The sequence below is a fragment of the Dendrobates tinctorius genome, unplaced genomic scaffold (assembly GCF_039654945.1).
Source record: "Dendrobates tinctorius isolate UK_male_01 unplaced genomic scaffold, ASM3965494v1 ptg000038l, whole genome shotgun sequence".
Taxonomy (NCBI): domain Eukaryota; kingdom Metazoa; phylum Chordata; class Amphibia; order Anura; family Dendrobatidae; genus Dendrobates; species Dendrobates tinctorius.
In genome coordinates, this window is record NW_027361706.1 from 3,919,103 (window position 1) to 3,991,191 (window position 72,089).

Genomic DNA, 72,089 nt, shown 5'->3' on the forward strand with positions numbered 1-72,089 from the left:
CTATGCGCTGCTTGTCCACGCCAAAAATCTCTGCTGTCATGCCCGCTTTCTCTTAAGCTGGCCCCCTGCCTCTAGGTCACTGGGTCTGTCCGCCTGCTACAGTTTGACGCGGCGTTGGCACTTTGGGTGCGTAGTGCACTGCCCCCCTTGCTGCTCACACGCTCACAGCTGGGGACTCACTCCTACTTTGCATTTTTTTCCTCATCTTCCGGACAGGTTCCCTGTCTAAACATGCCCCCTCTTCCTGGGTAATGGGGTCTGTCCGTTCCCCTATTCCTTCCCCTGGGAAATAGGGGACGCAGCCTTGACAATTCCGGACCCGATGCAGCACATGTACCCGCAGCCCGGTCATCCTGACCCCGTACATATCTGGCCAATCAGTTCTTTAATGCAAGCATCATTACATCCAGAACAGTTTCATTTTGAAGGACTTTGTGGCTCATATCAATCCACAAGATGACACTAGTCATCTTGTCTCCTAGTCTCCAGCATCCATACTACCCAGTTGCACACAGTATGTTACCTGCCTCACTAGAGACAACAAAACAATGGACTTGTTCTTTGCCAATGTGAGAGGGGCATATGCCTCGTCAGCCCTACCGCCCCTTGGAAGATCGGATCACAACCTAGAGCACCTCCAACCCGTGTACAAGCCACTTGTACAGAGAACCTGCTGTCACTCGCACAGTGAGGATATGGACTGAGGAGAGTGATGATGCTCTGAGAGACTGCTTTGAAACAACCACTTGGGAAGTGCTGCAAGATTCATATGGTGATGACATGGATGGTCTCACACACTGTATAACAGACTACATTAATTTCTGTGTAGACAACATGGTACCCACAAAATTAGTGAGGTGCTTCTCTAACAATAAACCAGGGATCAGCCCCGGAATAAAGGCTCTTCTCAAAGAGAAGTTGGCCTTCAGATCAGGTGACAAGGGCAGGCTGAGAGAGGTGCAGAAAGATCTGAAGAATCTAATCAGGCAGGGAAAGGCTAATTATAAGACAAAGATTGAACTGAAATTGTCACAGAAAAGGATTCATGAAGTCTGGGAGGGTCTAAAGTCTATATCTGGGCATAGACAGACTGTGGCCAGGATGGTTGTAAATAAAGAGGGGCTTAATGAACTTAATCTATTCTTTAACAGATTTAATCACACACTGGCTGCTCCTGCCCCTGCATATCATTCACACCTCTCTGCTACAATAACCTCACCCCCTGCTGCAACTTGTCAACTGAGCCAGGGTCTGTTCTTCACAAGTACCCAGGTTGCAAAAGAACTGGATAAGATCAAAGTTTTGAAAGCTGCAGGTCCTGACGGTGTTGAGGTAGGGCTAAATTAACCCTTCACGGTTGAGCCAGTGATTTCCAAATTAATTCACAGGGCGTTGCTAGCAACTGGGAATGACCACACGGAGACGGGGGTCTCTGTACGGGAGGATCGAGGCAGATCACTGAGCCCCTTTACTGAATCTCACATTACATAGCATTCTGCTTAATTATGCAAAGTATACAGCTACCAATAGAATCGTAATACATGTAAGCCAATAGTATTGTAAGAGATTCAGAATATGTCCCTAGCTGCGTGACGTAGAATATAGAACAATAGCACATTCTTTTAGGGTCTCATCTCATATCTTATATCTTGTACAAGCTGGAACAGTCTGGTTTCATAACAGCCGTGAACTTTCATCTAGTTAAGTTACAAAATTTAACTCATAAACAGCAAAATGGCGTCGCAAGCACAAAAATGGATCCCGGAGAACCAGATGTCCTGTACATCTGAATACTGTACTTCACAACGGCATCAGTGCAAGGCTAATCAAAACCTGCGGGCACCAGCTGAGTGAGATCATTACATATCTGTTCAATATGAGCCTGAGAATAGGTATAGTACCACAATTGTGGAAATTATCGTGTGTGGTACCAGTTCCGAAGAAACCTTATCCGAAAGACCTTAATGACTATAGACCTCTAGCATTGACATCACACCTGATGAAGGTACTAGAGAGATTGGTTCTCACACGTCTCCGTCCTCTAGTGAGCTCGGATATGGACCCTCTCCAGTTTGCCTACAGGCCGGGCATTGGTGTGGATGATGCCATTATCCACCTTCTAGATAGGACTCTCTCTCACCTGGAGAAACCTGGGAACACTGTGAGAATGTTCTTCGATTTCTCTAGCGCTTTTAATACCATACAGCCAGCTCTACTGAGAGACAAACTGGGCCTTGTTGGCGTGGACCTCCAACTCTCCACCTGGATCCTTAACTACTTCACGAACCGACCTCAGTTTGTAAAGGTTCAGGACAGTGTGTCAGACACAGTGATCTGCAATACAGGGGCACCTCAAGGTACAGTTCTTGCCCCTTTTCTCTTCACACTGTACACTGCGGATTTTAAGTGCAACTCATCTAGCTGCTACTTGCAGAAGTATTCTGATGACTCTGCAATAGTAGGCCTCATCTCAGGAGGAGATGAAAGAGAGTACTGAGATACTAACCAAGCTTTTGTGGAGTGGTGTCAGAGGAACCACCTTAGGATTAATTCCGTGAAGACCAAGGAATTGGTGGTGGACTTTCGCAAGGGAAAAAATCCACCAGTAGTGGTGAACATTCAGGGAAATGACATTGAGATAGTCGACACCTATAAGTACCTTGGTGTGATCCTCAATAATAAGCTTGACTGGGCCCATCACTTGGATGCAGTGTACAGGAAGGGCCAAAGTAGGCTTTATCTGCTCTGAAGGCTGAGGGCCTTCGGAGTTAGAGGGGCACTCCTTGCATCCTTCTCCAACTCTGTTGTGGCATCAGTCATCTTCTTTGGTGTGGCGTGCTGGGGTAGTGGCATATCAACCAGGGACAGAAATAGGCTAGACAAACTGATTAGAAGGGTCAGCTCTGTCCTGGGATGCCCCCTTGATCCAGTTCAGGAAGTAGGCGACAGGAGGATACTGGCCAAGGTGAGCTACATGGTGCAGAATGATTCCCATCCCATGCATGAGACCGTGACAAAGATGTGCAGTACTGTCAGTGACCGGCTACTTCATCCTAAATGTGAGAGGGAGCGCTATCGAAAGTCCTTCCTTCCTGCTGCAGTTAGGCTGTATAACCAGCACTGTCCAAAATGGAGAACGACCCAAACAGTGAACTGATAGATCCAAAGTTGTGATAGTCCGGTTACATCTTTTTTTTTTTTTTTTTCGTATATGTACCTACCTACTGTCAGTGTAATGCCTTTATGCATCTGTATCTGTACTTGTTCCTGCCTTGCTGCTGTAATGCTCTGAATTTCCCCTTGGTGGGACGATTAAAGGATTATCTTATCTTATCTTAGTCTCATACTTCAAAATTTTGGTGGTAAATCAATTCCCCATTGTTAGGTTGTGTATGTTTTGACTTATGACTTTGGACGGCTCAGTCCACATACGCTTTCCAGACGCCAGCCATTTAACATTTCCACTGGCCATCCAGACTCTCTACTTTGTCCTTCTTTTGGCTACCATTGCAAGGATTTATTTATTTCAGTAAACAAGATTTTTCTGATGAAGGTCCTATGCTGGACCGAAAACGTTTAAACCTTTCTGTCTGGATGCACAAAATAAAAGTGTCTGAATATTTCACATATTGACTGCAAAGATTTTTGTCATTTTTTGATTGATGGGTTGGATACCCGACTTGAGCACCAACAACCAAGCTATTCCTGAGTGCCGTGCTCTCTTTATAGGATTGATTTGACTTATGTAACATCAATTGGGTGATAATTATTCACACCTATTTGCTTCACAATATATTCATCTTTTTCTTCAAGGCTTCGGAATATAATGTTGTAAAAGTGAAAGCAAATTGGTGAAGAGAGTTTTAACTCAAATGTGAAACTAATTGTCATCTTTACTATTTCTCCATTCCGTGTGCGGCTAACCACCTCATTGATCTTATTGAGTTTCTTTGGCAGGAAAACAACAGCTCCATCAATACCATGTGTTTTTCCTATTAATTCATCATGCTGGTAAAGCAGAGGTGAGATTAGGGATCTAAATTACATCTGTGGACTGTAGTAAAAATGACACTGTGCAAGACCCACTAGGGTCTAGCTACCAATTTGACATACCATATATACTCGAGTATAAGCCGACCTGAGCATCACCCGAGGCCCCTAATTTCGTCACAAAAAACTAGGAAAACTTATTGACTTGAGTATAAGCCGAGGGTGGAAAATGCAGCAGCTACTGGTAAATTTCAAAAATAAAAATAGATACTAATAAAAGTAAAATGGTGGCCCCATAAGATGCTCCATTTTAATATATGCCCCATATAATGCTGCACAAAGGTTAATGGTGGCCCTATAAGATGCTCCATATTAACCCCTTTCTGTCATATGATGTACTATCCCGTCCATGTGACCTGGGACTTAATTCCCATGGACGGGATAGTACGTCATAGCGATCAGCAGCGCTCACGGGGGGAGCGCCGCTGATAGTGGCCGGGTCTCAGCTGATTATCACAGCTGACACCCGGCACTATGTGCCAGAGGCGGTCACGGACTGCCCCCGGCACATTAACCCCTGGCACACTGCGATCAAACATGGGCATAGGGAAGAATCACGCAGGGAACAGTGCAGGCCCCCGGATCCAAGATGGCCGCGGGGGCCTTCGGGGTCCTGCAGGGAGGTGGATTTCACAGTGCCTGCTGAGATTCGGCGTTGAGAAAGCCTCCTGCAGTACATGTCAGATCGCTGATCTTACACAGTGCACTGCAAAGTGTCAGATCAGTGATCTGACACTTTACAGCAGAGGTCTCAAACTCGGCAGAGTAAATGTGCCGCACATAAAAAAAATTTGAGCTGGCGGGCGCCATTCCTTTCAAACTTAATACACCTCGTACACACACGGCTCCGCTCCATCCACCTCATACATACGTGGCTCTGCTCCGTACACCTCGTACACATGCGACTCCGCTCCGTACGCCTCGTTGCTGTAGCCATTATCAAAGTGATCAGACCCATAGAAAACCTTGAAATAATCTTAAGCCAACCTGTTAATAATCATATCAAATTATAGATGCCGATACAGTTGAAAGCAGTAATGAAGGAGAGAGCATCATGTGATGCTCCCTCTCCCATCACTCGCCTCTGACTCAGCATGTACCAACAGGGGAGCTGATTTGAAGCTGAGAAGCTCTGCAGTATGCAGAAGCGAGAGCAGCAGGTAAGTACTGTGTGTGTGTGTCTGCTGTACTATTCTGTGTATGGGGGGACTGCACTATACTGTGTTGTGTATGTCTGCTGAACTATAGTGTGTATGGGGGGACTGCACTATACTGTGTTGTGTATGTCTGCTGAACTATAGTGTGTATGGGGGGACTGCACTATACTTTGGTGTGTGTGTGTGTCTGCTGTACTATACTGTGTGTGGGGGGACTGCACTATAGTGTGTTGTCTGCACTATACTGTGTGTGGGGGGGCCTCCACTATACTGTGTTGTGTATGTCTGCTGCACTATAGTGTGTATGGAGGGACTGCACTATACTTTGGAGTGTGTATATCTGCTGTACAATACTGTGTGTGGGGTTGACTGCACTATACTGTGTTGTCTGCACTATACTGTGTGTAGGGGGCTGCACTATACTGTGTTGTGTATGTCTGCTGCACTATAATGTGTATGGGGGGACTGCACTATACTTTGGTGTGTGTTTGTCTGCTGTACTATACTGTGTGTGGGGGACTGCACTATACTGTGTTGTCTGCATTATACTGTGTGTGGGGAGAATGCACTATACTGTTTTTTTGTGTGTCTGCACTATTCTGTGTGTGTGGGGGGACTGCACTATACTGTGTGTTTGGGGGACTGCACTATACTTTGTATGTGTGGGGGCTGCATTAAACTGTGTGTGGGGGCTGCATTATACTGTGTGGGGGGCTGCATTATACTGTGTGTGGGGGCTGCACTATACTTTGTGTGTGTTTGTGGGGGGATGAATTATACTGTGTGTGTGGGGCTGCATTATACTCTGAGGGGGCTGCTTTATACTCTGGGGGTCTACATTATACTGTGTGTGTGGGGGGGCTGTATTATAATCTGAAAGGGCTGCATTATACTCTGAGGGAGCTGCATTATTCTCTGAAGGGGCTGCATAATACTGTGGGTGTGGGTTCTGCATTATACTGTGTGTGAGGGCTGCACTATGTGTGTGTGTTTGTGGGGGGCCGCATTATACTCTGAGGGGCTGCTTTATACTCTGAGGGGGGTTGCAGTATACTCTATCAAGGACCATGGGAGCGCATTTTACTATATGTACTATATGGGACCTGCATTATACAGTATCAAGGACTATCTGCACCAATCATTCTCCCTCAGCCAGAGTAAGGGTAGGTGCATACGGTCAGTAAATGATGTGGGTTGGATGCTGCGTACCTGTGCAGCATCCAGATGTTACAGCATAGCGGATGGGATTTCAAGAAATCCCATGCCTACTGTGCGTGTACCGATGCCCACGGATCACCCAGAGATGGACATGTGGCGTGTCTCTCCAGTTCGCAGCATGTCTATTTATCTTGCAGAGACACAAGCCTCCGTAAGATAAATCTCACCCGTACAATGTATTTGAAGGTTTAATTCCGCACAGTTCAATGGACACATTCAGAATCACCTGCATTCAATAGCTGGCAACACTATGGACGTAGCGGACATGCGCTGCATACAAATCGCTGCCAATTACTGAACGTGTGCAGATACCCTAAAAATTCCAGGAAACAAGCGTTGAATGACTTCAATATTGTCGATCGGGCTCGTTTAGCGGCCTGAACTCAGCGCAAGTAAATACAACAGAAATGTTTCTGAGTGATGGAGCGATATGTGAGCATTTGCAGACCCACTTTAAGCTTTTGCCAAGGGCCCCACTTTGTCTAAAACCGACCCTGCATGGCGGACGCATCCCTCAAAGATCAACCCAACCCACCTCGTCAAGGAATCTCTGAAAAGGGACATCTCATTTGGTGTAAAGTTCATTAATAAAACCTAGTTGAAAAAATGATTTTTAGCCCCAAATACATGAATTTTAAGGAAAAAATACCCATATCCCAACAGTAGAAAAGTGAAGGGTATATGTCAAAGACTGAAATAAAAAAAAAAGTTGAGAGTTAAAAAAAATTGGGGGCAATAAATATTATAATATGATTACACAGACAACATTTGTCACAGTACGTACAGGTATAAATGTGAAACTATCATATTTTCTGCTTTTATTTTTAAGAAAGTTTTTTGCATTCAGGAAACTTTCTGATGTTCTATTCTCTTTAGATTTATTTGTGAGAATACTGACGATCTGCTGACAAAACCGTTCACTGGTGGTAATGATGATGATGGTAGTGATGAGCTCACTGGTGGTAATGATGATGATGGTAGTGATGATCTCACTGGTGGTAATGATGATATTGTTGATGTTGTCCATCTTGAACTGTCCTCCCACCTCTCCTCCTGCTCCCTCTTTGACCGCTTACAATCAGGCTTCCGACTGCACCACTCAACTGAAACTGCCATAACTAAAGTCACCAACGACCTACTAACCGCCAAGAGCAAGCGACAATACTCAGTCCTTCTTCTCCTGGACCTGTCTTCTGCCTTCGACACTGTGGACCATTCCCTCCTGCTCCAGATTCTCTCATCTCTGGGCATCACAGGCTTGGCCCTATCCTGGATCTCATCATATCTAACAGACTGATCATTCTGTGTCTCCCTCTCCCACACCACCTCCTCACCTTTCCCATTCTCTGTCAGTGTTCCTCAAGGCTCAGTTCTAGGACCCCTACTCTTCTCCATCTACAACTTTGGCCTGGGACAGCTCATAGAAGTCCACAGTTTGCAGTATCATCTCTATGCCGATGACACGCAGATCTACCTATCTGGACCTGACCTCACCTCCTTACTGACCAAAATCCCACAATGTCTGTCCGCTATTTCAGCTTTCTTCTCTGCTCGCTTTCTAAAACTGAACATGGACAAAACAGAATTCATAATCTTTCCCCCATCTCACTCTACCCCTCCACCAGACTTATCCATCAATGTCAATGGTTGCTCACTTTCCCCAGTCCCGCATGCTCGGTGCCTTGGGGTGATCCTCGACTCTGCCCTCGCTTTCAAGCCACTTATCCAAACCCTAACCTCCTGCTGTCGCAATCTCAAAAATATTTCCCGGATCCGTGCATTCCTTGACCATGACACCGCAAAAACACTAGTGCATGCCCTTATCATCTCCGGCCTTGACTACTGCAACCTCCTACTCTCTGGCCTCCCCTCTAGCACTCTGGCACCACTCCAATCCATCCTACATTCTGCTGCACGACTAATCCACCTGTCTCCCCGTTATTCCCCAGCCTCTCCCCTATGCCAAGCCCTTCATTGGCTTCCTATTGTGCAGAGGTTCCAGTTCAAAACCCTAACTATGATATACAAAGCCACCCACAGCCTGTCTCCTCCTTACATCTGTGACATGGTCTCCCGGTACCTACCAGCATGCAACCTTCGATCCTCTCAAGATCTCCTTCTCTACTCTCCTCTTATCTCTTCTTCCCACAACCGCATACAAGACTTCTCCTGTGCTTCCCCGATTCTCTGGAATTCCCTCCCCCTACACATCAGACTCTCGCCTACCATGGAAACCTTCAAAAAGAACCTGAAGACCCAGCTCTTCCGACAAACCTATAACCTGCAGTGACCCACAGTCTACTGATCCGCCGCACAACCAGCTCTACCCTCTCCTAGTGTATCCTCACCCAACCCTGTAGACTGTGAGCCCTTGCGGGCAGGGTCCTCTCTCCTTTTGTACTTATGTGTGTCTTGTACTGCTCATGTTTATTGTACTTGTCTATATTTGCCCCTTTTCACATGTAAAGCGCCATGGATAAATGGCACTATAAATTGTATAATAATAATAATAATAATGTTGTCTATAAATCTTGATTGTATTCTTTCTTCGTCTCTTTCAGCCTTCCACTGACCTTACCCAGTCCACTATTTCCTCTTTTCTGATATTGAAGGGACGCTCTGTTTGTGAAAAACAGGAGAAGATAATGTAATTATTTCTTTGGGTGTAATGGAGGAGGCCAACGCAAAATTAGTAAAGGTACTGTCACACTAAGCGATATCGCTAGCAATATCGCTATAACTTGTGACGTTATAGCGATATTGCTAGCGATATCGCTGTGTGTGATACTTACCTACAACCCGCTCCCCCCCGGTTATCGCTGATCGCGCGAGAACGTTCAGGACCGCTTCTCGTCGTCAGCTTCCTGTTGTGATGACGAGCAACGCGTGGAGCCGGGCGGGAGGATGCAGGATCGCCTGGTGTGACAGGTAAGTAGCGACCCCCGTCCCCAGCGATGTCGCTGGTGAGATCTGCCAGTGTGGCAGCTCACTAGCGACCACTTAGCGATGCACCAGCGATCCTGACCGCGTCATATCGCTGGTCGGGATCGCTGGTACATCGCTAAGTGTGACAGTACCTTTAGGCCTCATTCAGATGTTTTGGGGTTGTTTTTGCATGCAAAGAGAAAATTTTCATCCATTTTTGGTCAATGTGTCCGCTTTTTCCATCACGGTACAATCGTTTTTTCCTCTATCCAAAAAATAAGTTCTCCTACCCTTTAAGCAGTAAAAAAAAATATGCAGTTCATTTGCTTTTTTTTTATAGACCCACATTATTGTACTTACCTGGGTCATCACTTATTATTTCTATCAGCTCATCTTCTTCCTGAACCTTTGTTTTGTTACTGAAAATAGGAAATAGAGAAAATCTTTAATCTCCTTATCATGGGCAGGAATTCTAGAAGGAAGCAATGTGCAGAATAATGCATTGTCCAACTCCAGGAAATGCACCCTATTAAGAGCGGTTATAGGAAGCTTCGCCCCCAGCAATTTGCCTCCAGCAGTTCGCCCCAGGTACATTTTGCCCCCAGCATTTGGCCTCCAGGATGTTTCGCCACCGCACATTTCGCCCCCAGCGTTTCGCCCCTGGATGTTTCGCCCCCGGATGTTTCACCTACAGCATTTTGTCCCTGGATGGGTCGCCATCTGATGTTTCGCCCCTAGCATGTTGACCCCTGATGTTTCACCCTCAGCTTTTGGGGTCAACATGCAGGGAACAAAACATCTAGGGCTGAACATACCTGAGGGTAAAATATACAGGACCCCAATTGCTGGGGATTCCTGTGGCTGCCTTTTCAGCAGCTCACCCAGTGTCTCATCTGGCTGGCCTTAAAGGAGTATTATCACCCTAGAACACAAAAAAACTGACATACTTACCTGTCACAGCTGCAGCTCCTTGGGTATGGGGCGAAATGTGCGGGGGTGAAATGTGCGGGGTCGAAACACCCTGGGGGCAAAATGCTGGGGGCGAAATGTGCGGGGGCGAACTGCTGGGGGCGAACTGCGGGGGGCGAAACATCCAAATCCCATATAACACAGTCCACATAGTATATAACACAGCCACATAGTATATAACACAGTCCACATAGTATATAACACAGCCCACATAGTATATAACACAGCCCACATAGTATATAACACAGCCACATAGTATATAACACAGTCCACATAGTATATAACACAGCCACATAGTATATAACCCAGCAACATAGTATACTTTATAACACAGTCACATAGTATATAACACAGGCCACATAACATATAACATAGCCTATAAAGTATGTAACACAACCACATAGTATATAACACAGTCCACATAGTATATAACACAGCCACATAGTATATAACACAGTCCGCATAGTATATAACACAGTCCGCATAGTATATAACACAGCCACATAGTATATAACCCAGCAACATAGTATACTTTATAACACAGTCACATAGTATATAACACAGGCCACATAACATATAACATAGCCTATAAAGTATGTAACACAACCACATAGTATATAACACAGTCCACATAGTATATAACACAGTCCACATAGTATATAACACAGCCCACTTAGTATATAACACAGCCACATAGAATATAACACAGCCCACATAGAATATAATACAGCCCACATAATATATAACACAGCCCACATAGTATATAACACAGCCACATAGTATATAACACAGCCCACATAGTATATAACACAGCCACATAGTATATAGCACAATCCACATAGTATATAACACAGCCACATAGTATATAACACAGCCCACATAGAATATAATACAGCCTACATAGAATATAATACAGCCCACATAGTATATAAACACAGCCACATAGTATATAACACAGCCACATAGTATATAATACAGCCACATAGTATATAACACAGGCCACATAGAATATAACACAGCCCACATAGTATACAACACAGCCACATAGTATAAAACACAGCCCACATAGTATATAAACACAGCCACATAGTATATAACACAGCCACATAGTATATAACACAGGCCACATAGTATATAACACAGGCCACATAGTATATAACACAGGCCACATAGTATATAACACAGCCAACATAGTATATAACACAGTCCACATAGTATATAACACAGCCCACATAGTATATAACACAGGCCACATAGTATATAACACAGCCCACATAGTATATAACACAGGCCACATAGTATATAACACAGCCCACATAGTATATAACACAGTCCACATAGTATATAACACAGTCCACATAGTATGTAACACAGCCCACATAGTATATAACACAGCCCACATAGTATATAACACAGTCCACATAATATGTAACACTTCCCACATAGTATATAACACAGCCACATAGTATATAACACAGCCACATAGTATATATCACAGCCCACATAGTATATAACACAGCCCACATAGTATATAACACAGCCACATAGTATATAACACAGCCACAAAGTATATAACACAGCCACATAGAATATAACACAGCCACATGGTATATAACACAGCCACATAGTATATAACACAGCCCACATACTATATAACACAGGCCACATAATATATAACACAGTCCACATAGTAAATAACACAGTCCACATAGTATATAACACAGCCAAATAGTATATAACACAGCCACATAGTATATAACACAGCCACATAGAATATAACACAGCCCACATAGAATATAACATAGCCACATAGTATATAACACAGCCACATAGTATATAACACAGGCCACATAATATATAACACAGCCCACATAGTAAATAACACAGTCCACATAGTATATAACACAGCCACATAATATATAACACAGCCACATAGAATATAACACAGCCCACATAATATATAACACAGTCCACATCCCCCCCCCCCCCCGAGAATGGCCCCACAGTCCAGAACTCACTGATATATTAAAAAACTCCACAATTTTCACCTCTCCTCGTGCCATGCGCTGCTCCCGTCTGGCTCCTACATAAACATAAAAAGTACCAGCACAAAGTCAAGAAAATTTTCATGTATATAAACTCAGATACATATCAGAAAATACAGAGAAAAAAATGAGTTTACCATATACAATGAAAAATAAGTATTTATTAATACAGAAGTTAATCAATTACATAAATAGTAACATGTACAATAAAATATATCATATGTCAATTAGTATGTATGAATACACATGATCCACAAGACTGATGGCCACAGACTATGAGCAGAACATAATAGCAGGACAGAGCAAAAAATAACCTATGTCAAACCAATAGTAATAGAAAGAGTTAATGTAAACATCAGGCAGCTGATTCACTCAGTATCAGGAGGCTCATATAGCCAACCATGCAGTGCAATGGTATGCTGAACAAGTGCCCCTAAATCATAAACATCACCATGGTAGTGTGGGAGGAATGGCCCCCGTCGAGTGTCCGGACCGGAACCAAGGGAGTCATCATCTGGGTTCCGGGGGAAACTGTCCCCGGGGGACAGAGTTCGTGGACAGGCTGTTGTGACAGACAGATGGGCTGGGGGAGGGAACAATATAAAGGAGGCGGGGAATCCCCGGGACGATGAGTCAGCAGACTGTGACAGAGGCAGCAGGAGACTGTGGGAGCGACTGCAAGATAGAGCGACCTACCAGCGCCAGGGAAGATGCCGACTGAGGACTCCAGAGGGACGGTGGCAGGGCGATCATCCGAGATTTGCTGCCCCGCTCCAGCCCGCGGCTGCAGCCTACCGCGGCCGCTGCCATCTCGCTCCACCCCGCGGCAGCGACCTGTTACCCGCCACCCGCAGTCGCCCTGCTCTCACCAGTGTTCGCGGCAAGTACAGTGCCGCCGCCGGCCACCACTGTCCCGCACCGGTTCGCAGCAGGGGCCGAGCCTCTGCTGGCCGTGGACTCCCCGTCGCAGCCGTTAGCTGCGCGGGTGGTCTGTGATTCGCCACCCTACATCGCTGCCACTTGCCCCAGTCTGGGAACTGCGGCCCATCCGTCCAAGGACTCAACCAGGGCCTGTGGGGCTCCAGTGTCATCAGAGCGCTGGAGCGTGCGAAGACTACGCCAACGCCTCAGCAACTGGGCCCAGCGACTACTACGCCGAAAGACCACCATCCCGAATGGCGAGGGACGCCTGGACGGCTAAGTTGACTATATATTTACGGACCCGTAGTCAGCCATACCGCGGCCCTATAGTGACCGGCTATTGCCGGAAGTAGTCGTGTTCTACCCGTTTGTGTTTGCTTGTTTTAGAGCCCCTGCGAGGGCAACCCGTGTCACTGTGGCACCCCTGAGGCTTCAGTCGCCACAGAGGTACTGCACCTCCTCCTGAGGTGTGGTGCCCCACCATCCAGGTAAGGTGAGAACTCCTGACCACGCTGCAACACTCGCATCCCACACAACATGGTAGTTCAGCAAAGCCACATTGCGGCTCCTTGCTTAGAGGGTAGCAGAGCACCTTTGGTGGTTCCCTGCTTGGAACACGAAACGTTCTGGGAGGCGGGTGGAGTTTAGACTACATAAAGAGCAGGAAGAGTTAGTTAGTCAGTCAGTCAGCGAGAGAGAGAGAGAGTCACTCGGAGAGTTGTGAGGATTCCTGGAAGAGGGATGGAGGAAGGAGTGCTGCAGCTGCCTCAGTGATCTGAGCCAGCTGGCACAGGAAAGGAAAGAAGGAGAAAGACATTGGACTGAAACCTGACCTTCTATGAGAGAGAGGGATTAGTACAGAATGAAGGAGAAAAATGGAACAGAGAGGACGTTGGTTAGAGGAGAACCCTGCCTAGAAGTTCTAAACGCAAGGCCGGGGCCCGGTCCCCGAGGTTGTATGGATACTGAAGGCTCTGCAGCAGACACCGGTGGAGTAGTGAGCTACTCCCATCTAAGACTTGGGGGCACAACAGCAACTTGGATAGTGAGCTGGGACTCAGGAGTAAGGCGTCCCCGAAGCAGGCTACAGCTGTCTGCTGTACAAGTAGAGTTCTTGGGAACATCTGTCAGGAGGCACTCTAGTGTAACTCAGTACTAGAAGTACTTCAGTAAAAGGCGCTATAGAGGAGACATTCAGAAAGGTACATGTTGGCGGAGTGTTCGAAGGGAGCATCCTATCTTGCCTAGAGGTTGACTGAGCCCAGGACCCGGAGGACACAGCACGGAGGCAGGCATCTGTGTGAACTGCAGACTGTGAGTAAAGCTTTGGAACTACATGCCCTGGTGTCCTCCACTTATTCCCGCATCACTACACCCTGCAAAGCTACATCTGGGCAACGGCCTCTACACCGCCTGTGCCTCTCCTCCATTGCTACATCTACACTGCCCTGGGACTACGGCTCCACCTGTGGGGAGCTTCACCATCTTGGCTGCAACCCACCACCAGTCCCAGAGGATCTGCATGCAGCGTCGGTCTAACACCTCACTTGCCGAACACCACAGGTGGCGTCACAAACTATTCATAAACTTTATTTCATTGTTCATTCACCCCCTTTTTTGCCATGGAGCCCCAGGGCCACGGACCGGGTCACAGCTTCCGTGACACTCCCATTGAGATCAACGGGTCCGATACCGAGTACCCCGCTAGGCCCTGGTGTCGGCGCTCCATTACCGCTTTTGGTGATCAAGCCGTGACTGAGGAAAGTTCCCTCTAGTCTTATAAAAGTTATTATAGAAAGCACCAAATTGTCTCGCGACTCGTCACTGCATCCTGCGTACCTGCAATTACCACAGTATCAACAATAAATATATTTATGTATACATTACGTATGCAAAGACCGCTACATGACTAAGTAAAGAATGAAGAGGTTAATTACCCATAATGACTGCCCGTGCTGTGACCACGTTCCCCAACGCACGTTTCGCTTGATATTTCGTCGCTTCCTCAGGGGGCTCCTGTCTCAACGGCTGCACTGCCTGGCACACAGTGAGTGCGCGATGACGTCATCACACACCCGCAGTGTCAGAGGCAGAGGGGAATGATGGGAGAGGAGGCATCAGCTGACGCTCTCTCCTCCATCATTGCTTTGAACCGGAACCACCATGAGCACCGCAGGAAAGGCTATTAAATGCAAGGCCGCTATTGCCTGGGAACCATGCAAGCCCCTCAGCATTGAAGATATTGAAGTAGCTCCTCCAAAGGCTCATGAAGTCAGAATAAATCGTGCAGAGCTTGCGATGGCCAACACAGTAACATCTGCAAAAAATTAGAGTTTGCATTTGGAGCTCAATCAGGACTGATGGATGATGGTGCAAGCAGATTTACCTGTAAAGGCAAAGCGATTTATCATTACGCATGCACAAGTACATTCACTGAATACACTGTGGTGTCTGACATTTACGTTGCCAATGTGGATGCCCGTGCCCTTGTTGAAGTTTGTCTTATAGGCTGTGGATTTTCTACTGGATATGGTGCAGCTGTCAACACTGCTAAGGTGACCAAGCGCTCTAGTTGTGCTGTTTTTGGCTTGGGAGGAGTTGGTTTTTCATCAATTGTAGGATGCAAGGATGCAAGCGCTACACGAATCATTGGAGTAGGTTCACATAAGGATAAGTATCCAAAAGCCTTACAACTGGGAGCCACTGAGTGCCTAAACCCAAAGGTTTACGATAAACCCATTCATGAGGTCATTACTGAGCTAACTAATGGAGGAGTGGATTTTGCCGTTGAATGTGCAGGACGCACTGAAACCATGCTGACTGCTCTCCAGTGTACTTACTGTGGAAATGGTGTTGCTTGTTTGCTCATGAAGTCAAAAGAAATCGTGCAGAGCTTGCGATGGCCCACACAGTAACATCTGCAAAAAATTAGAGTTTGCATTTGGAGCTCAATCAGGACTGATGGATGACGGTACAAGCAGATTTACCTGTAAAGGGAAAGCGATTTATCATTACTAGTGTTGAGCTTTCCGATACCGCAAGTATCGGGTATCGGCCGATATTAGCTGTATCGGAATTCCGATACTGACTTCCGATACTTTTTTCGTATCGGATAACGGAATGGGAAGTTCCCATAATGCTATCAGCCCGCTCGCTTTGATTCAGCCAATGGGAATCCTCAGAAGTGTGGGCACATCCTGTTAGGCATGTAAACTATTGGCATGGCTGTGATTGGCTGCTGAAATGATGTCATGATGCACTATAAAAGCCGCTGCCATTTCTGGTCACTCGGCTGTGAATTCAGTTAGGGACAGGCTGCTGTTGAAGACTGTGAGGGACAGTTAGAAATAGCGATTCTCAAAACAATATTGTGCTTTACCCAGGCTACATAAACCACCACTGTAGCTTTCTTTTCCCTAGCAGCAGTGTTCACAGCTGTCTGCAAGGGCTGTGTGAGTGCAGCTCACGCTGTGGAGTGGGTCCTGCAGCCACGTCTGGTTGTAGGCCGCCCAGCGTGCCTCACTGCTGCCTCATACATATTTTTCTTTTTGAGCTGCTTATTTTTAAAAAATTCTATCTAGTGTGCTTCCATCCGTATCAATATACGTTGGTTGCAAACACTAGTAGTAGACAGCGGAGCCTTTCTGCAGCCTTTCAGTGCTAGTGCCCACTTAGCTGCACTATTCACGGCTGTCTGAGAGGTCTCTGACTGTGTGTGAGTGCAGCTCACGCTGAGTAGTGTGTCCTGCAGCTACGTCTGGTTGTAGGCTGCTCAGCGTGTCACTGCCTCACACATTTTTCTTTTATTGCAGCTCATTTTTTCTCCTATTAGTGTGCATCCATCCGTATCCATATATGGTGGTTGCAAACACTCTAGGAGTACACAGCGGAGCCTTTCTGCAGCCTGTCAGTGCTAGTGCCCACTTAGCTGCACTGTTCACGGCTGTCTGAGAGGTCTCTGACTGTGTGTGAGTGCAGCTCACGCTGAGTAGTGTGTCCGGCAGCTACGTCTGGTTGTAGGCTGCTCAGCGTGCGTCACTGCCTTGCACATATTTTTCTTTAATTGCAGCTCATTTTTTCTTCTCCTATTAGTGTGCATCCATCCATATCCATCTACATTGTTTGGTTGCAAACACTATATAGGAGTAGAGGAGCCTTTTTTCTGGCTTGTGCCCTTCAGCTGCAGCCAGATTAGTATTACCCAAATTTTTTGGAGCCTCATCTTTTGCATTGTAGGTTACCTGCCTGCATTGTAATAGCTCCAGAAAGTTGGTGATACTCTCACTTTCAAATCTTTGATCACATCATTTTATTTTTTTTTCCCCCAAAAAAAAACAGCAAAGTTCACCAAACACTACAGTTGAAAGTTGTGTAGGCCACATTAGCTCCCATTAAAGTGTAGTCGATACACACACTTCATAAAATTAGTGTTTCTTATACCTGTAACCAGCTGTTCAGGAATAAGCACACTAAGGCCCCCCTTTGTACTTTTCTGCCTATCTTTCTCAGTCTAGCAAGATGAAGAAGGCAGGGAGTAAGGCACGTGGGCATGGAGTTTCAGCAGGGAGAGGACGTGGGGATTCTGCAGGGAGAGGACGTGGGGAGTCTGTGCCTGCTGTTGGCACCAGTGAGTCAGCATCCCCCAGTTTTAGCAGGCAACAGTCCTTTATGCGCAGCTTTGTAGGACCTCACCGTACCCCACTGCTGCGGTAAAGGCAAAACGGGTGCTCCCAAGACTTGCAGTGCGTGGTCCTTTTTTGACACAGTTGCAGATGACATTTGCTTTGTCAAATGCAAGCTGTGTCATCAGAGAGTCAAAAGAGGGAAAAATGTCAGCAACCTCAATACCACTAATATGTGGAAACATGTGCGGACCAAGCACGAGGTGGAGTTACACAGACACACTGAAGACGTAGGCCAACGTACAGCACCACCTACCACCTCTTCAGCTCGTGTTGGGGCCTCTTCCTCCAGCTCACACACAGCTGGTTCGGCTTCCTCACAGGATCGCCAAGGAAGAACCTCTGGCACTGTTGTCCGGAGACCCTGTGACATTCCACCCACAGCACCACATTCCAAGTCATCCTCACACTCCCAGGCCACTCGACAGCCATCGGTAGCACAGGCATGGGAGAAAGGTGACCATACTCGGCAAACCATCCCCGAGCACAGGCTCTGAATGCTGGCATTGCCAAACTACTGGCACTTGAAATGCTGTCATTCAGGCTGGTGGAGACTGACACCTTCCGGGACTTCATGGCATTGGCGGTCCCACAATACACCGTGCCCAGCCGCTTTTATTTCAGCAGGCGAGCCGTCCCTGCCCTGCAGAAACATGTGGAGGCAAACATAAAACATGCGCTACTAAACGCCGTCAGTAGCAAGGTCCACCTGACCACCGATGCGTGGACCAGTAACCATGGACAGGGACACGATACCTTTCCCTCACTGCCCATTGGGTCAATGTTGCTGAGCCGGGTACAGATCTGGAGAGTGGCACTGTACGTGTTCTGCCAACTCCACGGATTGCAGGAATCCAGTCTGTACACATTGACTCCTCCTCCTATTCAAGTTCCTCTGAAACAGCGCAGCAGGAGCCTGTTATGACCGATATGAGCACAGCCGTGGCCAAACGTCAACAGGCCGTACTGAAATTAATTTCTTTGGGGAATCGAAGCCACACAGCGCAGGAGCTCTGGAATGCCATCAAGCAGGAGAGCGACGTGTGGTTTCTGCCAGCGAATCTCCAGCCGGGCTTGGTAGTGTGTGACAATGGCCGAAATCTGGTGGCAGCTCTTGGCCTTTGCAACCTCACTCACATCCCATGTCTGGCACATGTGCTCAACTTGGTCGTGCAGAGCTTTCTGAGCGACTATCCGGATCTTGATGCATTGCTGCACAAGGTCCGCATAGAGTGCGCTCACTTGCAGCGTTCCAGCACGGCAAGGTCGCGCCTTGCTGCTCTGCAGCGCCGATTACGCCTTCCGGAACATCGCATCATATGTGACTTACCCACCAGGTGGAATTCTACGTTACATATGTTGGAGCGGTTGTGTGAGCAGCAGGCAGCAGTCATGGAGTACCAGCTGCATCAGGCGCAAACAAGTCGCACTGTGCGCCGGTCACACTTCAGCACCACTGACTGGGCCTCTATGAAGGACATCTGCCTCGTTTTGCGTGCCTTCGATGATTCCACGCGGATGGCGAGTGCAGATGATGCACTAGTCAGCATGACTGTCCCCCTTATCTGTCTGCTTCAAAAAACACTGCAAGCACTAAGGGATGAGGTTTTGGAAGAGGTGGAGGATGAGGAGTCCCAAATGCCATCTGCTACTGGACAGTCTGCGCCACGTGCTTCCTCACAAAGGCCTAGGCAGGGGACACTTTGTGAGGCGGATGAGGAGGAGTCGATGGAGGAGGAAGACATCTCTCCAGAGGAGGGAGGTACACAAAGCTCTAATCAGTATGTACAGCGAGGGTGGGGAGATGCAGAGCAGGCAGAGATCACGCCTCAAGCAGGGGACAGCGGTTCTTTGGCAGTTGGGAGTCTTCAGCACATGGTTGACTTCATGCTGCAGTGCCTGAGAAACGACCGTCGCATCGCCCACATTCTCTATACGGCTGATTATTGGGTGTACACCCTCCTAGATCCTCGCTACCGGGACAACTTGCAAACCCTCACACCAACGTTGAACCGGGAGTATAAACTGTGGGAGTACCAAGACACACTGGTGCAGTCCATCATGTTTTCCATTCCACCCGACAGCAGTGGTGCTAGTGCTTTACAAAGCACCTCTGTGCGTCGAGCCAGTGGAGGAAACTCGGCACAAAGAGGGAGCAGAGGCAGAGCCTCAGCACAAGGCAAGACCACTATGGCCCAAATGTGGCAAAGTTTTGTGTGTCCGCCACAATTGTCTACACCATCACTGACGGCTCCAGTCAGCAGGAGGCAACGTTTCCATCAGATGGTGACAGACTACATGTCTTGCCCTGTGAGTGTACTCCCAGATGGCTCTTCCCCCTTCAAGTTTTGGGTCTCTAAGCTGGATACATGGCCAGAGCTTAGCCAGTATGCATTGGAGGTGCTGGCTTGCCCTGCTGCCAGTGTATTATCGGAACGCGTCTTTAATGCCGCAGGTGGTGTACTAACAGACCGTCGCACGCGACTTTCTTCCGATAACGTTGACCGGCTTACTTTTCTGAAAATGAACAAGGCCTGGATCTCCCCAGAATTTGCCAGTCCTCTTCCCGACTAAATAATTGGTTGGCAACTGTATCCAGGTCTCCTGTTGTGTTCATGTTTCTACCACCTGAACTATAATCCCTGGGCTTCAACACAGCCAGTTGTCGCTCAGATGTGTCGTCTGCACAGAGAAAAACACTAGCTCCTGTGTTATTGGGGTTCAGTAATGCCAGCTGCTCCCCTGCTGTGTGGACTGCAAAGTCTCCTGCTCCATCCACATTCAAACTACTACTGATTTTTAATCGTGCTTCACTTAGGCCTCTGGCTCCACTGTCTCTAGTATTTCCCCTGGCCTCCAACCCCGCCAGTTGCTGCTCTGAAGTGGCGTCTGCACAATCCACACTTCTTCCTGAGTTACTGGGGCTCAGTCACGTCAGTTGATCCCCTGATGTGTGTCCGGCAAAGTCTCCTGGTCTGTCCACATTCCCATTACTAGTAGTATGAATGAGGACAGAGCAGGAGACCTTGCCGGACACACATCAGGGGATCAACTGACAGGACTGAGCCCAAGTAACATAGGAACAAGTGTGGATTGTGCTGACGCCACTTCAGAGCTGTCACTGGTGGGGTTGGAGGCCAGGGGAAATACTAGAGACAGTGGAGCCTGAGGCCTAAGTGGAGCACGGTTACAATCAGTAGTAGTCTACAACCTCTATAAAACAGGCTGCAAGTTGGCCTCAGCCTGCTCCATGCTTCATCCTGGGCTCCAACAACGCCAGTTGGTGTTCAGAAGTGCCGTCTTCACAGAACAAAACACACTAGCTCCTGTGTTAGTGGGATTCAGTAATGCCAGCTGTTCCCCTGCTGTGTAGACAGCAAAGTCTCCTGCTCCATCCACATGCCAACAACATCAGACCTCAGCCTGCTCCATGCCTCATCCTGTGCTCCAACAACGCCAGTTGGTGTTCAGAAGTGCCATTTTCACAGAGCAAAACACACTAGCTCCTGTGTTAGTGGGGTTCAGTAATGCCAGCTGTTCCCCTGCTGTGTAGACGGCAAAGTCTCCTGCTCCATCCACATGCCAACAACATCAGACCTCAGCCTGCTCCATGCCTCATCCTGTGCTCCAACAACGCCAGTTGGTGTTCAGAAGTGCCGTCTTCACAGAGCAAAACACACTAGCTCCTGTGTTAGTGGGGTTCAGTAATGCCAGCTGTTCCCCTGCTGTGTAGACGGCAAAGTCTCCTGCTCCATCCACATGCCAACAACATCAGACCTCAGCCTGCTCCATGCCTCATCCTGTGCTTCTACAACGCCAGTTGGTGTTCAGAAGTGCCGTCTTCACAGAGCAAAACACACTAGCTCCTGTGTTAGTGGGGTTCAGTAATGCCAGCTGTTCCCCTGCTGTGTGAATGGCAATGTCTCCTGCTGCCTCCAAACTCACACTGCAACGCATTTTCTCCTCGCTCCAAGTAGGCCTCAGCCTGCTCGGAGCATTGATCCTGGGCTACAACACAGCCAGTTGTAGCTTGGAAGTGCTGTCCGCACAGATTCAAACACTCGCTCCTGTGTCTGTGGGGTTCAGTAACGCCTGCTGTTCCCCTGCTATGTGGATGGCAAAGTCTCCTGCTGCCTCCAAAATCACACTACTACTGATTTTCCACCGTGCTCCACTTAGGCCTCTGGCTCTACTGTCTCTAGTATTTCCCCTGGCCTCCAACCCCGCCAGTCGCTGCTCTGAAGTGGCGTGTGCACAATCCACACTTGTTCCTGTGTTACTGTGGCTCAGGCACGTCAGTTGATTCACTGATGTGTGTCCGGCAATGTCTGCCGCTCTGTCCCCATTCCCATTACTAGTAGTCGGAATGTGGACAGAGCAGGAGACCTTGCCGGACACACATCAGTGGATCAACTGACGTGACTGAGCCCCAGTCACACAGGAACAAGTGTGGATTGTGCACACGCCACTTCAGAGCGGCGACTGGCGGGGTTGTAGGCCAGGGGAAATACTAGAGACAGTAGAACCAGAGGCCCAAGTGGAGCCCGGTTAAAATCAGTAGTTGTGTACAACCAATATAAAACTAGCTCGAAGTAGGCCTCAGCCTGCTGCATGATTGACCCCTGGGCTCCAACATCGCCAGTTGCAGCTCAGAAGTGTCTTTGGCACGGGTACTCCCTCCTGCTCAGCCTGGTTCCAGCACCGTCAGCTGGTTCCCGGCAGAGCCTTTGGCCTATGTGCCTCCTTCTTGGTATCGGAGTTCCAGCAACGTCTGCTGGTCCTTGGTAGTGCTTTTTAGCACAGGTACCTCCTGCTTAGAAACCGTGTTCCAGCACCGTCAGCTGGTCCACGGTTGTGCCATTGGCTCTTGTTCCTTCTGCTGCCCCTCTGGGTTCCAGCACCGTCAGCTGGTTCTCGGTAGTTCCATTGACTCTTGTAGCTTCTGCTACCCATCCGGGTTCCAGCACCGTCAGCTGGTTCTCGGCAGTGTCTTTGGCACGGGTACTCCCTCCTGCCCAGCCTGGTTCCAGCACGCCTGTTTCCGGGTAGTGTCAATGTAACTTTGCCACCGATATGTTGTCCTGTCGTGTTGCGGTCGGGTTTGCCGAGTCTATGGTGCCTGCAGTTTTGGTGCTTTCTATGTGGGCTGCGGGTTCTGGTAATAAAGGCTGGTTCTGTAGTGCCAATAGGACAAGCACCCCCTGTTGGACTGTGGGTTTCGGAAACTGCGTCCTGCTCGCGGCCTTGCAACTTTGTTGATCATGGGTACCTTCTGCTACCCATCCGGGTTCCAGCACCGTCTGCTGGTTCCCGGCAGAGCCTTTGGCATTGTTGCCTCCTTGTCGGTATCCGAGTTCCAGCAATGTCTGCTGGTTCTTGGTAGTGCTTTTCAGCACAGGTAACTCCTGCTTAGAAACCGTGTCCCAGCACCGTCAGTTGGTCCACGGTTGTGCCATTGGCTCTTGTTCCTTCTGCTGCCCCTCTGGGTTCCAGCACCGTCAGTTGGTTCTCGGTAGTTCCATTGACTCTTGTAGCTTCTGCTACCCATCCGGGTTCCAGCACCGTCAGCTGGTTCTCGGCAGTGTCTTTGGCACGGGTACTCCCTCCTGCCCAGCCTGGTTCCAGCATGCCTGCTGTTTCCGGGTAGTGTCAATGTAACTTTGCCACCGATACGTTGTCCTGTCGTGTTGCGGTCGGGTTTGTCAAGTCTATGGTGCCTGCAGTTTTGGTGCTTTCTATGTGGGCTGCGGGTTCTGGTAATAAAGGCTGGTTCTGTAGTGCCAATAGGACAAACACCCCCTGTTGGACTGTGGGTTTCGGAAACTGCGTCCTGCTCGCGGCCTTGCAACTTTGTTGATCATGGGTACCTTCTGCTACCCATCCGGGTTTCAGCACCGCCTGCTGGTTCCCGGCAGAGCCTTTGGCATTGTTGCCTCCTTGTCGGTATCCGAGTTCCAGCAACGTCTGCTGGTTCTTGGTAGTGCTTTTTAGCACATGTAACTCCTGCTTAGAAACCGTGTTCCAGCACCGTCAGCTGGTCCACGGTTGGGCCATTGGCTCTTGTTCCTTCTGCTGCCCCTCCTGGTTCCAGCACCGTCAGCTGGTTTTTGGTAGTTCCATTGAGTATTGTAGCTTCTGCTACCCATCCGGGTTCCAGCACCGTCAGCTGGTTCTCGGCAGTGTCTTTGGCACGGGTACTCCCTCCTGCCCAGCCTTGTTACAGCACGCCTGCTGTTTCCGGGTAGTGTCAACGTCACTTTGCCACCGATACGTTGTCCTGTCGTGTTGCGGTAGGGTTAGCCGAGTCTATGGTGCCTGCAGTTTCGGTGCTTCCTATTTGGGCTGCGGGTTCTGGTAAAAAAGGCTGGTTCCATAGTGCCAATAGGACAAGCACCCCCTGTAGGACTGTGGGTTTCGGTAACTGCGGCCTGCTCGCGGATGCAAAACTTTATTAATCATGGGTACCTTCTGCTACCCATCCGGGTTCCAGCAACGTCAGCTGGTTCCCGGCAGAGCCTTTGGCCTAGGTGCCTCCTTGTCGGTATCCGAGTTCCAGCAACGTCTGCTGGTCCTTGGTAGTGCTTTGGAGCACAGGTACCTCCTGCTTAGTAACGGTGTTCCAGCACCGTCAGCTGTTCCACGGTTGTCCCATTGGCTCTTGTTCCTTCTGCTACCCATCCGGGTTCCAGCACCGTCAGCTGGTTTTCGGCAGTGCCTTTGGCCTAGGTGCCTCCTTCTTGGTATCCGAGTTCCAGCAACGTCTGCTGGTCCTTGGTAGTGCTTTGGAGCACAGGTACCTCCTGCTTAGTAACTGTGTTCCAGCACAGTCAGCTGGTCCACGGTTGTGCCATTGGCTCTTGTTCATTCTGCTGCCAATCCGGGTTCCAGTACCGTCAGCTGGTTCTCGACAGTTCCTCAGCCTTCTTGTAACTTCTGCTACTTTTCCAAGTTCAAGCTTGTGGAAATGGTTTTTGATTCTCACTCTGGATCTCCATGAAAATGACCCTGAAGACGAATACCCTGAAGACCACACAGAAGAATACCTAAAAGATGACTCTGAAGAAGATGACCAAGAGGACAAAGAACTGGAAGACAACCACCAAGATGCAGAACAACAAGAGACAGAAGACCAAGAAGCATAAAAAACAAAAGCAGAAGAACATTAAGCATAAGACTAAAAATCTGAGCAAAGGATATTATCAAATTTATTAGCAGAAGAAGACTAAGCACCCCCTGTAGGACTGTGGGTTTCGGTAACTGCGGCCTGCTCGCGGATGCAAAACTTTGTTAATCATGGGTACCTTCTGCTACCCATCCGGGTTCCAGCAACGTCAGCTGGTTCTCGGTAGTTCCATTGAGTATTGTAGCTTCTGCTACCCATCCGGGTTCCAGCACCGTCAGCTGGTTTTCGGCAGTGCCTTTGGCCTAGGTGCCTCCTTCTTGGTATCCGAGTTCCAGCAACGTCTGCTGGTCCTTGGTAGTGCTTTGGAGCACAGGTACCTCCTGCTTAGTAACTGTGTTCCAGCACAGTCAGCTGGTCCACGGTTGCGCCATTGGCTCTTGTTCATTCTGCTGCCACTCCGGGTTCCAGTACCGTCAGCTGGTTCTCGACAGTTCCTCAGCCTTCTTGTAACTTCTGCTACTTTTCCAAGTTCAAGCTTGTGGAAATGGTTTTTGATTCTCACTCTGGATCTCCATGAAAATGACCCTGAAGACAAATACCCTGAAGACCACACAGAAGAATACCTAAAAGATGACCCTGAAGAAGATGACCAAGAGGACAAAGAACAGGAAGACAACCACCAAGATGCAGAACAACAAGAGACAGAAGACCAAGAAGCATAAAAAACAAAAGCAGAAGAACATTAAGCATAAGACTAAAAATCTGAGCAAAGGATATTATCAAATTTATTAGCAGACGAAGACTAAGCAGTGTATGGGGGTGTGTTATGAAAGAGTCACCGAAGGAGGAAAAAACAAAAATACAAGCTAAGTCCAGAAAAACTGGAGAGGTTGGTAGCTATCGGATTGCAGACCCCTGATCCTATCCACAACAACTAACAGTAGCCGTGGGGGGTTCCTACAATGCCCTAGACCCCTTCGATCACAGCCGGAGAACAAAATAGGCCTAAAGAAAGAAAGGTGAAATCTAAACTGCCCCAGAGCAGACCCCAAAGCAATAGGCAGCCCCCAACAAATAATGACGGTGAAGCAAGATGAAAACACTAACACAGATAGAAAGATAGGTTGAGCAAACGATGGGGCCTAAGCTAACTAAAAAGGACAGGATAGAAAAGCTGCTGTCTGCAATCCGTAAAAAACCCTACCAAAAACCCTACCAAAAAATGTCCCAACCGTCTGATAGGAAAAACAGGCCCTGAAGTCGCTATATCAGCACTCAGGTAAATTCTGAAGACAGAGCCAAGAGACCACCATAGTATCTTTTACGGTTTCTGACAAACGCTTCCGAAAGAGAGCTGCCAAGGCACCATCATTCCAGGTAGTAAGGACCGCCCACTTTTGGAATTTTTGACAGTACAACTCTGCAGAATCCCGACCCTGGCTCAATGCCAGCAGGGCCTTTTCAGCCTGATCAATAGCATTAGGTTCATCATACAACAACCCCAAGGCTTGAAAAAATGCGTCCACATTAGTAAGAATAGGATCATCAGGTTTCAAAGAAATCCTGGGGATCGCCGCGCAGCAAAGAGATGACAATTTTAACCTGCTGCGCGGAGCTCCCCGACGATTTAGGCTTCAAGGCAAAAAATAATTTACAATTATTCTTAAAATTCAAAAATTTAGACCGATCCCCAAAAACACATCAGGAGTAGGGTTCTTTGGTTCAGCAGCATGTGAATGAGCAAGATAGGCGGAAATTCCCCGCACTTCAGCAGTGAGCTGCTCCACACGATCAGACAATTGCTTCATCTCCATTGAGAAAGAAAAAAAAAATTCCCCCTACGGCCTCAGAGACATAGAGGAAGAAATATACACAAAAAAAAAAAAAAAACATTCTGACAAACTCTCTTTTTTTTTTTTACAATTCTTTCCTGCTATTGAGTACCCTAGGATCTGCGGTATGGCTGGTAATTCTGTTATGAATGAGTCACCGAAGGAGGAAAAAACAAAAATACAAGCTAAGTCCAGAAAAACCGGAGAGGTTGGTAGCTATCAGATTGCAGACCCCTGATCCTATCCACAACAACTAACAGTAACCGTGGGGGGTTCCTACGATGCCCTAGACCCCTCGATCACAGCCAGAGAACTAAATAGGCCTAAAGAAAGAAAGGGGAAATCTAAACTGCCCCAGAGCAGACCCCAAAGCAATAGGCAGCCCCAACAAATAATGACGGTGAAGCAAGATGAAAACACTAACACAGATAGAAAGATAGGTTGAGCAAACGATGGGGCCCAAGCTAACTAAAAAGGACAGGATAGAAAAGCTGCTGTCTGCAATCCGTAAAAAACCCTACCAAAAAATGTCCCAACCGTCTGATAGGAAAAACAGGCCCTGAAGTCGCTATATCAGCACTCAGGTAAATTCTGAAGACAGAGCCAAGAGACAAAAATGGAACTCAGCACACCCCCGACCGGGGATGGCTGAACTCCAAAAAACAAGGTAAACAAAACAAAACTAATAAGTTCAATAGCAGAGCAAAAATTTATCTTTGGGAAGCAGGAATTAGACTGGTCTCCAAGAATCCATCAGAGAAATCACCAGCGACTCAGAAGGGCGTCGGCTGCCTTATATCCAGTCAGAATTTCCTGTTACCCAGTCATCATCTACCAGATCAGGTGTTTGGTAATCAGCCTCACTACCTTCCTTCACCAGAAGAGGGAGTTCATCAGACAGCGACGGTGAAGGGAAAAATGAACTCACAACAGGGGTGTGTCCGTTCCTCCTCGTGGTGCCCCTGGAAAAGGCCTGCTGCTGCAGGACAAACTGAACGCGGACAAATCCTGTTGTAAATCTTTTGTGACAGGCTGAACGGAAGGTGTAATCTTCAAACTTTTATAGATAACAACTACAGGAATGCCTGACACAAATAAGAATATGATGAAGAAGAATAGGAAGAAGATGAAGAAGTAGAATATGAAGAAGAGTAATAGTTGAATAAGAAGAATATGAAGAATGTAAAAAAAAAAAAGAAAAAGAAGAAAAAAAAGAAGAAAAAGAAGAAGAAGTTGATGAAAAAGATGCTGCTGCTGAGGATCATGAAGGAGAAAGTGTGGGAGAAGTAAAAAAGAAGGTAAAGAGCATGGAAGTAGTGAAACATACATATCTGACAAAAAATTAAAGACTTTAACAAAGTCAATATCTTTGTAACTACGAACGTCTTTAAAAAAAAAAAAAAATCCTGCTATTCCATTTGATTGGGCTAAACCTCTATGGCTTTAATGTCTCCTACACCTCCCACAATACATTCTACATTATTATTAGTTGTTTTTCTTCATGTAGAATTAACCTACAGGGAAAGAAAGGGTTTTTTTTAATTCCGATATTTCTGTTCCATTCACTTGAATGGGACTTCCGGGATCGGAATCTGCGATACCCGATACTTTTTTTTAGATCGGCCGATCCATTCCGATACGATATTTTTCAGTATCGGGTGGTATAGCTCAACACTAATCATTACGCATGCACAAGTACATTTACTGAATACACAGTGGTGTCTGACATTTGCGTTGCCAAAGTGGATGTGTGGCGCCCCTGAGGCTCAGTCGCCACAGAGGTACTGCACCTTCTCCTAAGGTGTAGTGCCCCACCACCTAGGTAAGTAGGGAACTCCTTTCCACACTCCAACACCTGCACCCCACACACAGGATAGTTCAGCAGGACCACATTGCGGCTCCATGCTTAGAGGGTAGCAGCGCACCTTTCGTGGGTCCTTGCTTCGTAACACGAGATGTGCTGGGAGGTGGGTGGAGTTGAGATATATAAAAGGTTGGGAAGGTTTAGAATTACAGATCAGTCTGGAGGTTCAGTCTGACAGAGGGTCAGAAAGGAAGGAAGGGAGCCACTCGGGAGGAGTGGGGATCCCTGGAAGAAGGGATGGAGGAAGGAGTGCTGCAGCTGCCTCAGTGACCTGAGCCATCTGGCACGGAAAAGGAACAGAAGGAGAAAGACGTAGAACTGCAACCTAAGCTTCCATAAGAGAGAGAAGAAACAGTGCGGAACGAAGGAGTAGGAGAACAGAGAGGAGTTGTGGGTTGGAAGAGGAACCCTGCCTATAGGTTCTCAGCGCAAGGCCAGGGACCGGTCCCCGAGGTTGTATGGACACTTATGGTTCTGCAGCAGACACCGGTGGAGTAGTTGGCTGTAAATGCACTACTCCCATCTAAGACTTGGGGCACAACAGCAACTGAATAGAGAGCCAGGACTCCGGAGAAGGGAGTCCCCAAGAGAGGCTACAGCTGTCTGCCATACGAGTAGAGTTGTTAGGAACATCTGACAGGAGGAACTTCAGAGTACCACGGTGCTCGAGCTCTTCACACTAAAAGGCGCAATAGAGGAGTCGTTCAGGAAAGGTACATGTTGGCAGAGTGTTGGAGAGGATAATCCTGACTAGCCCGGGAGGTTGATTGAGTCTCTACCCCGGAGTCAGGCACCAGTGTGTACCATGAACTGTGAGTAAAGCTTTGGAACTGCAAGCCCTGGTGTCTTCCATTCATTTGTGCGCCAACACCGTCAGCACCGCTACATCTGGCTACCAACATTCCTCACACCGCCTACGCCTATACACTGTCCTGGGGTTACAGCTTCACCTGTGGGGAGCTACACCATCTATGCTGCAACACACCATCAGCCCCAGAGGATCTGCACGCAGCGTTGGCTTACCATCTTGCTTGCCAAACACCACAGGTGGCGTCACAAACTATCACATAAACTATATTACAAACCACCATTGATTTGGGCGCCCAGGGCCACGGACCGGGTCACAGCTGCTGTGACTTATCCCACTTACACTGGCCCGGTACCGAGTACCCCACAGCCCTTGGAGGGCGACCCAGATGCCCGTGCCCTTGTTGAAGTTTGTCTTATAGGCTGTGGATTTGCTACTGGATATGGTGCAGCTGTCAACACTGCTAAGGTGACCAAGCGCTCTAGTTGTGCTGTTTTTGGCTTGGGAGTAGTTGGTTGTTCAGCAATTGTAGGATGCAAGGATGCAAGCGCTACACGAATCATTGGCGTAGGTTCACATAAGGATAAGTATCCAAAAGCCCTACAACTGGGAGCCACTGAGTGCCTAAACCCAAAGGATTATGATAAACCCATCCATGAGGTCATTACGGAGCTAACTAACGGAGGAGTGGATTTTGCCATTGAATGTGCAGGACGCACTGAAACCATGCTGACTGCTCTCCAGTGTACTTACTGTGGAAATGGTGTTGCTGTTGTGTTGGGTGTGGCATCTCCCAAGGACACACTTTGTTTGCATCCAGGTTTGCTTGTCACAGGGCGTACCTTGAAAGGATCTATATTTGGAGGCTACAAGGGTTCTGATATCCCAAAACTGGTTACAGATTATATGAACAAAAGGAACAATCTGGAACATTTAGTAAGCAAGAAGCTAGCCCTGCAAAAAATCAATGAAGCATTTGAACTGCTTAGCAGTGGGGCAGGAGCTCGGAGTATTGTGATATTCTAATCGTACTGCAAGTGAAAATATGGAAGTAGACCATGGAGCTGTCCTTGTAGAAATGCACTTTACAGCTTCTGATTAATCATATCTTATATGCATACATTCTCCTATCTGATTGGTGTATGATTTTTTTGTTCACAGTGATAGAATCCACTTAAGAATTTCGGCATTTGCTTTGGTTCAACTTCTATACTAATGCAGACACCGGTATAGTTCAATGTGGCGGCGGTGGGGGGAGTCGCCACTAGCGGCAGGTGGGCCCCCCCGCCTCACGGGCCCCATAGCGGATGTGTGATGTGCCGCTACCCGGGGGCCCCTGGGTTAGCGGGGAACCTAGGCAGCTGCCTGGTCTGCCTGCCCCTAACGCCGTTACTGCTCCTGGGACTCGCCATGGTGGGAGGAAAGAGGATCAGGGTGAGGATTCTGTGGTCCAGACTCCTGGCTAGTGAGACTGGACCGTGTGGAAGACAGGTAGTGCTGGGAAATACTGGAAGCATTATCTGCCATTTAACCAACCACCTGTTTGCACTGATCTGGCTTTAAGAGTGGTGTCCTGCAACCCTCTGCAAAATGGGACAGGAACCTACGTCTCATGGATGATCATGTTTGTTGTGTTCCCAAAGCATGCATAGTTTCACTTGGCCAACGGCTTTGGCCTCTGCGTGCACCATCAGCAGCACGTAAACTTCTCTGTCCCTTACCCCACGCCTTGTGCTTTTTTAAATTACGTATATAATTTATGCATGCAAATTTTCTGGTATTAATAGGTAAAAGAAAATATGTTGCCTTGAAAAGGACTTTTGTTTTTAGCTTACAGCAGCAGTATACCTATGGAAGGCCTGTAAGGCAATAAATCCTGCCTGTATGCCTCTAATCCAAAACTACTTGAGAATGGCACTTGAGCACCCGCGATACTCAATCGAGTAACGAGTGTAACCAAGCACCACGATCAGTGGCGTAGCAACTGTTTGTGGCGCCCGGGGCGGTCGAAAAATTTGCCGCCCCTTTGGTCGTTGATAATACATAAGGGGCTGGGGGCCCCACCTATAGCGTCAGACAGAGGGCCCCCACCAAACAGCGCCACACAGAGGGTCCCCACCAAACAGCGCCACACAGAGGACCCCCACCAAACAGCGCCACACAGAGGGCCCCCACCAAACAGCGTCACACAGAGGGCCCCCACCAAACAGCGCCACACAGAGGGCCCCCACCAAACAGCGCCACACAGAGGGCCCCCACCAAACAGCGCCACACAGAGGGCCCCCACCAAACAGCGTCACACAGAGGACCCCCACCAAACAGCGCCACACAGAGGGCCCCCACCAAACAGCGCCACACAGAGGGCCCCCACCAAACAGCGTCACACAGAGGGCCCCCACCAAACAGCGCCACACAGAGGACCCCCACCAAACACAGTCACAAAGAGGGCCCCCACCTACAGCGCCACACAGAGGGCCCCCACCACATAGCAAGTGCCAACCATGATGCTACCAAAGAAAGGAAACCAAAATAAATGTCTCACGAAGATAAACCCTGTATACCCGTCATTGCGAGGTGGTCACCTGCCCAGGACCCCCATGTATTAGCAAGAGCTGTGTGGATTAAAGATGTTTGTGTATTAATACCACAAATATCTGCCCGTCCCCAGTAAAGGTGGATTAACAGCGAAACCCTGTCTGCAATGAAACAATCCAATAAAATATCACAGAAGAAAATAATAAATCCAAAACCTGTTGGTCGCGTTGCTGTACGTCCTGGTGTGCAGTAGCGTGACAGCGCAAACACCGGCACCAGGGCATCCAGAAAGCTCATCCAGCAATTTGACCATTCTGCATTTATAATGCTTTTGCTTAAATTCAGCTTACTTACAGATGTAGCAGAGCCATGTTTGTCATTTGGCATAACTCACTCATCTAATATATAAAGCTCAAAGTGTGTATGTATATATGTACAGTTGTGGCCAAAAGTATTGACACCCCTGCAATTCTGTCAGGTAATACTCAGTTTCTTCCTGAAAATGATTGCAAACACAAATTCTTTGGTATTATTATCTTCATTTAATTTGTCTTAAATTAAAAAACACGAAAGAGAATGAAGCAAAAAGCAAAACATTGATCATTTCACACAAAACTCCAAAAATGGGCCAGACAAAAGTATTGGCACCCTCAGCCTAATACTTGGTTGCACAACCTTTAGCCAAAATAACTGCGACCAACCGCTTCCGGTAACCATCAATACGCTTCTTACAATGCTCTGCTGGAATTTTAGACCATTCTTCTTTGGCAAACTGCTCCAGGTCACTGATATTTGAAGGGTGCCTTCTCCAAACTGCCATTTTTAGATCTCTCCACAGGTGTTCTATGGGATTCAGGTCTGGACTCATTGCTGGCCATCTTAGAAGTCTCCAGTGCTTTCTCTCAAACCATTTTCTAGTGCTTTTTGAAGTGTGTGTTTTGGGTCATTGTCCTGCTGGAAGACCCATGACCTCTGAGGGAGACCCAGCTTTCTCACACTGGGCCCTACATTATGCTGCAAAATTTGTTGGTAGTCTTCAGACTTCATAATGCCATGCACACGGTCAAGCAGTCCAGTGCCAGAGGCAGCAAAGCAACCCCAAAATATCAGGGAACCTCCACCATGCTTGACTGTAGGGACCGTGTTCTTTTCTTTGAATGCCTCTCTTTTTCTCCTGTAAACTCTATGTTTATGCCTTTGCCCAAAAAGCTCTACTTTTGTCTCATCTGACCAGAGAACATTCTTCCAAAACGTTTTAGGCTTTTTCAGGTATGTTTTGGCAAACTCCAGCCTGGCTTTTTTTTTAATCAGATCTTTTTTATTAAACATTCAGGAATCAATACAGAAAGAATATGACATCTTATATAGCTAGTAAAAATTACATTGAGAGCAGATATTATTTAAAGGGTAAAACTCTTCCTGTGTAAGAATAAATAAAAAGAAGAAATCTCAAAACACAGATATTTGCATAAAATTGAGCCTATAAACAACATGGCTCCACAAATAAACAAAAATCAAAATTATACATCAGTGCCTCATTTCAGCGGGAAAACCATCCCCGCCAGCCGCGCCACTCCGCATCATATTTCGCCCCGTCCCCCACGGATATCAGGTCCAATCCACCCCAGCCCCCTCCCACCGCGCCACTCAAAATCTACTTCGCCACAAAGGGCACTAGACTTTATTTTCACCCCCCAAGCATCTCCTCATCGCAAGCACAACAGCAACTGGTCCAACATCGCATCCCGTACCAGTGCGCCCGAGGGGAGACCCGGTGACTCCATCCATGGCTGCCAAATTTTGTAAAACTTTCTTAATGCATTTCTTTTTAAATAAGCCCCCCTTTCCAATCTGATGACATTATTTAGTTTATTTTTAAGCTCTGACAATGTTGGTGGCATAGGATCCAACCAATGATATGCAAGTATCTTTCTTGCCTGATACAGGATGCGTGCTATTCCCAGGGCCACTGCAGAGTCCGGGTCAACCCCCTCCTCCCACAAATTCAACAAACATAGACGAGGTGACGGTCGTATTGTGATATGGTATACTTGGGCTATGAGTCCCAGGGTCTGCCTCCAGAAATCCCCAATGTGCCCGCACTCCCACATAACATGCATCAAGTGGGCATCATCCTGCCCACACCTAACACATTGTGTATTGGGCCTAAGTCCCATTTTAAATAATAAGCTGGGTGTTTTATATACCCTGTGAATGAGATATATTTGCGAAAGCCGCTGGCACTCAGAAACCGCCATTTTAGGGACCTGTTCTAGAATATTGGACCACTGGTCCTCCGTCAGGGGGCCAACGTCCCGTTCCCACTTATTCTTAGCAGCAGTCAGTGGATATGTCTCCAGATGGGCAGGCAATAATCTTTTATATAATTCAGAGATAAGTCCCCTAGAACAGGGGTCCCCAACCGCCGGTCCGCGGCCCAGCACCGGGCCGTTGCAGTGCCCTTGCCGGTCCGCGGACACAAGGGGAGCCGGGGGGCGGTGCAGCAGCTGTTACTCACCCTGCATCCCGCGGCGGCTTCATCCAGCGCTGAGCGGTCACGTGCTACCGCTCATTTAAGGTCATGAATATGGACGCCACTCATCTCCCATAGGCGTGGCGTCCATATTCATGGACCTTAATGAGCGGTATCACGTGACCGCTCCGCACAGGAAGAAGCTGAAGCGCCGCGAGATGCAGGGACGTGCAGCGACGGGAAGGAAGTTCAGCGACGTGAGGGTAAGTATGATGGGGAGGATGGGGGAGCCAAGCGGAGCCATAAATATAAGGGAGAGAGAGTGGGAGCGGAGCCATATACACAGGGGAGGGAGAATGGGAGCGGAGCCATATACACAGGGGAGGGAGAGTGGGAGCGGAGCCATATATACAGGGGAGGGAGAGTGGGAGCAGAGCCATATATACAGGGGAGGGAGAGTGGGAGCGGAGCCATATATACAGGGGAGGGAGAATGGGAGCAGAGCCATATATACAGGGGAGGGAGAGTGGGAGCGGAGCCATATATACAAGGGAGGGAGAGTGGGAGCGGAGCCATATATACAAGGGAGGGAGAGTGGGAGCGGAGCCATATACACAGGGGAGGGAGAATGGGAGCGGAGCCATATACACAGGGGAGGGAGAGTGGGAGCGGAGCCATATATACAGGGGAGGGAGAATGGGAGCGGAGCCATATATACAGGGGAGGGAGAGTGGGAGCAGAGCCATATATACAGGGGAGGGAGAGTGGGAGCGGAGCCATATATACAGGGGAGGGAGAATGGGAGCGGAGCCATATATACAGGGGAGGGAGAGTGGGAGCGGAGCCATATATACAGGGGAGGGAGAGTGGGAGCGGAGCCATATATACAAGGGAGGGAGAGTGGAGCCATATATACAGGGGAGGGAGAATGGGAGCGGAGCCATATATACAAGGGAGGGAGAGTGGAGCCATATATACAGGGGAGGTAGAGTGGGAGTGGAGCCATATATACAAGGGAGGGAGAGTGGAGCCATATATACAAGGGAGGGAGAATGGGAGCGGAGCCATATATACAGGGGAGGGAGAATGGGAGCGGAGCCATATATACAGGGGAGGGAGAGTGGGAGTGGAGCCATATATACAGGGGAGGGAGAGTGGGAGCGGAGCCATATATACAGGGGAGGGAGAGTGGGAGCGGAGCCATATATACAGGGGAGGGAGAATGGGAGCGGAGCCATATATACAAGGGAGGGAGAGTGGGAGCGGAGCCATATATACAGGTGAGGGAGAATGGGAGCGGAGTCATATATACAGGGGAGGGAGAGTGGGAGCGGAGCCATATACACAGGGGAGGGAGAATGGGAGCGGAGCCATAAATATAAGGGAGGGAGAATGGGAGCAGAGCCATATATACAGGGGAGGGGGAGCGGAGCCATATATACAGGGGAGGGAGAGTGGGAGCTAGCCATATATACTAGGGAGGGAGAATGGGAGCGGAGCCATATACACAGGGGAGGGAGAATGGGAGCGGAGCCATATATACAGGGGAGGGAGAATGGGAGCGGAGCCATATATACAGGGGAGGGAGAGTGGGAGCGGAGCCATATATACAAGGGAGGGAGAATGGGAGCGGAGCCATATACACAGGGGAGGGAGAGTGGGAGCGGAGCCATATACACAGGGGAGGGAGAATGGGAGCGGAGCCATATACACAGGGGAGGGAGAATGGGAGCGGAGCCATATACACAGGGGAGGGAGACTGGGAGCGGAGCCATATATACAAGGGAGGGAGAGTGGGAGCGGAGCCATATATACAAAGGAGGGAGAGTGGGAGCGGAGCCATATATACAGGGGAAGGAGAGTGGGAGCGGAGCCATATATACAAGGGAGGCCGGGAGAGTGGAAGCAGAGCCATATATACAAGGGAGGGAGAGTGGGAGCGGAGCCATATACACAGGGGAGGGAGACTGGGAGCGGAGCCATATATACAAGGGAGGGAGAGTGGGAGCGGAGCCATATATACAGGGGAGGGAGAGTGGGAGCGGAGCCATATATACAAGGGAGGCCGGGAGAGTGGAAGCAGAGCCATATATACAAGGGAGGGAGAGTGGGAGCGGAGCCATATATACAAGGGAGGGAGAGTGGGAGCGGAGCCATATATACAAGGGAGGGAGAGTGGGAGTGGAGCCATATATACAAAGGAGGGAGAGTGGGAGCGGAGCCATATATACAAGGGAGGGAGAGTGGGAGCGGAGCCATATATACAAGGGAGGGAGAGTGGGAGCGGAGCCATATATACAAGGGAGGGAGAGTGGGAGCGGAGCCATATATACAAAGGAGGGAGAGTGGAAGCAGAGCCATATATACAAAGGAGGGAGAATGGGAGCGGAGCCATATATACAGGGGAGGCCGGGAGACTGGGAGCGGAGCCATATACTGTATACAAGGGAGGGAGAGTGGGAGCAGAGCCATATATACAAGGGAGGGAGAGTGGGAGCAGAGCCATATATACAAGGGAGGGAGACTGGGAGCAGAGCCATATATACTAGGGAGGCCGGGAGAGTGGGAGCAGAGCCATATATACAAGGGAGGGAGAGTGGGAGCGGAGCCATATATACAAGGGAGGCCGGGAGAGTGGGAGCAGAGCCATGTATACAAGGGAGGGAGAGTGGGAGCGGAGCCATGCATACAGGATGGGACGGGGAGCCATGTATACAGGATAGAAGAGTGGGAGCAGAGCCATGCATACAGGATGGGAGGATGGGAGCGGAGCCATGTATACAGGATGGGAGAGTGGGAGCAGAGCCATGTATACAGGATGGGACAGGGGAGCCATGCATACAACAGGGGGAGCCACACAGAGCTGGACGGGGGGGACCACACATACATTTTCTGATGATTAGAAAATAATCAGCATGTACAGTACTCCAGTACAATTGTTCTTAAGTGCTCAATGCTCCATTTCCTTGTAGGTTCCAATCATCATTAGCAGTGACGGTCATCAGTAGAAGTAGCCCAGTGCTCCCACTGAAACAGAAACAAGCCAGGTGTTCCCACTCATTCAAAACCTATGGTGAGTTGAGTCACATTAAAAATGTTATAATTAAATGATAAATATGCACTGCTAAACTACAACCGCGTCCATAGCCCCGCCCCCTTATGACCAAAGCCCCGCCCCTGTCACACCTCCATCCCCGCCCTGCCGGGCCATGGAAGAATGGTCTTGGTTCAAGGCGGTCCCTGGTGCAAAAAAGGTTGGGGACCACTGCCCTAGAAGACTCAGATGTAAGTAGCATATGTAGTGTTTGATTATGTGTCACTATCACAGGATTTGTCCTTCTCTGTTTTTCCAATGCATGTCTTAGCTGTAAGTACTGATAAAAGAAGACGTGCGGGAGGTGAAATTCTGTTCTCAATTGTTCAAAACTCTTAAGAGTATTATTTTGCAAAATTTGTGACACCAGATAAATCCCTTTATCTTCCCATCTTCCGAACCCCACCAGCTTTTTGATCTCTTGCAAATCCGGATTTCGCCACAATGGCCACAATTCCGTAGGCCCATTTATCTTCAAAAGAGACTTACCCCTATCCCACACCTTGAAAATCATAGCCAACGTGGGGTATCGTGCCCCATTTATCTGCCGTCTTCCCACCTCCAACCGGCACCCTGGATATTTCCATACCGATCCTTCCCTCACAATATCACCACCATTGTCACACGCCCCGTCTCTACCCCAACCCTTAAGATGTTGCATCTGGGAGGCTATAAAGTATATGAATGGGTTTGGCACCGCCAATCCTCCCTCCTCCTTCCCTCGCTGCAGTATCTCCAAGCGAATCCTAGCCTGTTTTTTCTTCCAAATTAATTCCCGGAATAATGTATTTATTTTTGCAAAAAAGTCCCTACAGATCCACACCGGAGAATTATGTATCAAATATAATAATTGTGGCATCATTACCATTTTGATTAAGTTAGATCTACCAATATTCGACAACGGCAGGCGACACCAAGTATGTACTTTTGCTCTAAATCGCTGCAACAGGGGCTCCAGATTCAGAGCCCGAAAATCCTTCGGGGCAGGACTAACAATTATACCCAGATACTTAAACCTCCGAACTACAGGGACCGGTATCTGCAAATCTGAGAAATCCGCCGGGAGAGGGTCTATCGGCATTAAAGCTGATTTGGACCAATTAATCCGAAGACCAGACCTCAGCCCAAATTCTCGAATGACCTCCATTGCCGGCAAAATCGAGGAATGTACCTTATCTAAATATAGAAGTAAATCATCCGCGTACAATGATATCCTCAACTCCACAGTTCCACATCTGAATCCCATTATTTCTCTGGACTTCCGAATTGCAACTGCCAATGGCTCCACCGCAGTAGCAAATAGCAAGGGCGAGAGCGGGCACCCCTGTCTAGTACCTCTCCCAAGAGGAAAAGACTCAGAGACCCTGCCATTAGCCCCAACCTTCGCCACCGGCGAGCCATACAACAGCCTCACCCAATTTATAAATCTGTGTCCAAAGCCCATTTTCCGAAGTACCGCCCACAAAAAACCCCACTCCAAACTATCGAACGCCTTAGCGGCGTCTAAGGACAAAATTGCTCTTCCCCCCAACTCCCCAGAACTATGTTGAATCCCCAAGTATAGTTTCCTAAGGTTCATAGATGTGGTTCTGCCTGGGATAAATCCCGTCTGATCCTTCTGTATAACAGATGAGAAAACTCGGGACATCCTATTGGCGAGTACCTTGGCCAATAATTTAACATCTGTTGATAATAGGGAAATCGGGCGATATGAATCCGGAACCTCTGGATCCTTTCCGGGCTTTAATATTAAAACTATCAAAGCTTCCCTCATAGATGGCGGGAGGACCCTCTGCCTTTCAGCCTCTTCAAATACCTTAAGTAGCTTAGGTAGCAGTAAGGGTGCATAGGTTTTGTAAATCTCGACAGGCAGGCCATCCATTCCTGGAGCCTTTTTATTTTGCATCTGACCAAGCGCCTCCTCCAACTCCTCCAACAGGATGTCCCGATCCAATGAATCCCTATCGCTATCAGCCAATGCAGGGAGAGAGAGAGCATCCAGGTACTGCTCAATCTCAGTCTCCGTGAGACTGCAATCTGATGTGTATAGTCGCATATAATACCTCCTTATCTCACTCACTATGTCCGCACTGTCTGTCACAGGACCACCCGAGTCCGTTTTTAGCCTATTGATATATGAAGATCCGTCCTGTGCTCTAATGACCGTGGCCAATAAATGTCCTACTCCCTCCCCCTCTATAAAATATTTTTGTCTGAGGAAATAACGTTTATTTGCTGCCGCCGACATGAGGTTTTCCCTGAGCGACCCCTGTGCCTTCTCCAAAGCGTTTTTAGTTTCCTCTGTCGGGTTGAGTATCACCGCAGCCTCCGCAACAAGCCTGGCTTTTTTAATGTCTCGAGGTAAGAAGTGGGGTCTTCCTGGGTCTCCTACCATACGGTCCCTTTTCATTCAGACGCCGACGGATAGTACGGGTTGACACTGTTGTACCCTCGGACTGCAGGGCAGCTTGAACTTGTTTGGATGTTAGTCGAGGTTCTTTATCCAACATCTGCACAATCTTGCGTTGAAATCTCTTGTCAATTTTTCTTTTCCGTCCACATCTAGGGAGATTAGCCACAGTGCCATGGGCTTTAAACTTCTTGATGACACTGCGCACGGTAGACACAGGAACATTCAGGTCTTTGGAGATGGACTTGTAGCCTTGAGATTGCTCATGCTTCCTCACAATTTGGTTTCTCAAGTCCTCAGACCATTCTTTGGTCTTCTTTCTTTTCTCTATGCTCAATGTGGTACACACAAGGGCACAGGACAGAGGTTGAGTCAACTTTAATCCATGTCAACTGGCTGCAAGTGTGATTTAGTTATTGCCAACACCTGTTAGGTGCCACAGGTAAGTTACAGGTGCTGTTAATTACACAAATTAGAGAAGCATCACATGATTTTTCGAACAGTGCCAATACTTTTGTCCACCCTCTTTTTTATGTTTGGTGTGGAATTATATCCAATTTGGCTTTAGGACAATTCTTTTTGTGTTTTTTCATTTAAGATAAATTAAACGAAGATAATAATACCAAAGAATTTGTGTTTGCAAAGATATTCAGGAAGAAACTGAGTATTATCTGACAGAATTGCAGGGGTGTCAATACTTTTGGCCACAACTGTATGTATGTATGTATGTATGTGTGTATGTATGTATGTATGTATGTATGTATGTGTGTGTGTGTGTGTGTATGTCTGGGATTGGCATCCGCACCGTCGCAGCTACAGCCACAAAATTTGGCACTGTCACACGTCTGGACCCCGAGAGCGTCTTAAGCTATGTTGTGAGGCGAAATTTTAACCCTGTGCGTTCCAATTCACCAAACAATTTTGCCCCTGCCTACATACTGGGGAAAAAGTGTGTGCGCGTCAAGCCCCGCCCCTCATTATGATGTCATAATGCCCCTATTTGCATCCTGGGGAAGCAGTGTGTGTGTATCAAGCCCCGCCCCTCATTATGATGTCACAATGGTTGCCATGGCGACGCTGATGTCATCATAGGTTGCAAGCCCTGCCTCCGCTCATTATGATGTCATAATGGTTGACTATGGGATGGAGGATGTGTGATGGGTATATGGGCACGGGACTATGGGATGGTGGATATGTATGATGGATATATGGGCACGGGACTATGGGATGGAGGATGTGTGATGGGTATATGGGCACTGGACTATGGGATGGTGGATATGTATGACGGGTATATGGGCACGGGACTATGGGATGGAGGATATGTATGACGGGTATATGAGCACGGGACTATGGGATGGAGGATGAGTGATGGGTATATGGGCACTGGACTATGGGATGGAGGATATGTATGACGAGTATATGGGCACGGAACTATGGGATGGAGGATGTGTGATGGGTATATGGGCACTGGACTATGGGATGGTGGATATGTATGACGGGTATATGGGCACTCGACTATGAAATGGCGAATATGTATGATGGGTAAATGGGCACGGGACTATGGGATGGAGGATATGTATGACGGGTATATGGGCACGGGACTATGAGATGGAGGATGTGTGATGGGTAAATGGGCACGGGACTATGGGATGGAGGATGTGTGATGGGTATAGGGGCACGGGACTATGGGATGGAGGATATGTATGACGGGTATATGGGCACGGGACTATGGGATGGAGGATGTGTGATGGGTATATGGGCACGGGACTATGGGTTGGAGGATGTGTAATGGGTATATGGGCACGGGACTATGGGATGGAGGATATGTATGACGGGTATATGGGCACGGGACTATGAGATGGAGGATGTGTGATGGGTAAATGGGCACGGGACTATGGGATGGAGGATGTGTGATGCGTATATGGGCACTGGACTATGGGATGGAGGATATGTATGACGGGTATATGGGCACGGGACTATGAGATGGAGGATGTGTGATGGGTAAATGGGCACGGGACTATGGGATGGAGGATGTGTGATGGGTATAGGGGCACGGGACTATGAGATGGCGGATATGTATGATGGGTAAATGGGCACGGGACTATGGGATGGAGGATATGTATGACGGGTATATGGGCACGGGACTATGAGATGGAGGATGTGTGATGGGTAAATGGGCACGGGACTATGGGATGGAGGATGTGTGATGGGTATAGGGGCACGGGACTATGGGATGGAGGATATGTATGACGGGTATATGGGCACGGGACTATGGGATGGAGGATGTGTGATGGGTATATGGGCACGGGACTATGGGTTGGAGGATGTGTAATGGGTATATGGGCACGGGACTATGGGATGGAGGATATGTATGACGGGTATATGGGCACGGGACTATGAGATGGAGGATGTGTGATGGGTAAATGGGCACGGGACTATGGGATGGAGGATGTGTGATGGGTATAGGGGCACGGGACTATGGGATGGAGGATGTGTGATGGGTATATGGGCACGGGACTATGGGATGGAGGATATGTATGACGGGTATATGGGCACGGGACTATGAGATGGAGGATGTGTGATGGGTATATGGGCACGGGACTATGGGTTGGAGGATGTGTGATGGGTATATGGGCACGGGACTATGGGATGGAGGATATGTATGACGGGTATATGGGCACGGGACTATGGGATGGAGGATGTGTGATGGGTATATGGGCACTGGACTATGGGATGGAGGATATGTATGACGAGTATATGGGCACGGAACTATGGGATGGAGGATGTGTGATGGGTATATGGGCACTGGACTATGGGATGGAGGATATGTATGACGGGTATATGGGCACGGGACTATGAGATGAAGGATGTGTGATGGGTATATGGGCACTGGACTATGGGATGGAGAATATGTATGACAGGTATATGGGCACGGAACTATGGGATGGAGGATGTGTGATGGGTATATGGGCACGGGACTATGGGATGGCGGATAATTATAATTTGTTATAACTAACCACAGTTAGTAACTATGCCCGGGCAGCGCCGAGCTCTCCAGCTAGTTGTCACATAATAAGGCAATTGTTTTTGCATTGGGTCCTACTATATATCAAGCAATTGCATTGTGAGCAATTCCCTGGCAATCTTTCTTTTTTTTCCCCTCAGTTCTCATCAGTTGTGTCAACCGCCTGCTGTACGACATGCACAAGGGGTGTAAAAAAGTCAAGTCGTAAGGGTACGTAAAATTCAGGCTCCTAAACTGGGCTACAAGATGTGGAATGGGAAAGTGCTTACAATGCAATTGCTTCACTGCTTGTACAGCATGCAGTTATATGACACACCCAACTCTGCTATATCTGTGCATAACCACATCACTATTATCAGCTCTGAGCTGCTGCTGCAGAACCTCTTGGCAGGGATCACACATACAGAGGGCATGCAGCCTGGTGAAGCAGTTTTTTCCATTAATAATAAAAAAAGAAAAAAAAAAACTTCATGAGTTTTCTACTAGTTGCACATACTAATAGGATTAGCAGGGCTGCCCTGCTCTCCCCCCATGCCTGGGGCACAGATCCCTGCAGCAGAGCTTCCTGGCACTCTATAGCCCCTCACCCACACAGTGCCCCCAGCACAGCAGGGGGGCAGCTTACCTGCAGGGCAGGAGTGGGCATCAGCCTGGCAGAGGACTTGGTTCCCAGGCTGTACAGCTCCTGTCCCGGGCACATTCAGCATGAGTGAGAGCATGGAGCAAACCCTGCCCTGGATCCAGTGTATACACATCAGACTGGGCTGGCCTACAGCAATCCCAGCCACCCCCATAACTGGAGGAAGGAGGAGACCTCCAGCACTGCTGCACCATCCACAGCCAGGGAGACTGGGCGGAAATGAGTTCTCCCACAGAGGAGAGGAATTGCTGCGGCTGCTACCTCGCTGCCCCCACACACGTGCCGCCTGGGGCGGACCACCCCCCCTGCCCCCCCCACGCTACGCCACTGACCGCGATGCTTGATCAAGTATTGAGCAGTGGCAAGCAGGCTTGCTCATCACTTCTAGATACACCTCTGGCTCATACTGTATATAGGGGGCTATGTGTGGTCTCATACTATATACAAAGTGCTATGTGAGGGCTCATATTGAATATAGAGAGGCTATGTGGGGGATCATACTATATATAGAGGCTATGTGGGGGCTCATACTATATATAGAGTGGCTATGTGTGGTCTCATACTATATACAAAGTGCTATGTGAGGGCTCATATTGAATATAGAGAGGCTATGTGGTGGCTCATATTATATATAGAGGCTATGTGGGGGCTCATACTATATATAGAGTGGCTATATGGGGGCTCATAGTATATATAGAGGCTATGTGGGGGCTCATACTATATATAGAGTGGCTATGTGGTGGCTCATACTATATATAGAGAGGCTATGTGAGGGCTCATATTGAATATAGAGAGGCTATGTGGTGGCTCATACTATATATAGAGTGGCTATGTGTGGTCTCATACTATATACAAAGGGCTATGGGAGGGCTCATACTATATATAGAGAGGCTATGTGAGGGCTCATATTGAATATAGAGAGGCTATGTGAGGGCTCATACTATATATAGAGGCTATGTGGGGGCTCATACTATATATAGAGTGGCTATGTGGGGGCTCATACTATATAGAGGCTATGTGGGGGCTCATACTATAAATAGAGTGGCTATGTGGTGGCTCATACTATATATAGAGAGGCTATGTGAGGGCTCATATTGAATATAGAGAGGCTATGTGGTGGCTCATACTATATATAGAGTGGCTATGTGTGGTCTCATACTATATACAAAGGGCTATGTGAGGGCTCATACTATATATAGAGAGGCTATGTGAGGGCTCATATTGAATATAGAGAGGCTATGTGAGGGCTCATATTGAATATAGAGAGGCTATGTGGTGGCTCATACTATATGTAGAGGCTATGTGGGGGCTCATACTATATATAGAGGCTATGTGGGGGCTCATACTATATAAAGAGTGGCTATGTGGGGGCTCATACTATATATAGAGGCTATGTGGGGGCTCATACTATATATAGAGTGGCTATGTGTGGTCTCATACTATATACAAAGGGCTATGTGAGGGCTCATACTATATATGTGGAACACAGAAAAAATAGTATCTTCTGTTAATGGAAAGGAATTTAAAATAAAATCTTTTTTGAACTGTGGTTCTACTGGTGTGATCTATGTCATAACATGCGTGGATTGTAATATTCAGTATGTGGGAAATACTTCACGCACCTTGAGACGTCGTATTTCCGAGCACGTTTATGACGTAGGTCACACTACCACACGCAGTTTGTCTGCTGCTTCTCGACATTTTTTGCATATACATAAAGGAGATCTCAGCAACTTTAGGGTTAATGCCATAGAGAAGGTGCAGACAAAAAGGGTAGGTGGAAATTTAAATGATTTATTATTACGCCGAGAGGCAAAATGGATGTTATTGTTACAAAGCAGAGTTCCAACGGGTATGAATATTAGGAGTGAGATTTTGAGTGTTTTGTAAGTGTGATTTTGACTTACTACCTTCTATTAATCAGCTGGCTATGTTTAGTCTTGATTGTTCCTTGACTTCCTTTGTTTCCCTTTATAAGCATGTGTTCAGATGTATTATGTGTTGTCTTAGAATAAGGACTGTTTTTTTGTCCGAAACGCGTCCAACTACACGTCCTGATGCGTCTCTTATCATGATGGAGAATCTTATGATTTTTTTAAATTTTGGAATAAAGGAATAAAAAAATTTTTTTAATCTAATTACTGATCTGGATGCTGGAATTTTTTTCCATATTACGCTTTGCTGCAGAGGGATCCTGTTTCCACATTCCGTGCACCGATCGGACTTATAGCTGTCTTCTTTGGGGTGAGCTGAAAAAATTTTCTTTTTTTACCTTACTGTTTGGATTCCCTATTTTTCGTGCTCCCCTTAATTTGATTTTGACATATCCATTATTATTCATAAATATGAATTTTGAGATAGCTACCAATATTTCTGATGACATTATCAGTGATGATTTTTTCAATGTGAACAGTCGGCAACGACTAGACAAGGCTGCCAACATTTTTTCTACTATCCATGCCTTTACACCTGAGGATGGAAAGGATTTGAAACCACTTATGTGGGAACTTGAAAAACTTATGTCATCACGACTCAGGGTGTGGTGGGACCACAAAACCTTACAGGCTTATATAAGCAGCAATATGATTCCAAGAGGTTTGCGCATTAAGAAGCGCCCTACTACGGAATATGACCCTGAATTTGTAAAAGAATGGGACAATATTCTTAGTGACTGTTCTACTAAGCTGATGAATTTGATTGTGAAGAGAGAGGAAGCCAAGATGTTAACTTTGGAGGAATCTATTAAAATGATTGAAAGTGATTTGGTGAAATATAAAGATTCTTCTTCTTTTATAATGGCTAGAGATAAAATTAATGACAATCTGAGCAAAATGGAGGACTCTATTACAGTGATAAAGGAAAAGAAATTCAGAAGAGATAAAACTGATTACCAGAATAATCATATTTATGACTGGCATGATTATAGAAGAAAACGTAATAACATTCACCCTTCCATTCTCAAACGCAGAGATAATAGGGTAAGCTTTTCCTCAACGGATATGGATAATACGGATGTTAATACTGACACTTCCGATACTGAGAATTTACCATCTAACAGTTCCATGTGTGCACGGGATGTGGGGCAGCGGATTTCACAAAGCAGTAGTTTTTCAAAAAACTGTTCAGGAAAAAGAAACGTCAGAGGAGATCAGGGAGGAAACACTCCCAACATAAGAGAATTCAGGAGATCAGCGCGGAACAAGCATGCTTAGATACAACTGATAATTTTACAGTCCTGAACCTTTCTGCATCGATTTTATCGAATGATCAAATTAATATCCTTGAAAGGGGTCTTAATTTTGTGCCTACAGCGAAAATGGACTTATTCAACACTATGCTTGATGTTAATCACTTTATGAGAAGATTGACTCTTAGGAGACATTTTTTTGCAGAAGATGTGGAACGTGAAAAAACTTCCAATATCAATGATGAATATGTTGATAAAGTTCCTGAGGAATTTATGCCTACTTCTTTCCAGGAGCAAGTTACCCTAAAGAATTTGAGGGACTTGTCTGAATCTGGTTCTAAGTTAATGTATTTAACTGATGTTAATTTTTCCTCTAGAGTCCCTAATCCTAGATATTATCCTGAGCAGTCAAAATTGCAAGTTATGGATGATTTTCAATTTCTTGTTGAGGATGAACTTATGAAAATCTATAATGCTAATCAGAATGGTCGTTCTAACATTTCTCGTACTGAGAAACAGGCACTTGATTTGTTATCTGCTAATGTCAATATCGTGGTAAGAAATTCTGACAAGGGGGGATCTGTGACCATATTAGATACTGGGCTGTATGAAAGAGAGGTGAGGGCTATGCTTTTTAATAGTGAGGTATACAAGGGAATTAATTATAACCCTACAGATAACATCAGAATGGAATTACAGGAATTGTTACATAGGGGTTTTAGTTTGGGAATTATTAATCAAAAACAATGTGAATTTTTCTGTCCTTTATATCCCAGAGTTCCTTTGTTACATGCACTTCCAAAAGTTCATAAGGAGGTTTTTCCACCTTTGTTCCGTCCTATCATATCGGGCATAGGATCTCTTAATGAAAATTTGTCAGAATGGTTGGATGCAAGATTAAAACCTCTAGCCACTATTTCACCTAGCTATGTGCAGGATTCCAAGCATGTTCTTAGTATTTTTTCTCAGGTGGAATGGCGAAGTTCCTTTTGTTGGCTCACTTGTGATGTACAAAGTTTGTACACTTCCATCCCACACGATTTGGCTATTTTGGCTCTTACTACTTATTTACAGAAATACAGTAATTTTTCAGAAGATTTACAGATGTATTTGATTGAAGTGACCTATTTTTTGTTAAAAAACAATTTTTTTTCTTTTTTGGATGATCTTTATTTACAGGTGCAAGGCTGTTCCATGGGTTCCAAGTTTTCACCGTCTCTTGCTAATATTTTTATGGCCTGGTGGGAGGAGGAGTATATTTTTTCTGAAAAAAATCCTTTTTCTTCTGATATTTTTCTTTTTTTGAGATTTATTGATGATGTTATAATTGTGTGGGATGGTGATGTATTTAATATTGAGAATTTCATGTTCTATATTAATAATAATCCATGCAATATACGTTTCACATATCAATTTGATGCCAAGACAATTTCGTTTTTGGATATTCTTTTGTCGGCAAATTTGGAAGAAAAAAAGATTGATTGTGATATTTTTAGAAAATCTACGGCAGGTAATTCACTGTTACACGCATCTAGCTGCCATCCACGTCATGTTATAGCCAATATACCTACAGGGGAGTTTGTAAGAGCAAAAAGAACATGTACCACGCCTAATTTATACGATAAACAATGTGAGATCATTGGTAAACGTTTTATAAAGAGGGGTTATACTAAGGTAGACATTCAGAAAGCTAAGCATAGAACGGATGAAAAAAGTAGAGAGGATTATTTGCAGAAAGAAAGCAGAAAAACATTAAATTCTGTGGAGGGTCGGTCACCTATTGTTTTTTCAACTAATTTTAGTACTGACTACTACAGGATTGTTCATATTATTAAAAAATTCCTCCCTATTTTGTATGTTGATGATACATTAAAGAATATACTGAAGGATGGGATTAGATTTGTTTCAAGGAGGAATAAAACTATTGCTAATAAGGTATCTCCAAGTGATCATACTAGTGTCAATAGACATGCTAATAAATTTTTTTCAGACAGTTCAGCAAGTATAACTAATTGGTTACCCACTTGTGGATCTTTTAAATGTGCTCAGAAAAACTGTGGGCTATGTAGGTTTATGTGGAACACAGAAAAAATAGTATCTTCTGTTAATGGAAAGGAATTTAAAATAAAATCTTTTTTGAACTGTGGTTCTACTGGTGTGATCTATGTCATAACATGCGTGGATTGTAATATTCAGTATGTGGGAAATACTTCACGCACCTTGAGACGTCGTATTTCCGAGCACGTTTATGACGTAGGTCACACTACCACACGCAGTTTGTCTGCTGCTTCTCGACATTTTTTGCATATACATAAAGGAGATCTCAGCAACTTTAGGGTTAATGCCATAGAGAAGGTGCAGACAAAAAGGGTAGGTGGAAATTTAAATGATTTATTATTACGCCGAGAGGCAAAATGGATGTTATTGTTACAAAGCAGAGTTCCAACGGGTATGAATATTAGGAGTGAGATTTTGAGTGTTTTGTAAGTGTGATTTTGACTTACTACCTTCTATTAATCAGCTGGCTATGTTTAGTCTTGATTGTTCCTTGACTTCCTTTGTTTCCCTTTATAAGCATGTGTTCAGATGTATTATGTGTTGTCTTAGAATAAGGACTGTTTTTTTGTCCGAAACGCGTCCAACTACACGTCCTGATGCGTCTCTTATCATGATGGAGAATCTTATGATTTTTTTAAATTTTGGAATAAAGGAATAAAAAAATTTTTTTAATCTAATTACTGATCTGGATGCTGGAATTTTTTTCCATATTACGCTTTGCTGCAGAGGGATCCTGTTTCCACATTCCGTGCACCGATCGGACTTATAGCTGTCTTCTTTGGGGTGAGCTGAAAAAATTTTCTTTTTTTACCTATATATAGAGTGGCTATGTGGTGGCTCATACTATATGTAGAGGCTATGTGGGGCTAATACTATATATAGAGGCTATGTGGGGGCTCATACTATATATAGAGTGGCTATGTGGGGGCTCATACTATATATAGAGGCTATGTGGGGGCTCATACTATATATAGAGTGGCTATGTGTGGTCTCATACTATATACAAAGGGCTATGTGAGGGCTCATACTATATATAGAGAGGCTATGTGAGGGCTCATATTGAATATAGAGAGGCTATGTGAGGGCTCATATTGAATATATAGAGGCTATTTGGGGGCTCATACTATATACAGAGTGGCTATGTGGAGGCTCATACTATATATAGAGGCTATGTGGGGGCTCATACTATATATAGAGAGGCTACGTGGGTTCTGACAACGTATATAGAGGGGCTATGTGAGGAATCATACAGTATGTAGTAAGCTACGTGTGAGCTCTTACAGAATAAAGAGGTATAGAGGAGAGCTGTATATGGGCTCATATGGTATGTATGGGGTGTCAGCATATTTAATTCTGCTCAATATTAAGTTATAAAGTTATTATTACTATAAAATAATAATTGTAATTAATATGTTACAGTCTATCATGTAGCCCCTTGGGATAAGTAATAGCCCAACCCTGGTATATAGTAACATTATCCTACAGTAGCATGTCCACCTCCCCATCCAACCATCCATATAATCTAATCTTCTATAATACTGGGATATATGAGTTATTATTATTGATTTATCACTGTTCAAATCAGTAGGAACTACTCCGGAATTACAGTGTATGGTAACATTGTGGCATTTTATAAAAGTTTTAAGAAGCCAAGGTGGATAATTAGAGTCCATTTCATGTATATGGTAATGAATTGGTTGTATGGCCTGCTCTGGTCTCTTTAAACAGCTGCTGCTCCTGCTGATGATGTCACGGAATGTTGAGGTTTCTGGCTCTGCCCCCTTGCATTATGACATCACACACAAACATTGTGTAAAGAGCTGCAGAGCCAACATTCCATCTGACAGTTGCAGACGGTGGAGAGAGATAAGTCGGCGCTATGTCATCTCTTGTTGTGTCCTTCATTTTCTTCTATCATCTATTTCTCATTTATTTTTTATTCATTAAGGAGTCTTTATTCTCTATAATACAAGCAGGTCCAAAATAAATAGTGAACCCCTCATATTAGGAGATGTCCAAATTTTACAGCCTTTCTTCCAACAGTAAAGAGATACATAGGATGTGACGGGATTTATCTTCAAGTACAGAAATGACAATGATTTACCGATTATCCATCACATTTTACTGGTTTCTGACTTTCTTGCTCATCAGGTCCATAGATTAGTTATAATTGAGAGAATCCCCTCAGCCATAACTGGAACATGACGACTTCTTGATTTTTAGGCCATGTATTGTTATAGAATCATCCAAATCTGGGAGATTAAAGTTACATCCTGTAAAGGGAACACATGTAACATGAAGATAATTATGTAATTGTCGGATGTTATAGAGACACATAGTAAAATACAGTCCAGGTCAAAAATATAAATCCAACCAATATTGGGAAATCCTGGTACAACACCGATGTATATACATATTAGCTCCATATGTAGTAAAACTATTCAAATATTCCCCCACATTGGTAGGATTCATATAGTTTGATCTCTAATATATTGGACAATGCACTTCAGTGGAAGTGAGGTTGTTGGATCCGCACCCACTAGCTGCTACTTGCGATGTCACGGAATGTGGTAATTGTTGGCTCTGCCCACATTAGCTGTTCCTTGTTATGTCTTAGAGCAGCGTTCCCCAGCTCCAGTCCTCAAGAGCCACCAAGGATTCATGTTTTCAGGCTTTCCTTAGTATGACCTACGTGATAATTGCAGTACCTGCACAGGCAAAAATTCCATCACCTGGGCAATACGAATGAAATCCTGAAAACATGAACCGTTGGTGGCTCTTGAGGACTGGAGTTGGGGAACACTGTCTTAGAGTGATGGGATAGTTGATCCACCCCAAATAGCTGCGTCATATGATGTCACGGAAGATTATGATTGTTGGCTTCATCCACATTAGCTCTTATTTTTCATTTCACGGAATGTTTTGGTTGTTAGCTTTGCCCCCATAAGACACTACTTGTGATGTCACTAAATGTTTTGGTTGTTGGTTTCACCCCCATTACCTTCTACTAGTGATGTCACTGAATGAATAAAAGTAATAGAAATGTTAAGCTAGTCCTACCTGTATGCCTCAAATTAATGGTCTTGTTGTGGATAAATTTTACATTCTGTCTTTATACTAATGATCACCCCAAAGACTTATAATAACGCACAATTTCATCTGCTTTTTAGGTGGAAATTGGTCCCCTTACCTCTTGTCCTGTCTGCAGTTGTACAAGTTGCACCAACATGTCCGCCCCTGTCCACCCCTGAATGGAGAGATAGGAAGGATGACACTACAGCTACAGAGGTGACCGTATGATAGCCTAGCTTGACAATCCATTTCTCACGAAGACCCTTTCAGCTTTTCAGACATGGGTGGAGCATATGATCTCTGAAAATAGGGTCCCACAGCTGCACCCCAACAGTTTGAGCATCACTCTTAGAAGAGTACATACCCTCAGAGCAGAAGGCGGCGAATCGCCCCTCACTGTGTCACTGAGGAGGATAGCATTCGCTAGGGATTACTCCGGAGTGGTGGTTGTGGTGGGATGCAGGTCTGGACAGCTGTCGTCATCCTAGTAGATAGATAAAAATTTATATATGTCTGTTTATGCTTTAAATAGAATCTGTCATCCCCCCCATGAGACGTCTATGGCCTATTAATATGGGCATACAGGTAATATAAATGTTAAGATACTCCTACCTGTATGCCTCATATTAATGGTCTTGTTGAGGATAAATTTTAGATTCTGTCTTTATGCTAATGATCAGCCCAATGACTCATCATAACGTACAGCTTCATCAGCTTTGGAAGTGGAAATTGGTACCCTTACCTCTTGGCCCGTGTGCAGTTGCACAAGTTGTACCAACAACATGTCCACCCCTGTCCACCCCTGAATGGAACCATAGGAAGGATGACACTACAGCTACAGAGGTGACCGTCTGATATCCTAGCTCGACTACCCACCTCTCCTGAAGACCCTTTCACCTTTTGAGACTTGGGTGGAGGACATCATCTCTGAAAATAGGGTCCCATAGCTGCACCCCAACAGTTTGAGCATTACTCTTAGAAGAGTACATACCCTCAGAGCAGAAGGGGGCGCGTAGCCATTCACTTTGTCACTGAGGAGGATAGCATTCGCCAGGGATTACTCCGGAGTGGTGGTTGTGGTGGGATGCAGGTCTGGACAGCTGTTGTCATCCTATTAGATAAATAAGAATTTATATATGTATGTTTTATGCTTTAAACTGAATCTTTCCCTCCCCACCCGAGACGTATATGACTTATTAATATGGGCATACAAGTAATAGAAATGTTAAGCTAGTCCTACCTACATACCTCATATGAATGGTCTTGTTGTGGATAAATTTTATATTCTGTCTTTATGCTAATGATCACCCCAATAACTCATCATAACGCACAGCTTCATCTGCTTTGGAGGTGGAAATTGGTCCTCTTACCTCTTGGCCCGTGTGCAGTTGCATCAACATGTCTGCCCTTGTTCACCCCTGAATGGAACCATAGGAAGGATGACACTACAGCTACAGAGGTGACCGTCTGATAGCCTAGTTCGACTACCCACCACTCCTGAAGACCCTTTCAGCTTTTGAGACTTGGGTGGAGGACATCATCTCTGAAAATAGGGTCCCACAGCTGCACCCCAACAGTTTGAGCATCACTCTTAGATGAGTACATACCCTCAGAGCAGAAGGGGGCGCGTAGCCAGTCACTGTGTCACTGAGGAGGATAGCATTCGCCAGGGATTACTCCGGAGTGGTTGTTGTGGTGGGATGCAGTTCTGGACAGCTGTCGTCATCCTATTAGATAGATAGATAGATAGATAGATAGATAGATAAGAATTAATATATGTACCTCATCGCCCATGTGCAGTTGCACAAGTTGTACCAACAACATGTCCGCCCCTGTCCACCCCTGAATGGAACCATAGGAAGGATGACATTACAGCTACAGAGGTGACCGTCTGATAGCCTAGCTCGACTACTCACCTCTCCTGAAGACCCTTACAGCATTTGAGACTTGGGTGGAGGACATCATCTCTGAAAATAGGGTCCCACAGCTGCACCCCAACAGTTTGAGCATCACTCTTAGAAGAGTACAAACCCTCAGAGCAGAAGAGGGCGCGTAGCCAGTCACTGTGTTACTGAGGAGGATAGCATTCGCCAGGGATTACTCCGGAGTGGTTGTTGTGGTGGGATGCAGGTCTGGACAGCTGTCGTCAACCTATTAGATAGATAGATAAGGATTAATATATGTACCTCATCTCCCGTGTGCAGTTGCACAAGTTGTACCAACAACATGTCCGCCCCTGTCCACCCCTGAATGGAACCATAGGAAGGTTGACACTACAGCTACAGAGGTGACCGTCTGATAGCCTAGCTCGACTACCCACCTCTCCTGAAGACCCTTTCAGCTTTTGAGACTTGGGTGGAGGACATCATCTCTGAAAATAGGGTCCCACAGCTGCACCCCAACAGTTTTAGCATCACTCTTAGATGAGTACAAACCCTCAGAGCAGAAGGGGGCGCGTAGCCAGTCACTGTGTTACTGAGGAGGATAGCATTTGCCAGGGATTACTCCGGAGTGGTTGTTGTGGTGGGATGCAGGTCTGGACAGCTGTCGTCATCCTATTAGATAGATAGATAAGGATTAATATATGTACCTCATCGCCCGTGTGCAGTTGCACAAGTTGTACCAACAACATGTCCGCCCCTGTCCACCCCTGAATGGAACCATAGGAAGGATGACACTACAGCTACAGAGGTGACCGTCTGATAGCCTAGCTCGACTACCCACCTCTCCTGAAGACCCTTTCAGCTTTTGAGACTTGGGTGGAGGACATCATCTCTGAAAATTGGGTCCCACAGCTGCACCCCAACAGTTTGACCATCACTCTTAGATGAGTACATACCCTCAGAGCAGAAGGGGGCGCGTAGCCCCTCACTGTGTCACTGAGGAGGATAGCATTCGCCAGGGATTACTCCGGAGTGGTTGTTGTGGTGGGATGCAGGTCTGGACAGCTGTCGTCATCCTATTAGATAGATAGATAAGAATTAATATATGTACCTCATCGCCCGTGTGCAGTTGCACAAGTTGTACCAACAACATGTCCTCCCCTGTCCACCCCTGAATGGAACCATAGGAAGGATGACAGTACAGCTACAGAGGTGACCGTCTGATAGCCTAACTCGACTACCCACCTCTCCTGAAGTCCCTTTCAGCTTTTGAGACTTGGGTGGAGGACATCATCTCTGAAAATAGGGTCCCACAGCTGCACCCCAACAGTTTGAGCATCACTCTTAGATGAGTACATACCCTCAGAGCAGAAGGGGGCGCGTAGCCATTTACTGTCTCACTGAGGAGGATAGCATTCGCCAGGGATTACTCCGGAGTGGTTGTTGTGGTGGGATGCAGGTCTGGACAGCTGTCGTCATCCTATTAGATAGATAGATAAGGATTAATATATGTACCTCATCGCCCGTGTGCAGTTGCACAAGTTGTACCAACAACATGTCCGCCCCTGTCCACCCCTGAATGGAACCATAGGAAGGATGACACTACAGCTACAGAGGTGACCGTCTGATAGCCTAGCTCGACTACCCACCTCTCCTGAAGACCCTTTCAGCATTTGAGACTTGGGTGGAGGACATCATCTCTGAAAATAGGGTCCCACAGCTGCACCCCAACAGTTTTAGCATCACTCTTAGATGAGTACATACCCTCAGAGCAGAAGGGGGCGCGTAGCCAGTCACTGTGTTACTGAGGAGGATAGCATTCGCCAGGGATTACTCAGGAGTGGTTGTTGTGGTGGGATGCAGGTCTGGACAGCTGTCGTCATCCAATTAGATAGATAAGAATTTATATATGTCTGTTTATGCTTTAAATAGAATCTGTCACCCCCTCCGCGAGACGTATATGGCCTATTAATATGAGCATACAGGTAATAGAAATGTTAAGCTAGTCCTACCTGTATGCCTCATATTAATGGTCTTGTTGTGGATAAATTTTAGATTCTGTCTTTATGCTAATGATCAGCCCAATGACTCATCATAACGCACAGCTTCATCAGCTTTGGAAGTGGAAATTGGTACCCTTAACTCTTGGCCCGTGTGCAGTTGCACAAGTTGTACCAAAACATGTCCGCCCCTGTCCACCCCTGAATGGAACCATATGAAGTATGACACTACAGCTACAGAGGTGACCGTCTGATATGCTAGCTCGACTACTCACCTCTCCTGAAGACCCTTTCAGCTTTTGAGACTTGGGTGGAGGACATCATCTCTGAAAATAGGGTCCCACAGCTGCACCCCAACAGTTTGAGCATCACTCTTAGAAGAGTAAATACCCTCAGAGCAGAAGGGGGCGCGTAGTCAGTCACTGTGTTACTGAGGAGGATAGCATTCGCCAGGGATTACTCCGGAGTGGTGGTTGTGGTGGGATGTAGGTCTGGACAGCTGTCGTCATCCTATTAGATAGATAGATAAGAATTAATATATGTACCTCATCGCCCGTGTGCAGTTGCACAAGTTGTACCAACAACATGTCCGCCCCTGTCCAACCCTGAATGGAACCATAGGAAGGATGACACTACAGCTACAGAGGTGACCGTCTGATATGCTAGCTCGACTACTCACCTCTCCTGAAGACCCTGTCAGCTTTTGAGACTTGGGTGGAGGACATCATCTCTGAAAATAGGGTCCCACAGCTGCACCCCAACAGTTTTAGCATCACTCTTAGATGAGTACATACCCTCAGAGCAGAAGGGGGCGCGTAGTCAGTCACTGTGTTACTGAGGAGGATAGCATTCGCCAGGGATTACTCCGGAGTGGTTGTTGTGGTGGGATGCAGGTCTGGACAGCTATCGTCATCCAATTAGATAGATAAGAATTTATATATGTCTGTTTATGCTTTAAATAGAATCTGTCACCCCCCCGCGAGACGTATATGGCCTATTAATATGAGCATACATGTAATAGAAATGTTAAGCTAGTCCTACCTGTATGCCTCATATTAATGTTCTTGTTGTGGATAAATTTTAGAATCTGTCTTTATGCTAATGATCAGCCCAATGACTCATCATAACGCACAGCTTCATCAGCTTTGGAAGTGGAAATTGGTACCCTTAACTCTTGGCCCATGCGCAGTTGCACAAGTTGTACCAAAACATGTCCGCCCCTGTCCACCCCTGAATGGAACCATAGGAAGGATGACACTACAGCTACAGAGGTGACCGTCTGATAGCCTAGCTCGACTACCCACCTCTCCTGAAGACCCTTTCAGCTTTTGAGACTTGGGTGGAGGACATCATCTCTGAAAATAGGGTCCCACAGCTGCACCCCAACAGTTTGACCATCACTTTTAGATGAGTACATACCCTCAGAGCAGAAGGGGGCGCGTAGCCCCTCACCGTGTCACTGAGGAGTATAGCATTCGCCAGGGATTACTCCGGAGAGGTGGTTGTGGTGGGATGTAGGTCTGGACAGCTGTCGTCATCCTATTAGATAGATAGATAAGAATTAATATATGTACCTCATCGCCCGTGTGCAGTTGCACAAGTTGTACCAACAACATGTCCGCCCCTGTCCACACCTGAATGGAACCATAGGAAGGATGACACTACAGCTACAGAGGTGACCGTCTGATAGCCTAGCTCGACTACTCACCTCTCCTGAAGACCCTTTCAGCTTTTGAGACTTGGGTGGAGGACATCATCTCTGAAAATAGGGTCCCACAGCTGCACCCCAACAGTTTGAGCATCACTCTTAGAAGAGTACATACCCTCAGAGCAGAAGGGGGCGCGTAGCCAGTCACTGTGTTACTGAGGAGGATAGCATTCGCCAGGGATTACTCCGGAGTGGTTGTTGTGGTGGGATGCAGGTCTGGACAGCTGTCGTCATCCTATTAGATAGATAGATAAGGATTAATATATGTACCTCATCGCCCGTGTGCAGTTGCACAAGTTGTAAAAACAACATGTCCACCCCTGTCCACTCCTGAATGGAACCATAGGAAGGATGACACTACAGCTACAGAGGTGACCGTCTGATAGCCTAGCTCGACCAACCACCTCTCCTGAAGACCCTTTCAGCTTTTGAGACTTGGGTGGAGGACATCATCTCTGAAAATAGGGTCCCACAGCTGCACCCCAACAGTTTGAGCATCACTCTTAGATGAGTACATACCCTCAGAGCAGAAGGGGGTGCGTAGCCATTTACTGTCTCACTGAGGAGGATAGCATTCGCCAGGGATTACTCCGGAGTGGTTGTTGTGGTGGGATGCAGGTCTGGACAGCTGTCGTCATCCTATTAGATAGCTAGATAAGGATTAATACATGTACCTCATCGCCCGTGTGCAGTTGCACAAGTTGTACCAACAACATGTCCGCCCCTGTCCACCCCTGAATGGAACCATAGGAAGGATGACACTACAGCTACAGAGGTGACCGTCTGATAGCCTAGCTCGACTACTCACCTCTCCTGAAGACCCTTTCAGCTTTTGAGACTTGGGTGGAGGACATCATCTCTGAAAATAGGGTCCCACAGCTGCACCCCAACAGTTTTAGCATCAATCTTAGATGAGTACATACCCTCAGAGCAGAGGGGGGCGCGTAGCCAGTCACTGTGTTACTGAGGAGGATAGCATTCGCCAGGGATTACTCCGGAGTGGTTGTTGTGGTGGGATGCAGGTCTGGACAGCTGTCGTCATCCAATTAGATAGATAAGAATTTATATATGTCTGTTTATGCTTTAAATAGAATCTGTCACCCCCCCCGCGAGACGTATATGGCCTATTAATATGAGCATACAGGTAATAGAAATGTTAAGCTAGTCCTACCTGTATGCCTCATATAAATGGTCTTGTTGTGGATAAATTTTAGATTCTGTCTTTATGCTAATGATCAGCCCAATGACTCATCATAACGCAAAGCTTCATCAGCTTTGGAAGTGGAAATTGGTAACCTTAACTCTTGGCCCGTGTGCAGTTGCACAAGTTGAACCAACAACATGTCCGCCCCTGTCCACCCCTGAATGGAACCATAGGAAGGATGACACTACAGCTATAGAGGTGACCGTCTGATAGCCTAGCTCGACTACTCACCTCTCCTGAAGACCCTTTCAGCTTTTGAGACTTGGGTGGAGTACATCATCTCTGAAAATAGGGTCCCACAGCTGCACCCCAACAGTTTGACCATCACTTTTACATGAGTACATACCCTCAGAGCAGAAGGGGGCGCGTAGCCCCTCACTGTGTCACTGAGGAGCATAGCATTCGCCAGGGATTACTCCGGAGTGGTGGTTGTGGTGGGATGCAGGTCTGGACAGCTGTCGTCATCCTATTAGATAGATAGATAAGAATTAATATATGTACCTCATCGCCCGTGTGCAGTTGCACAAGTTGTACCAACAACATGTCCGCCCCTGTCCACCCCTGAATGGAACCATAGGAAGGATGACACTACAGCTACAGAGGTGACCGTCTGATAGCCTAGCTCGACTACTCACCTCTCCTTAAGACCATTTAAGCTTTTGAGACTTGGGTGGAGGACATCATCTCTGAAAATAGGGTCCCACAGCTGCACCCCAATAGTTTGAGCATCACTCTTAGAAGAGTACATACCCTCAGAGCAGAAGGGGGCGCGTAGCCAGTCACTGTGTTACTGAGGAGGATAGCATTCGCCAGGGATTACTCTGGAGTGGTTGTTGTGGTGGGATGCAGGTCTGGACAGCTGTCATCATCCTATTAGATAGATAGATAAGAATTAATATATGTACCTCATCGCCCTTGTGCAGTTGCACAAGTTGTAAAAACAACATGTCCACCCCTGTCCACTCCTGAATGGAACCATAGGAAGGATGACACTACAGCTACAGAGGTGACCGTCTGATTGCCTAGCTCGACTACCCACCTCTCCTGAAGACCCTTTCAGCTTTTGAGACTTGGGTGGAGGACATCATCTCTGAAAATAGGGTCCCACAGCTGCACCCCAACAGTTTGAGCATCACTCTTAGATGAGTACATACCCTCAGAGCAGAAGGGGGTGCGTAGCCATTTACTGTCTCACTGAGGAGGATAGCATTCGCCATGGATTACTCCGGAGTGGTTGTTGTGGTGGGATGCATGTCTGGACAGCTGTCATCATCCTATTAGATAGATAGATGAGGATTAATATATGTACCTCATCGCCCGTGTGCAGTTGCACAAGTTATACCAACAAAATGTCCGCCCCTGTCCACCCCTGAATGGAACCATAGGAAGGATGACACTACAGCTACAGAGGTGACCGTCTGATAGCCTAGCTCGACTACCCACCTCTCCTGAAGACGCTTTCAGCTTTTGAGACTTGGGTGGAGGACATCATCTCTGAAAATAGGGTCCCACAGCTGCACCCCAACAGTTTGAGCATCACTTTTAGATGAGTACATACCCTCAGATCAGAAGGGGGCGCGTAGCCAGTCACTGTGTTACTGAGGAGGATAGCATTCGCCAGGGATTACTCCGGAGTGGTTGTTGTGGTGGGATGCAGGTCTGGACAGCTGTCGTCATCCAATTAGATAGATAAGAATTTATATATGTCTGTTTATGCTTTAAATAGAATCTGTCACCCCCCCCGCGAGACGTATATGGCCTATTAATATGAGCATACAGGTAATAGAAATGTTAAGCTAGTCCTACTTGTATGCCTCATATTAATGGTCTTGTTGTGGATAAATTTTAGATTCTGTCTTTATGCTAATGATCAGCCCAAAGACTCATCATAACGCACAGCTTCATCAGCTTTGGAAGTGGAAATTGGTACCCTTAACTCTTGGCCCGTGTGCAGTTGCACAAGTTGTACCAACAACATGTCCGCCTCTGTCCACCCCTGAATGGAACCATAGGAAGGATGACACTACAGCTACAGAGGTGACCGTCTGATAGCCTAGCTCGACTACCCACCTCTCCTGAAGACCCTTTCAGCTTTTGAGACTTGGGTGGAGGACATCATCTCTGAAAATAGGGTCCCACAGCTGCACCCCAACAGTTTGAGCATCACTCTTAGATGAGTACATACCCTCAGAGCAGAAGGCGGCGCGTAGCCATTTACTGTCTCACTGAGGAGGATAGCATTCGCCAGGGATTACTCCGGAGAGGTGGTTGTGGTGGGATGTAGGTCTGGACAGCTGTCGTCATCCTATTAGATAGATAGATAAGAATTAATATATGTACCTCATCGCCCGTGTGCAGTTGCACAAGTTGTACCAACAACATGTCCGCCCCTGTCCACCCCTGAATGGAACCATAGGAAGGATGACACTACAGCTACAGAGGTGACCGTCTGATAGCCTAGCTCGACTACTCACCTCTCCTGAAGACCCTTTCAGCTTTTGAGACTTGGGTGGAGGACATCATCTCTGAAAATAGGGTCCCACAGCTGCACCCCAACAGTTTGAGCATCACTCTTAGAAGAGTACATACCCTCAGAGCAGAAGGGGGCGCGTAGCCAGTCACTGTGTTACTGAGGAGGATAGCATTCGCCAGGGATTACTCCGGAGTGGTTGTTGTGGTGGGATGCAGGTCTGGACAGCTGTCGTCATCCTATTAGATAGATAGATAAGGATTAATATACAGTATGTACCTCATCGCCCGTGTGCAGTTGCACAAGTTGTAAAAACAACATGTCCACCCCTGTCCACTCCTGAATGGAACCATAGGAAGGATGACACTACAGCTACAGAGGTGACCGTCTGATAGCCTAGCTCGACTACCCACCTCTCCTGAAGACCCTTTCAGCTTTTGAGACTTGGGTGGAGGACATCATCTCTGAAAATAGGGTCCCACAGCTGCACCCCAACAGTTTGACCATCACTTTTAGATGAGTACATACCCTCAGAGCAGAAGGGGGCGCGTAGCCCCTCACTGTGTCACTGAGGAGGATAGCATTCGCCAGGGATTACTCCGGAGTGGTGGTTGTGGTGGGATGCAGGTCTGGACAGCTGTCGTCATCCTATTAGATAGATAGATAAGAATTAATATATGTACCTCATCGCCCGTGTGCAGTTGCACAAGTTGTACCAACAACATGTCCGCCCCTGTCCACCCCTGAATGGAACCATAGGAAGGATGACACTACAGCTACAGAGGTGACCGTCTGATAGCCTAGCTCGACTACTCACCTCTCCTGAAGACCCTTTCAGCTTTTGAGACTTGGGTGGAGGACATCATCTCTGAAAATAGGGTCCCACAGCTGCACCCCAACAGTTTGAGCATCACTCTTAGAAGAGTACATACCCTCAGAGCAGAAGGGGGCGCGTAGCCAGTCACTGTGTCACTGAGGAGGATAGCATTCGCCAGGGATTACTCCGGAGTGGTGGTTGTGGTGGGATGCAGGTCTGGACAGCTGTCGTCATCCTATTAGATAGATAGATAAGAATTAATATATGTACCTCATCGCCCGTGTGCAGTTGCACAAGTTGTACCAACAACATGTCCGCCCCTGTCCACCCCTGAATGGAACCATAGGAAGGATGACACTACAGCTACAGAGGTGACCGTCTGATAGCCTAGCTCGACTACTCACCTCTCCTGAAGACCCTTTCAGCTTTTGAGACTTGGGTGGAGGACATCATCTCTGAAAATAGGGTCCCACAGCTGCACCCCAACAGTTTGAGCATCACTCTTAGAAGAGTACATACCCTCAGAGCAGAAGGGGGCGCGTAGCCAGTCACTGTGTCACTGAGGAGGATAGCATTCGCCAGGGATTACTCCGGAGTGGTTGTTGTGGTGGGATGCAGGTCTGGACAGCTGTCGTCATCCTATTAGATAGATAGATAAGGATTAATATATGTACCTCATCGCCCGTGTGCAGTTGCACAAGTTGTAAAAACAACATGTCCACCCCTGTCCACTCCTGAATGGAACCATAGGAAGGATGACACTACAGCTACAGAGGTGACCGTCTGATAGCCTAGCTCGACTACCCACCTCTCCTGAAGACCCTTTCAGCTTTTGAGACTTGGGTGGAGGACATCATCTCTGAAAATAGGGTCCCACAGCTGCACCCCAACAGTTTGAGCATCACTCTTAGATGAGTACATACCCTCAGAGCAGAAGGGGGTGCGTAGCCATTTACTGTCTCACTGAGGAGGATAGCATTCGCCAGGGATTACTCCGGAGTGGTTGTTGTGGTGGGATGCAGGTCTGGACAGCTGTCGTCATCCTATTAGATAGATAGATAAGGATTAATACATGTACCTCATCGCCCGTGTGCAGTTGCACAAGTTGTACCAACAACATGTCCGCCCCTGTCCACCCCTGAATGGAACCATAGGAAGGATGACACTACAGCTACAGAGGTGACCGTCTTATAGCGTAGCTCGACTACCCACCACTCCTGAAGACCCTTTCAGCTTTTGAGACTTGGGTGGAGGACATCATCTCTGAAAATAGGGTCCCACAGCTGCACCCCAACAGTTTTAGCATCACTCTTAGATGAGTACATACCCTCAGAGCAGAAGGGGGAGCGTAGTCAGTCACTGTGTTACTGAGGAGGATAGCATTCGCCAGGGATTACTCCGGAGTGGTTGTTGTGGTGGGATGCAGGTCTGGACAGCTGTCGTCATCCAATTAGATAGATAAGAATTTATATATGTCTGTTTATGCTTTAAATAGAATCTGTCACCCTCCCCGCGAGACGTATATGGCCTATTAATATGAGCATACAGGTAATAGAAATGTTAAGCTAGTCCTACCTGTATGCCTCATATTAATGGTCTTGTTGTGGATAAATTTTAGATTCTGTCTTTATGCTAATGATCAGCCCAATGACTCATCATAACGCACAGCTTCATCAGCTTTGGAAGTGGAAATTGGTACCCTTAACTCTTGGCCCGTGTGCAGTTGCACAAGTTGTACCAAAACATGTCCGCCCCTGTCCACCCCTGAATGGAACCATAGGAAGGATGACACTACAGCTACAGAGGTGACCGTCTGATAGCCTAGCTCGACTACCCACCTCTCCTGAAGACCCTTTCAGCTTTTGAGACTTGGGTGGAGGACATCATCTCTGAAAATAGGGTCCCACAGCTGCACCCCAACAGTTTGAGCATCACTCTTAGATGAGTACATACCCTCAGAGCAGAAGGGGGCGCGTAGCCCCTCACTGTGTCACTGAGGAGGATAGCATTCGCCAGGGATTACTCCGGAGTGGTGGTTGTGGTGGGATGCAGGTCTGGACAGCTGTCGTTACCCTATTAGATAGATAGATAAGGATTAATATATGTACCTCATCGCCCGTGTGCAGTTGCACAAGTTGTACCAACAACATGTCCGCCCCTGTCCACCCCTGAATGGAACCATAGGAAGGATGACACTACAGCTACAGAGGTGACCGTCTGATAGCCTAGCTTGACTACACACCTCTCCTGAAGACCCTTTCAGCTTTTGAGACTTGGGTGGAGGACATCATCTCTGAAAATTGGGTCCCACAGCTGCACCCCAACAGTTTGACCATCACTTTTAGATGAGTACATACCCTCAGAGCAGAAGGGGGCGCGTAGCCCCTCACTGTGTCAATGAGGAGCATAGCATTCGCCAGGGATTACTCCGGAGTGGTGATTGTGGTGGGATGCAGGTCTGGACAGCTGTCGTCATCCTATTAGATAGATAGATAGATAAGAATTAATATATGTACCTTATCGCCCGTGTGCAGTTGCACAAGTTGTACCAACAACATGTCCGCCCCTGTCCACCCCTGAATGGAACCATAGGAAGAATGACACTACAGCTACAGAGGTGACCGTCTGATAGCCTAGCTCGACTACCCACCTCTCCTGAAGACCCTTTCAGCTTTTGAGACTTGGGTGGAGGACATCATCTCTGAAAATAGGGTCCCACAGCTGCACCCCAACAGTTTGAGCATCACTCTTAGATGAGTACATACCCTCAGAGCAGAAGGCGGCACGTAGCCATTTACTGTCTCACTGAGGAGGATAGCATTCGCCAGGGATTACTCCGGAGTGGTTGTTGTGGTGGGATGCAGGTCTGGACAGCTGTCGTCATCCTATTAAATAGATAGATAAGGATTAATATATGTACCTCATCACCCGTGTGCAGTTGCACAAGTTGTACCAACAACATGTCCGCCCCTGTCCACCCCTGAATGGAACCATAGGAAGGATGACACTACAGCTACAGAGGTGACCGTCTGATAGCCTAGCTCGACTACGCACCACTCCTGAAGACCCTTTCAGCTTTTGAGACTTGGGTGGAGGACATCATCTCTGAAAATAGGGTCCCACAGCTGCACCCCAACAGTTTGAGCATCACTCTTAGATGAGTACATACCCTCAGAGCAGAAGGGGGTGCGTAGCCATTTACTGTCTCACTGAGGAGGATAGCATTCGCCAGGGATTACTCCGGAGTGGTTGTTGTGGTGGGATGCAGGTCTGGACAGCTGTCGTCATCCTATTAGATAGATAAGGATTAATATATGTACCTCATCGCCCGTGTGCAGTTGCACAAGTTGTACCAACAACATGTCTGCCCCTGTCCACCCCTGAATGGAACCATAGGAAGGATGACACTACAGCTACAGAGGTGACCGTCTTATAGCGTAGCTCGACTACCCACCTCTCCTGAAGACCCTTTCAGCTTTTGAGACTTGGGTGGAGGACATCATCTCTGAAAATAGGGTCCCACAGCTGCACCCCAACAGTTTTAGCATCACTCTTAGATGAGTACATACCCTCAGAGCAGAAGGGGGCGCGTAGCCAGTCACTGTGTTACTGAGGAGGATAGCATTCGCCAGGGATTACTCCGGAGTGGTTGTTGTGGTGGGATGCAGGTCTGGACAGCTGTCGTCATCCAATTAGATAGATAAGAATTTATATATGTCTGTTTATGCTTTAAATAGAATCTGTCACCCCCCCCGCGAGACGTATATGGCCTATTAATATGAGCATACAGGTAATAGAAATGTTAAGCTAGTCCTACCTGTATACCTCATATTAATGGTCTTGTTGTGGATAAATTTTAGATTCTGTCTTTATGCTAATGATCAGCCCAATGACTCATCATAACGCAAAGCTTCATCAGCTTTGGAAGTGGAAATTGGTAACCTTAACTCTTGGCCCGTGTGCAGTTGCACAAGTTGTACCAACAACATGTCCGCCCCTGTCCACCCCTGAATGGAACCATAGGAAGGATGACACTACAGCTACAGAGGTGACCGTCTGATAGCCTAGCTCGACTACGAACCTCTCCTGAAGACCCTTTCAGCTTTTGAGACTTGGGTGGAGGACATCATCTCTGAAAATAGGGTCCAACAGCTGCACCCCAACAGTTTGACCATCACTTTTAGATGAGTACATACCCTCAGAGCAGAAGGGGGCGCGTAGCCCCTCACTGTGTCACTGAGGAGCATAGCATTCGCCAGGGATTACTCCGGAGTGGTGGGATGCAGGTCTGGACAGCTGTCGTCATCCTATTAGATAGATAGATAAGAATTAATATATGTACCTCATCGCCCGTGTGCAGTTGCACAAGTTGTACCAACAACATGTCCGCCCCTGTCCACCCCTGAATGGAACCATAGGAAGGATGACACTACAGCTACAGAGGTGACCGTCTGATAGCCTAGCTCGACTACCCACCTCTCCTGAAGACCCTTTCAGCTTTTGAGACTTGGGTGGAGGACATCATCTCTGAAAATAGGGTCCCACAGCTGCACCCCAACAGTTTGAGCATCACTCTTAGAAGAGTACATACCCTCAGAGCAGAAGGGGGCGCGTAGCCAGTCACTGTGTTACTGAGGAGGATAGCATTCGCCAGGGATTACTCCGGAGTGGTTGTTGTGGTGGGATGCAGGTCTGGACAGCTGTCGTCATCCTATTAGATAGATAGATAAGGAGTAATATATGTACCTCATCGCCCGTGTGCAGTTGCACAAGTTGTAAAAACAACATGTCCACCCCTGTCCACCCCTGAATGGAACCATAGGAAGGATGACAGTACAGCTACAGAGGTGACCGTCTGATAGCCTAGCTCGACTACCCACCTCTCCTGAAGACCCTTTCAGCTTTTGAGACTTGGATGGAGGACATCATCTCTGAAAATAGGGTCCCACAGCTGCACCCCAACAGTTTGAGCATCACTCTTAGATGAGTACATACCCTCAGAGCAGAAGGGGGCGCGTAGCCATTTACTGTCTCATTGAGGAGGATAGCATTCGCCAGGGATTACTCCGGAGTGGTTGTTGTGGTGGGATGCAGGTCTGGACAGCTGTCGTCATCCAATTAGATAGATAAGAATTTATATATGTCTGTTTATGCTTTAAATAGAATTTGTCACCCCCCCAGCGAGACGTATATGGCCTATTAATATGAGCATACAGGTAATAGAAATGTTAAGCTAGTCCTACCTGTATGCCTCATATTAATGGTCTTGTTGTGGATAAATTTTAGATTCTGTCTTTATGCTAATGATCAGCCCAATGACTCATCATAACGCACAGTATCATCTGCTTTAGAGGTGGAAATTGGTCCTCTTACCTCTTGGCCCGTGTGCAGTTGCATCAACAACATGTCTGCCCTTGTTCACCCCTGAATGGAACCATAATAAGGATGACACTACAGCTACAGAGGTGACCGTCTGATAGCCTAGCTCGACTACCCACCTCTCCTGAAGACCCTTTCAGCTTTTGAGACTTGGGTGGAGGACATCATCTCTGAAAATAGGGTCCCACAGCTGCACCCCAACAGTTTGAGCATCACTCTTAGATGAGTACATACCCTCAGAGCAGAAGGGGGCGCGTAGCCATTTACTGTCTCACTGAGGAGGATAGCATTCGCCAGGGATTACTCCGGAGTGGTTGTTGTGGTGGGATGCAGGTCTGGACAGCTGTCGTCATCCTATTAGATAGATAGATAAGGATTAATATATGTACCTCATCGCCCGTGTGCAGTTGCACAAGTTGTAAAAACAACATGTCCACCCCTGTCCACTCCTGAATGGAACCATAGGAAGGATGACACTACAGCTACAGAGGTGACCGTCTGATAGCCTAGCTCGACTACCCACCTCTCCTGAAGACCCTTTCAGCTTTTGAGACTTGGGTGGAGGACATCATCTCTGAAAATAGGGCCCCACAGCTGCACCCCAACAGTTTGAGCATCACTCTTAGATGAGTACATACCCTCAGAGCAGAAGGGGGCGCGTAGCCATTTACTGTCTCACTGAGGAGGATAGCATTCGCCAGGGATTACTCCGGAGTGGTTGTTGTGGTGGGATGCAGGTCTGGACAGCTGTCGTCATCCTATTAGATAGATAGATAAGGATTAATATATGTACCTCATCGCCCGTGTGCAGTTGCACAAGTTGTACCAACAACATGTCCGCCCCTGTCCACCCCTGAATGGAACCATAGGAAGGATGACACTACAGCTACAGAGGTGACCGTCTGATAGCCTAGCTCGACTACCCACCTCTCCTGAAGACCCTTTCAGCTTTTGAGACTTGGGTGGAGGACATCATCTCTGAAAATAGGGTCCCACAGCTGCACCCCAACAGTTTGACCATCACTCTTAGATGAGTACATACCCTCAGAGCAGAAGGGGGAGCGTAGCCCCTCACTGTGTCACTGAGGAGGATAGCATTCGCCAGGGATTACTCCGGAGTGGTTGTTGTGGTGGGATGCAGGTCTGGACAGCTGTCGTCATCCTATTAGATAGATAGATAAGAATTAATATATGTACCTCATCGCCCGTGTGCAGTTGCACAAGTTGTACCAACAACATGTCCGCCCCTGTCCACCCCTGAATGGAACCATGGGAAGGATGACAGTACAGCTACAGAGGTGACCGTCTGATAGCCTAGCTCGACTACCCACCTCTCCTGAAGTCCCTTTCAGCTTTTGAGACTTGGGTGGAGGACATCATCTCTGAAAATAGGGTCCCACAGCTGCACCCCAACAGTTTGAGCATCACTCTTAGATGAGTACATACCCTCAGAGCAGAAGGGGGCGCGTAGCCATTTACTGTCTCACTGAGGAGGATAGCATTCGCCAGGGATTACTCCAGAGTGGTTGTTGTGGTGGGATGCAGGTCTGGACAGCTGTCGTCATCCAATTAGATAGATAAGAATTTATATATGTCTGTTTATGCTTTAAATAGAATCTGTCATCCCCCCGCGAGACGTATATGGCCTATTAATATGAGCATACAGGTAACAGAAATGTTAAGCTAGTCCTACCTGTATGCCTCATATTAATGGTCTTGTTGTGGATAAATTTTAGATTCTGTCTTTATGCTAATGATCAGCCCAATGACTCATCATAACGCACAGCTTCATCAGCTTTGGAAGTGGAAATTGGTACCCTTAACTCTTGGCCCGTGTGCAGTTGCACAAGTTGTACCAACAACATGTCCGCCCCTGTCAACCCCTGAATGGAACCATAGGAAGGATGACACTACAGCTACAGAGGTGACCGTCTGATAGCCTAGCTCGACTACCCACCTCTCCTGAAGACCCTTTCAGCTTTTGAGATTTGGGTGGAGGACATCATCTCTGAAAATAGGGTCCCACAGCTGCACCCCAACAGTTTGAGCATCACTCTTAGAAGAGTACATACCCTCAGAGCAGAAGGAGGCGCGTAGCCATTCACTGTGTCACTGAGGAGGATAGCATTCGCCAGGGATTACTCCGGAGTGTTTGTTGTGGTGGGATGCAGGTCTGGACAGCTGTCGTCATCCTATTAGATAGATAAGGATTAATATATGTACCTCATCGTCCGTGTGCAGTTGCACAAGTTGTAAAAACAACATGTCCACCCCTGAATGGAACCATAGGAAGGATGACCCTACAGCTACAGAGGTGACCGTCTGATAGCCTAGCTCGACTACTCACCTCTCCTGAAGACCCTTTCAGCTTTTGAGACTTGGGTGGAGGACATCATTTCTGAAAATAGGCTCCCACAGCTGCACCCCAACAGTTTGAGCATCGCTCTTAGAAGAGTACATACTCTCAGAGCAGAAGGGGGAGCGTAGCCAGTCACTGTGTTACTGAGGAGGATAGCATTCGCCAGGGATTACTCCGAGTGGTTGTTGTGGTGGGATGCAGGTTTGGACAGCTGTCGTCATCCTATTAGATAGATAAGAATTTATATATGTCTGTTTATGCTATAAATAGAATCTGTCACCCCCCCGCGAGACGTACTGTATATGGCCTATTAATATGAGCATACAGGTAATAGAAATGTTAAGCTAGTCCTACCTGTATGCCTCATATTAATGGTCTTGTTGTGGATAAATTTTAGATTCTGTCTTATGCTAATGATCAGCCCAATGACTCATCATAACGCACAGCTTCATCAGCTTTGGAAGTGGAAATTGGTACCCTAAACTCTTGGCCCGTGTGCAGTTGCACAAGTTGTACCAACAACATGTCCGCCCCTGTCCACCCCTGAATGGAGCCATAGGAAGGATGACACTACAGCTACAGAGGTGACCGTCTGATAGCCTAGCTCGACTACTCACCTCTCCTGAAGACCCTTTCAGCTTTTGAGACTTGGGTGGAGGACATTATCTCTGAAAATAGGGTCCCACAGCTGCACCCCAACAGTTTGAGCATCACTCTTAGAAGAGTACATACCCTCAGAGCAGAAGGGGGCGCGTAGCCAGTCACTGTGTTACTGAGGAGGATAGCATTCGCCAGGGATTACTCCAAGTGGTTGTTGTGGTGGGATGCAGGTTTGGACAGCTGTCGTCATCCTATTAGATAGATAGATAAGGATTAATATATGTACCTCATCGCCTGTGTGCAATTGCACAAGTTGTAAAAAAAACATGTCCACCCCTGTTCACCCCTGAATGGAACCATAGGAAGGATGACACTACAGCTACAGAGGTGACCGTCTGATAGCCTAGCTCGACTACCCACCTCTCCTGAAGACCCTTTCAGCTTTTGAGACTTGGGTGGAGGACATCATCTCTGAAAATAGGGTCCCACAGCTGCACCCCAACAGTTTTAGCATCACTCTTAGATGAGTACATACCCTCAGAGCAGAAGGGGGCGCGTAGCCAGTCACTGTGTTACTGAGGAGGATAGCATTCGCCAGGGATTACTCCGGAGTGGTTGTTGTAGTGGGATGCAGGTCTGGACAGCTGTCGTCATCCAATTAGATAGATAAGAATTTATATATGTCTGTTTATGCTTTAAATAGAATCTGTCACTCCCCCCGCGAGACGTATATGGCCTATTAATATGAGCATACAGGTAACAGAAATGTTAAGCTAGTCCTACCTGTATGCCTCATATTAATGGTCTTGTTGTGGATAAATTTTAGATTCTGTCTTTATGCTAATGATCAGCCCAATGACTCATCATAACGCACAGCTTCATCAGCTTTGGAAGTGGAAATTGGTACCCTTACCTCTTGGCCCGTGTGCAGTTGTACAAGTTGTACCAACAACATGTCCGCCCCTGTCAACCCCTGAATGGAACCATAGGAAGGATGACACTACAGCTACAGAGGTGACCGTCTGATAGCCTAGCTCGACTACCCACCTCTCCTGAAGACCCTTTCAGCTTTTGAGATTTGGGTGGAGGACATCATCTCTGAAAATAGGGTCCCACAGCTGCACCCCAACAGTTTGAACATCACTCTTAGAAGAGTACATACCCTCAGAGCAGAAGGAGGCGCGTAGCCATTCACTGTGTCACTGAGGAGGATAGCATTCGCCAGGGATTACTCCGGAGTGTTTGTTGTGGTGGGATGCAGGTCTGGACAGCTGTCGTCATCCTATTAGATAGATAGATAAGGATTAATATATGTACCTCATCGTCCGTGTGCAGTGGCACAAGCTGTAAAAACAACATGTCCACCCCTGTCCACCCCTGAATGGAACCATAGGAAGGGTGACACTACAGCTACAGAGGTGACCGTCTGATAGCCTAGCTCGACTACCCACCTCTCCTGAAGTCCCTTTCAACTTTTGAGACTTGGGTGGAGGACATCATCTCTGAAAATAGGGTCCCTCAGCTGCACCACAACAGTTTGAGCATCACTCTTAGATGAGTACATACCCTCAGAGCAGAAGG

At 47.1% G+C, this 72,089-nt stretch overlaps 1 protein-coding gene across 1 annotated transcript; it reads left to right on the forward strand.

The window, feature by feature from the left end:
- Positions 1-5,189: 5,189 nt before the first annotated feature.
- On the forward strand, positions 5,190-30,620 carry LOC141088188 (NADP-dependent alcohol dehydrogenase-like). The gene is made up of 6 exons (XM_073574111.1): positions 5,190-5,210; positions 8,987-9,072; positions 16,159-16,292; positions 28,600-28,664; positions 28,745-28,748; positions 29,983-30,620. Exons 1-6 carry the CDS (start codon positions 5,190-5,192, stop codon positions 30,618-30,620), a joined length of 948 nt encoding a protein of 315 aa, XP_073430212.1.
- Positions 30,621-72,089: the final 41,469 nt, after the last annotated feature.

Bases quoted from the DNA above. Each gene is read 5' to 3' on its own strand.
- LOC141088188 (XM_073574111.1), top strand. From the start codon at position 5,190: ATGCAGAAGCGAGAGCAGCAG. The intron at 5,211-8,986 runs GTAAGTACTGTG...CGTCTCTTTCAG, and splicing joins TGCAGAAGCGAGAGCAGCAG to CCTTCCACTGACCTTACCCA. The intron at 9,073-16,158 runs GTAATTATTTCT...TTGCTCATGAAG, and splicing joins GAAAAACAGGAGAAGATAAT to TCAAAAGAAATCGTGCAGAG.